Below are 70,631 nucleotides of genomic sequence, written 5' to 3'. Positions count from 1 at the left end.
TGAAGCATGAGAGATCAAGTTTCTTTAAAAAAAACCACCACCGTGCTCTAAAAGATCTAGGTGAAGCACTAGAGCAAAAATTATCACGCTCAAAAAGATATAAGTGAAGCACATAGAGTAAACTATCAAGCTCAAAAGATATAAGTGAAGCACATAGAGTATTCTAACAAATTTCAATTCATACATGGCTCTCTCAAAAGGTGTGTACAGCAAGGATGATTGTGGTAGACTAACAAGCAAAGACACAAATAATACAAGACGCTCCAAGCAAAACACATATCATGTGGTGAATAAAAATATAGCTCCAAGTAAATTACCGATGGAAGTGGACGAAAGAGGGGATGTCTTCCGGGGCATCCCCAAGATTTGAATTTTTGGTGTCCTCGGATTATCTTGGGGGTGCCATGGGCATCCCCAAGCTTAGGCTCTTGCCACTCCTTGTTCCATAATCCATCAAAAGAATTCACCCAAAACTTGAAAACTTCACAACACAAAACTCAATAGAGATCTCGTGAGCTCCGTTAGAGAAAGAAAACAAAAGACTACTTTAAGGTACTGTAGTGAACTTGTTCTTTATTTGTATTGGTGTTAAACCTACTGTATTCCAACTTCTCTATGGTTTATAAACTATTTTACTATCCATAGATTCATCAAAATAAGCAAACAACACACGCAAAACAGAATCTGTCAAAAACAGACAGTCTGTAGTAATCTGTTACTAACGCAAACTTCTGGAACCCAAAAAACTCTACCAAAATTAGAAGACCTGGGAAATTTGTTTATTGATCAGAAGCAATTTGAATCACTATTTTATCACCTTCTGGTGATTTTTGACAATTCGGGCACTGAGCGCAAAGATTCTGGAAATTACAGCAAGATCAAATAACTATCTTCTGAGAAGATCTAATAGGTTTAACTTGGCACAAACACTAATTAAAAGATAAAACCACATCTAAACATAATCTAGATGGATTATTTATTCCTAAACAAAACCAAAAACAAAAAACACAAAATAAAATTGGGTTGCCTCCCAACAAGCGCTATCGTTTAACGCCCCTAGCTAGGCATAAAAGCAAGGATAGATCTAGGGATTGCCATCTTTGGTAGGAAATCCATAAGTGGCTCTCATGATAGATTCATATGGTAATTTTATTTTCTTTCTAGGAAAGTGTTCCATGCCCTTCTTTAAGGGAAATTGGAATTTAATATTCCCTTCCTTCATATCAATAATTGCACCAATCGTTCTAAGGAAAGGTCTACCAAGAATAATAGGACATGAAGGATTGCAATCTATATCAAGAACGATAAAATCTACGGGCACATAATTCCTATTTGCAACAATAAGAACATCATTAATTCTTCCCATAGGCTTTTTAATAGTGGAATCCGCAAGATGCAAGTTTAGAGAGCAATCATCAAAGTCACGGAAATCTAGCAAATCACACAAAGCTTTGGGGATAGTAGAGACACTAGCACCCAAATCACACAAATCATGAAACTCATAATTTTTAATTTTAATCTTAATTGTAGGTTCCCACTCATCATGGAGTTTTCTAGGGATAGAAACTTTCAACTCAAGCTTTTCTTCATAAGATTGCATTAAGGCGTCAACAATGTGTTCGGTAAAGGCCTTATTTTGACTATAAGCATGAGGAGAATTTAACACGGATTGCAACAAGGAAATACAATCAATTAAAGAGAAATTTTCATAGTTAAATTACTTGAGATCCAAAATAGTGGGTTTAGCAATATCTAGATTTTTATTTCTTTCAATCCCTTTTTTATCAATTTCATCATCAAGATCTAAAAACTCAGAATTCTTAGAACGCCTTCTAGGTAAGGGAAGATCATAATCAGATTCATCAAGATTCATATTGCAAAACAAAGATTTAATAGGGGACACATCAATAACTTTCAGATCTTCATCTTGATTCTCATAGTTATTCGGTTTAGCGGCCATCTTATTGACTAAGGTGGCTTGCATATCCGAAATTTCAGCGGTCATTTTTTCAAGATGAGCAATTTGGGCTCTTACACCATCAAATTCTTTGGACATATCATCGAGCTCTTTATTCATATAACTCATAAAACTCTTTTGTTCCTTAAGCTCGTTACTAAAGAAATTATTATGCTCAAATTGCAAGACCATAAACTTCCTGACATTGTTTTCGATACCTTCTAGCCTTTTAAGGTGAAGATCACCAAAATTAGGTAAGGCCATCGTGACGAACAAGCAAGCAAACTAACACACGAGCAAACAAAAGGCAAAGGGAAAGAGAGGGTGAATAAAACGGCAAGGGTGAAGTGGGGGAGAGGAAAACGAGAGGCAAATGGCAAATAATGTAATGCGAGAGATAGAGATTGTGATGGGTACATGGTATGTTGACTTTTGCGTAGGCTTCCCCGGCAACGGCGCCAGAAATGGCTCGTTGACGGGAGAGTAAATCTTGACTTGACTTGGCGTAGGCCTCCCCGGCAACGGCGCCAGAAATCCTTCTTGCTACGTCTCGAGCTAGCGTTGGTTTTCCCCGAAGAGGAGGGGGTGATGCAGCACAGTAGCGTAAGTATTTCCCTCAGTTTTTGAGAACTAAGGTATCAATCCAGTAGGAGGTCACGCGCAAGTCCCTCGTACCTACACAAAACGATAGCAACTCGCAACCAACGCTTAGGGGTTATCAATCCCTTCACGGTCACTTACGAGAGTGAGATCTGATAGAGATAAAGTTTTTGGTATTTTTGGTATAAAGATGCAAAGTGAAAAGTAAAAGCAAAACAAGTAAAATAAAGTAATGGAGATTGATATGATGAGAATAGACCCGGGGGCCATAGGTTTCACCAGTGGCTTCTCTCAAGAACATAGATATTCTACGGTGGGTGAACAAATTACTGTTGAGCAATTGATAGAATTTAGCATAGTTATGAGGTTATCTAGGTATGATCATGTATATAGGCATCACGTCCATGACAAGTAGACCGACTCCTGCCTGCATCTACTACTATTACTCCACTCATCGACCGCTATCCAGCATGCATCTAGAGTATTAAGTTAAAAACAGAGTAACGCCTTAAACAAGATGACATGATGTAGAGGAATAGATTCATGCAATATGATAAATACCCCATCTTGTTATCCTCGATGGCAACAATACAATACGTGCCTTGCAACTCTTTCTGTCACTGAGTAAGGACACCGCAAGATTGAACCCAAAGCTAAGCACTTCTCCCATTGCAAGAACTACCAATCTAGTTGGCCAAACCAAATGGATAATTCGAAGAGACTTGCAAAGATAACTCAATCATACATAAAAGAATTCAGAGAAGATTCAAATATTATTCATAGATAAGTTGGATCATAAACCCACAATTCATCGGTCTCAACAAACACACCGCAAAAACAAGATTACATCGAATAGATCCCCACGAGATAGGGGGAGAACATTGTATTGAGATCCAAAAAGAGAGAAGAAGCCATCTAGCTACTAGCTATGGACCCGAAGGTCTGAAGTAAACTACTCACACTTCATCGGAAGGGCTATGGTGTTGATGTAGAAGCCCTCCGTGATGGATGCCCTCTCCGGCGGAGCTCCGGAACAGGCCCCAAGATGGGATCTCGTGGATACAGGAAGTTGCGGCAGTGCAATTAGGTTTTTGGCTCCGTCCTTGGTCTAATGGGGGTACGTAGGTATATATAGGAGGAAGGAGCACGTCGGTGGAGCTCCGAGGGGCCCACGAGGCAGGGGGGCGCGCCCTCCACCCTCGTGACCTCCCCGGAAACTTCTTGGAGTAGGGTCCAAGTCTCCTGGATCACGTTCGGTGAGAAGATCACGTTCCCGAAGGTTTCATTCCATTTGGACTCCGTTTGATATTCTATTTCCTCGAAATACTGAAATAGGCAAAAAACAGCAATTCTGGGCTGGGCCTCCGGTTAATAGGTTAGTCCCAAAAATAATATAAAAGTGGAAAATAAAGCCCAATATAGTCCAAAACAGTAGATAAAGTAGCATGGAGCAATCAAAAATTATAGATATGTTGGAGACGTATCATACACCCAGCTATAGGGGTGTCGCACACCCCCTATGTTTCATCGATGAGGTGCTGGACCACGAATTTCCAGAGGGATTCAAGCCCGTAAACATAGAGGCATACGACAGAACAACAGACCCTGGGGTCTGGATTGAGGACAACATCCTTCATATCCATATGGCTCGAGGAGATGATCTCCACGCCATCAAATACCTACCCCTCAAGCTCAAAGGGCCAGCTCGTCACTGGCTCAAAGGCCTCCCTGAAAGCTCCATTGGAAGCTGGGAAGAGCTCGAAGACGCTTTTCGGGCAAATTTTCAAGGGACATATGTCCGACCTCCGGATGCGAACGATTTGAGTCATATAATTCAACAGCCCGGAGAGTCAGCCCGAAAGCTTTGGAACAGGTTTCTTACTAAAAAGAACCAGATTGTAGACTGTCCGGACGCCGAAGCCTTAGCAGCTTTCAAGCATAGCGTCCGTGATGAATGGCTCGCCAGACACCTCGGCCAAAATAAGCCGAGAACGATGGCCGCATTAACAAACCTCATGACCTACTTTTGCACGGGGGAGGACAACTAGCTAGCCAGATGCAGCACCAGCGACCCCAGTACATCTGAAGTTAGAGATGGAAATGGGAAATCACGGTGCAACAGTAATAATAAACCCCGGAATAAAGAAGACATCACGAAGGGCACGGCAGTAAATGCCGGATTCAAAAGCTCTCGGCCAGGTCAAAAGCCGCCTAAAGGCACCAGGGACGAACTGTCCAGCCTCAACAAAATTCTAGACCAAGTATGTCAGATCCATAGTACCCCTGGTAAACCTGCTAATCATACCCACAGAGAATGTTGGGTCTTCAAGCAGTCCGGCAAGCTCAACGCCGTACATAAGGGGGAGGATACACCAAGTGAAGACGAGGACGAGCCTCCCAAGCAAGGCGCGGCAGAACAAAAGAAATTTCCACCAGAAGTCAAAATAGTAAACGTGTTACACATAATTAAGGGAAAAAACAACACGGCACTCCCAGGAAAGTATACCCAAGTGCCTATCACTACGAAGTCCTGCCACTGGTCATCTCAACCGATCACTTTTGACCATTGCGATTACTTAGCAAGTATCCGACACGCAGGATGGGCTGCCCTGGTATTAAACCCAGTAATTGGCAGATATCACTTCACAAGGGTCTTGATGGACGGCGGCAGTAGCCTAAACCTAATATATCAGGATACAATCCACAGGATGGGGTTAGACCCAACACAAATTCGCCATAGCAATACTACCTTTAAAGGAGTAACGCCAAGCCCAGGGGCTCGTTGTACGGGCTCCCTTTCACTACAAGTTATATTCGGCTCCCTCGATAACTTCCGTCGCGAGCATTTAACTTTCTACATCGCTCCGTTTCAAAGTGGCTATCAAGCACTGCTCGGACGCGAAGCTTTCGCTCGCTTTAATGCCATACTGCACTACGCCTCCCTCACACTCAAGATGCCCGGTCCATGGGGCATCATTACAGTGTACGGAAATATCAAGCGATCTCTGCGCGCCGAAGAGAGTGAGGCTGCCTTGGCCGCCGCACACTAAAGGCGCCCGAACAAACGAAAGCATCCAATAGGTCGTCAAGACCTCAGATACAACTAATCTAGTCCGGCGCCGCTATTTATACGGAAATAAGTGGTCACACCCCTATTTGTCAATACAAGGGGCTCAACGCACGCAGACAAGTGGCAATTTCTTATCATCTTGCATTACACATGGTTTCTTTAAAAACTATCCTTTTTGCACGACAACCTTTTCACTTAACTTCCTCTCTTTTACAGACGATCATCGTACTACACCCGTCCAAGATACGGCACAATGGAGACATAGGCGCAGACGTGCAGCAGGGACCCGCTCCAAGGATTCTTTTTAGATTAAGACCCTGTGTAAACCTTTTTTACTGTCTCTTGTTGATACATATCCACCGTTGAGAAGGATGCTGACGTCTTGGCATGTGGCCACGCCAGAACAATGCACGTACCTGGACACAAGGGGCTTCTTACAAAGGCCATTATTTAGGCCCGGTTTATACCACAAAGACCGAATACCTTAGGGAGTGTTCGGCGTCGCGAGTTTGGCCCTATATGCATCAGCTCTAAATCATTGTCTTTGGTCAAATGTTAGGTTTCCCCGGCTCCTGTGCCTTACGTTCTGCTTTGCCGGCTAAGGTAGCACCAGGAGAACTACTGCGATTGTGCCCTAGTTCATCTGGACGAGCACCTCAGTAGAGAAAGCCGAAAACTGACTGTCATGATGTAGCGTGAGACTGGTCAACCACTCGATGACCTGTGGGAATGTTAGAATTCCTCCGCCTTAACGAAGGGCCGTTTTCCGGCCAGGCATGTACGCACCCCGGAACCGGGAGAGTGCGGAGCCGCCAGGGGCTATCTAGTAGCCCCACTGTCAAACTCCTATGGCTAAGTGAAAGTGCTAAAGCATTATAGTCCGGTTGCCTCGCTCGCTCCGCTATCACCTCCTTAATAGGACCAAGACATTGGGTTAAGTGTGAACACGTGTTTTTGCGAGCACCTCCGCATTATATGCGTGGGGGCTGAAGCCAACGACTGCAATCTTTCAGGTTATACACATGTATACATAAACGGCCGCCCAGGAGGCATCATATTACTTTCAGGCAAAAGTACAAAAAGAGCCTTATAAAAATTTTATAAAAGCATTTCGCTTACAATGAGATTACATATCACTCAAACATAATATTTTTTGAGCACTGGGTCTCTATCAAGCGGGCACCCTCAAGAACTTCTTCAAAATAGTGCTCAGCAGCCTTTCGACCTATAGCCGAATCCCGCGCTGCAACATTGGTAGCATCCATCTCCGCCCCGTATGCCTTAACACGGGCAAAGGCCATCCGTGTGCCCTCTATGCACGCCAACCTCTTCATCGCATTAATGTGCGGCACCACGTCAAGGAACTGCTGCACCAAGCTGAAATAGCTGTTTGATTTTGACCTTTCCGGCCATAACTGATCCACAACAGACCTCATGGAGAGTCCGGACAACCTATTCAGTTTGGCCCATTCGGTTAATTGGTCAGTCAATGAAAGTGGACGCTCGGGGGAATGGAATTGTCTCCAAAACAGCTGGTCTACTCCATGGTCTGTCTGACCCTGGAAGTACTTGGCTGCATCGGCAGCGCTCGTCGCCAAATCCATATACACATCCTCCGAACTCCACAGCCGACCCAGAGGAGCATACCGTGGATCTCCGAATTTCCTCCGCAACATAAAGGATTTCCCAGCTACAATATCCCCGGCTTCCCGCAGCTCCTCCTTCTTCGCCCTCATAGCAGAGCAGAGATCCTTTTTCGTCGCAACAGCCTTCTCAAGGTCTGATGCCTTCGCTTGGTTTTCCTTTTCAAGAACCCGGCACTGGTCGGCGGCGGCTTTTAATTCCACAGCCATCTTGGCCATCTTTTCTTGGGTCTCGCCATGCGCAGCCTTCTCGGCTTGCAACTCTTCGGTCGCCTTCACAACAGCCACATTACCTAACCTCGCTTGTTCCTTGGCTCGGGCAAGTTCTGCTCGCAAGGCTTCAACAGTGGCAGCTCCATCTGCAGTCACAACATATTTAAGATACTGGCATCATGCTGCTCTTCCTATGTGGCGTTTACCAGATATTGGTACTTACCCTGTGCCTCGTCAAGCCTTTTGTTAACAAGCCCGATGTCGGCGTCTGCCGCATCCAACTGCCGTTCTAAATGGGCAAACTCGCTAGTCCGGCTAGCCACCGGAGCTTCCATCACCTGCACATAAAGGCAGTATGGTTATTTCCTGGGAATATGATCCTCTGTTCCTCGTCGTTTCCGACGACAACCAGAGTCTCAGGGGCTACTATCTACACAGGGCACACCTAACATGTGCAGGGTTATTATACATTCTTTTACGTACCTCAAAGCCTATCAGTAGACTCGTAAAAGCTTCATGCAATCCGCTTTCGGCGGACGATATTCTCTCCATCACCGTATTCATTAGCACACGGTGTTCATCTGAGATGGCCGCTCGCCCCATCAACCCCCTTAGAACATCCGATCGCACACTAGACAGTGCCGGACTCTTTTGTCTGCTCTCTTCGGGAGCCGGACATTGGGAGCTTCGGGGGTCAATGGGATTATCTTCTGGCCTCATCGGGCTCGGAGAGGCCCTCCGCGATGACACTTCAGGGTCGCCCGCTTCTGGAGCGGAGGAGTCTAGAGGAGGCGTCTCGCTCTCCATCATCTCTGGAAGAAGATCCCCCGAAGATGAGCTCATTTGAGAGGGGCTAAGGCCCGAACTGCAAAATATATGCGGTGGTCATTTTCTCAGACGAAAAATGACATATCTGTACTATTAAAGGTATTTCGGGTCACTTACGACTCGTGGGAGAATTGATCCCCCCGCGGACTTTGTGCGGCAACAGCGCCCCCTGAGGTAGGACCCTCCGTGGGAGACTTCTTCTCCCGTTTGGAAGCTTCGGCTTCCGAATCCCCGGGCGCAGTCATTTTCCTCTTCTGGTCGCCTTCCTTCATGGAGACGCTCGCTCCCTCGGTTGGAGTGGGCAGCGTTGGGAGCCCGCGTCCACCCGCATTATCCTCCACAGTATCTTCCTTCAAGGGCTCCGGGCGAGGTGCGGTCTGGAGCATCTTTTCCAATACTGGATTTTCCAAACCCTCAGGGAGGGGGGCTGAACACCAAATCAACTTCGCCTTTGTTAGCCAGTCCTGGTCAAAAAGCGAACTCTCATAGATAACTTCGTAACAAAGTAGAGAAAGTATGTTCGGCCGCAAGATGCCTTACCTGTTCGGCGGTGCGGTTGCTACTCAGGCCCACATCCTCCACTACAAGAAATATGTCAACTTATGACCACCACTATTGGTCACTGAAAGGTCACAAATTTCCATTTATGACCTTTTTGTGACCAAAAACATAAGGTCAAAAGCTGGGCGTCGTAAACTGACTATAGCGACCTTTCTTCTGAAATGGTCGCAAACGTTTATGACCAAAATAAGTCCACTGTGGCGTTTTGGTCACTAGTAACCTCCCCAGGCCACGTAGGCATCCAGCATGGCAAGCTGATGTGGCACAAGATTCAGCCCGGTCCAATTCAGTTTTCTACATGGGCCTAGCCCAAGAATTTGGCCTTTCTATATTTTTTCATGTGAATTTTTTGTCAGCTAAATGGACCAAGCCCAACATTGCAGCCTTTTTATTTTTGGGTTCACTAGTCAGGCGGGTCCCCATTGTCAGGTTCTAGTACTGGGTCCTAGCCGTCAGGGCAATATTCTTCATTTTTTTTATTTCATGCAAATTTATACCTGGTATTTATATTGGCACACACAAAAAACACGAAATACTTCAAATATTATCAACCATCAAAGTACTACATCATATAACACACATACAAATGTGATAAGCATCAAGTTTACAATCATATGAGCCATTCTGCTCCACAAGTGTACAATCACATGAGCCAGTTCTGCTCCACAAGTGTACAATCACATGAGCCAGTTCTGCTCCACAAGTGTACAATCACATGAGCCAGTTCTGCTCCACAAGTGTACAATCACAAGTTCTGCTACATCATACACACATACGAACTATGCTTCACGAAGAAACATGAGCAGTATAATGGGCTTCATTAATGCAAAACTTAACAGTTGACAGCAATGTTAGAACTATGTTTCCTCCGACTTCTTTGTCCTGATCAGCATCTGCACGTTACAGAACAATATTGATCAATTATAAGCCATAACTTCAAATGCCCATACAATTTGTAGTTGCTTAAAAAAACAAAGCAAGCGAGTACTCAGGAGCTTTGGTTAAAACCCATCAAACAGAGATAAAAACTGGCAAATTATACATCCACTTACAACATAGCAAAAGGAAAGAAAATTACACATGATTAAGTAATATATATCATTCATGTTGGAACAAAAAGCAGACTAACTGACACAATGTGGTAACTAAATCATTCAATCCCTGAGACTGATTGGATGTCAGTTTCTTTTACTGCCAGTACCTATTGGTAAATTAAATTACTAATTAGAGGAAATATTTAAGCAGCCCAATTACCTACCAGATGAAAAAATTTAGATGAAAAAATCACCATGCAAATCCAACCTGAAGTTATTATAGCAGGCCAATGTAGAATCTAGTTAAACTATTTCACAAACATCTATTGACCCCACTGTATCTGCATCTAAACTGAATACTGATCCATAGTATAATTCCGACTATAATATAATCAGAGAACTAAAGATTCTACGTACTTAGGACTCAACTAATAAGTGAGAATGATCTGATTGTATGCAAACAATCTTGTTTTATTTGTTTATATTACTAAAACAGACATATCTTCCTTTATGTGAAGAAGTCTGCTTCCTTCTGTAGTTAGTAGTAATCGTTCCATGCAAATCAACTGTGTGTGTATGCTTGATCATGGTCTAGAGATTACACGCATAGAGGAACAGAATCCTAAACAAAATAGTATCAAACAACGGTGGGTGCTCAACCTATTTACCATACACAGGCAACACTTAAATCATAGCATGTGCATATACTTGTGTCACATCAGGTGGTTTAGAATGTACTCAACATAATCTAATAAAAAGGATTGGGAGCAGAGGGAGAGGGAGGTGGAGATGGACGTGCTACCTGTTGTTGCGGTGGTGCCTCTTGCTGGTCGTGCTTGAGCTCCTCCTGAAGCTGCTCACTAACCTGCAAGACAAACAAGACCATGGGTGAGCTGCAACACAGGCACATACATTAAGTGAAGATAAGGAGAAGAACCTGTAAGAAGAGAGGTGCTCTGTCCTCCGTCTGTGCCCGTCCTCCTCCTCCGTGCCGATGTCAAACAACCTCCACTCGTCGCTTGCGAGCACCATGCGCCCTGGTTGGCCATGACGCCCTTGTCCTCTGCTGCACGGATGAAAACCAAAGAATCAGTACAGCTACACTGGCACATAATACAGACATGGTTCAGTTGAGATCTACTAAACTACATCATCACAGGAACGACGAGCAGTTTTAGATCTTAAAAACTAATGTTCCATGCATAGTCTTAGTGCTCCATCAAAGAATCAACTAAATTTGCTCTCCAGCATACAAACAAAGTTTAGGGAAAACCAAACATGAACAAGCACTTATTGTGCAGGACACATAGCTATTTCATAAGCATGATCTAATCTAGAAGGGCAAGATTAGCAGGCAAGGCAAATACTTAGCCAAACATGTGCACCTTGACCTTGTCAATAATAGTACTACTAGAAGTAATTAATCTAAGCATGGATCTAACCGACAACATCACAGAGACCATCTGAGCACTACACCATGAACAAAGCCAGCTAATTTGATTCACTAGTACACATTTAGCACACCGTCAGGCTTTATGGATCAAAATAATTTGATGTAAACACGATAGCTAGCTGGTACCAGTAGCAAGCTCCTGTTCTTGTGCTGATAGTGACGCATAACCAGCAGTCATATTCAGGGCGTGTGTGTGCCCAAACAGGAAAGAAATCGTCACCACTTATGAGTACATGACTAAACGAAACGCCCAAAAGGTGGTGTCCCCATCACATAGCCAAGAAGATGAGACTGAACATGTTAGGTGGCACCATGAACGCCATTGTTGGAGCTCAGAGAGAAATCATTGTCCGAGGCAGACAGGAGCAAGCTCCCGCTACTGTTGAAGCTTATGGTGTTGACAGCACCCTTGTGCTTCCGCAGCCTCCTCTTCTAGATGCCCAGCAAGTGCACAAAGTCCTGCACGGCAAGCCAAACAGAAGCTCAATTTTACCATCAACTTGAATGAAAAGAAAAAGGCCCTGCTGATAATATCCTATGATAGATCGGGTTGTCATACGACCGCTTGATTAATTAGCGCTGTTTGATTTCAGTATGCGAACCTGCCTTCGGCATTTCTACAAGAGGGTACTGAATATTAACTGAACATTCCATGGCACAAATTCTCCGAAACAAGACCCACTGACTTGACATCTCTTTATTTTTTTTCTCAAAATAAAAATAAAAATCTGAAGACTGACTTGGGGTTGGAGAGACTGACCAAGCCTAGATGAGAATCAGATCAACCGCGCAGCAGCTCTTTGCTGGAGCTGGCAACGCGCCAGCGCCTAATGCTGCTGGATTTGAAGGTCGAATGGGTGGCTCGGGCAGAGTGGGAGAATTGGGAGGGGGACGGAAATACCTAACTCTCATCTAGGAGTTATATTAGCTAACTCTTGCAAAAATGGATATCTAACTAATACAACAATACCTAACTAATTATATTAGCTAACTCTTGCAAAAATGGAGTTGGTTCTCTCTAGGATTACTAGTCAGCTCACACTTTAAACATAACATTTGTTCAACTTATATAACAAAAGAACTTAGAAATGTCGATCTACTGCTCCAGAAATGCAATATGTAAACCCAGCTGGAATTGATAACTACAAGCTACAGCAGCTCAAAGTGGCAGTAGCTAAAATGCAAGCATTGTTCAAAGACAAACAACAAGAATCCTAGTAATGGATTGAACTCAATGCTTAGCAACAGGTGGTGCTTGGCCTCCAGGTACCCCATGCCCTCGCCCGTCAGCAGCTGGTTCTGCCTCACCTGTAACAATACACAAGCAGTCAAGCACACAAGAAAACAAACAGAATATTTAGTTTTGTGGATACTGCTACCCATTGCTTAAATGTCGCCTTATTCTTACACAAGTGAACTTATCATAGATCATGAAGCAGGCGGAGCTGGGATTTCGCTTTTTCTCTGGAACTAATAGAACATGCTAACAATATTATAAATGTTGCTTCACGGCGTAAGTGATTCTCTTTAGTGTGCGCAAGCGACAACAAACAAATCAATACTGGATGCAGCAACCAACTGCCAGAAGACCATAGCTTTCAAGGAGAGAGTCGACTTGTACATGCACAAAACGTAGCAGTCATTAGATTACATTACAGCTTTTGGCAGTAAACTAGTGTTGCATAGTATGGCCCATCAGGATTTACAAAAGGACCTGAGAATATATATATATATATATATATATATATATACATATCAGCCATGTCAAATTTGGGGTTTGGACAAAGAAATAAAATCATTGTGCATCAATCTGATCTATAAAACAAGCAAAAGATAATGCAATCTTCAGATACCAACCCATGTCTGTAAAACGAGTAGTCAAAGCGATTCGCCACTGTCAAACCATGGATATGGTATTCTGAAAGAGAATCAACCTCATCTATAAAACGATCAGCGGAAGGAATAGGTCTTTGAAAAGTCATGGATTAACTAAAGATTTCTGCTCCCTGCTGTAACAAAGTCAGTAAGAGTTGCAGGTGGTCCTTACGTTGCGAGGAAGAAGAATGCGATGTTCTCCTTCTTGAGCTTCTCATCGTACTCCTCGTCCTCGGCGGTGTAGTCATCCTGAATCCCGACAAATCAATCGTGTGAGCCGAGGGGAGGGGGAGGAGGAGGTCTAAAAAGAAGCAGCGTCGGCGGCGAGGTTCGTACCAGATCGAGCACCTTGAAGATGGCCTTGTCGTAGCGCGGCTTGGACTCCTCCGCGAGCGCCTGGCGGCAGGAGCATAGAAGGGAGAGCTTATTAGGCACCTTGCACAAGATAGACAGACGAGCGGGAGCAGCGCGGGGGAGGAGGAGCGTGCGCGTACCTTGGCGAATCCCTCGGCGGTGCCGGTCTGTGTAGCGAAGAAGAGGGCGACCCGCTAGCGGCCGTCGTAGGGGTCGGGCTCCTGGTCCTTCTTCGCGGCGGCGGCAGCGCGGCCAGCCACCGCAGGATCACAGTGCGCGGGGTGGGGGAGGGGGAGGGGGCGGGGGAGGGGCTTCTAGGGTTGGCGGGGTGGTAGAGGGAGAGGTGCGCGGTGAGGGCGTCGACGAGCTGCCGCGCGGTGCGCGGCGACGCGAGGGCGGCGGCCATGGTCGGAGCCGCGGGGGGAATGGGGAGGAGCCACCGCGGGGGGAGCGTGCGCGAGCGAGAGAGGATGAGGGGGGAGAGTGAGGCCGGCGGCGAGATTGGATCTGGGGAGGGGATAGGGTTTGGGTGGTTGGAGGGGATGAGGGGGGAGAAGGGGGCGGCGACGATGGATCTGGGGAGGGGATAGGGTTTGGGTGGTTGGGCTGCCCCAGGGGTGGGGGTTCTTTTTCTTTCTTTCTATTTTTTTCATTAGCTAAATGGGATGGATGGATGGATGGATGCCATGTCATCGATCCACGGCACAAACATTTCAACCAATAAGAACAAAGCTTATGTAATTGTGTTTTTCTATTTGTTTCTCTTGTATTTTTTGCACGAGGGTGCATTTTGAAATGGCATAATTTGTTCAAAATATATCATACTTTGCATCAGAGTGAATCTTGGAATGGCAAACAATGTTGCCTAAGGAATTTTTCATTTTATTTACACGGAAAATTCATTTTCTATTTTTTGAGTGCCCGAAATGAGGTTTTTTTGTGAATGACCTACCATATATTTGTTGCAAAATGGTACCAAATCAATTTTCTAAAATACTAGGATATATTTAATGCACAATTGACCAAATGGTTGGGTGTAAAAAGTTTTGATCCACCTCTAGTAAAAAAGACAAATCTCTGCCGATTCAGTTGGAAGCGGGTCAATTTTGAACTGCAGCTGCCTCATAGTTTGCTCTTTATTTTTTTCAAAAATCAATTATAGGTACATAAGTATCTATTTAATCATATAAACACAAAAAAAATTCCAAGATTCAACCACTAGCTAGGAACGGTCATTCCCGCCGTTTTGACCGCATTTTGAAACGGGCATAAAAAATTCAAAAAAATTCAAAAAATTGCAAAACCTTCGCATTGTGGCCAAGTTACTAGCAAAAATAATAAACTTGTAATACGGCAATTATTTTAAAAAAAAAGTGTTCTCAGAAACGAGCTATCATGTGTGGAGATCAATGCCTTTGAAGTCAGATGATCAATTTATGGCCACATTCATGGCATAGTTTGTTCAAATGATCTCATATTGTGCACAAGGGTGCATATTGGAATGGCAAACAACGTTGCCTAAGGGAGTTTTCATTTTCTTTGCACGAAAAATTCGTTTTCCATTTTTCGAGTGCCCGAAATGAGTTTATTTTGTGAAGGACCTACCAAATATTTGTTGCAAAATTGTACCAAATCATTTTTATAAAAAAACTAGGCCATATTTAATGCACAATTGACCAAATGGTTGGGTGTCAAAATATTTGATCCACTTCTGGTGAAAAAGACAAATTCCCGCTGATTCAGTTGGAAGCGGGTCAAATTTGAACTGCAGCTGCCTCATAGTTTGCTATTTATTTTTTCCAAAAATCATTTCTAGGTACATAAGTACCTATTTAATCAGAGAAACACCAAAAAAATTCCAAGATTCAACCACTAGCTAGGAACGGTCATTCCCGCCGTTTTGACCGCATTTTGAAACGGGCATAAAAAATTCAAAAAAAATCAAAAAATTGGTAAACCTTCGCATTGTGTCATTATATGTGACCAAGTTTCCAGGAAAAATAATAAACTTGTAATACTCCAATTATTTTAAAAAAGTGTTCTCAGAAATGAGCTATCATGCCTGAAGATTCATGGCTTTCAAGCCAAATGATCAATCTTATGGCCACATTCATGGCATAGTTTGTTCAAATGATCTCATGTTATGCACAAGGGTGCATATTGGAATTCCAAACAATGTTTCCTAAAGGGAGTTTTTATTTTCTTTGCACGGAAAATTCATTTTCCATTTTCTGAGTGCTCGAAAGGAGGTTTTTTTGTGAAGGACCTCCCAAATAATTGTTGCAAAATTGTACCGAATCATTTTTCTAAAATACTAGGCATATTTAATGCAAAATTGACAAAATGGTTGGGTGTAAAAAGTTTTGATCCACCTCTCGTGAAAAGGACAAATTCCGGCCGATTCAGTTGGAAGCGGGTCAAATTTGAACTGCAGCTGCCTCATAGTTTGCTATTTATTTTTTCCAAAAATCATTTCTAGGTACATAAGTACCTATTTAATCAGAGAGACACCAAAAAAATTCCAAGATTCAACCACTAGCTAGGAACGGTCATTCCCGCCGTTTTGACCGCATTTTGAAACGGGCATAAAAAATTCAAAAAAAATCAAAAAATTGGGAAACCTTCGCATTGTGTCATTATATGTGACCAAGTTTCCAGGAAAAATAATAAACTTGTAATACTCCAATTATTTTTAATAAGTGTTCTCAGAAATGAGCTATCATGCGTGAAGATTCATGGCTTTCAAGCCAAATGATCAATCTTATGGCCACATTCATGGCATAGTTTGTTCAAATGATCTCATGTTGTGCACAAGGGTGCATATTGGAATTCCAAACAATGCTTCCTAAAGGGAGTTTTTATTTTCTTTGCATGGAAAATTCATTTTCCATTTTCTGAGTGCTCGAAAGGAGGTTTTTTTGTGAAGGACCTCCCAAATAATTGTTGCAAAATTGGACCAAATCATTTTTATAAAATACTAGGCCATATTTAATGCAAAATTGACAAAATGGTTGGGTGTAAAAAGTTTTGATCCACCTCTCGTGAAAAGGACAAATTCCGGCCGATTTAGTTGGAAGCGGGTCAAATTTGAACTGCAGCTGCCTCATAGTTTGCTATTTATTTTTTACAAAAATGATTTCTAGGTACATAAGTACCTATTTAATCAGAGAAACACCAAAAAAATTCCAAGATTCAACCACTATCTAGGAACGGTCATTCCCGCCGTTTTGACCGCATTTTGAAACGGGCATAAAAAATTCAAAAAAAAATCAAAAAATTGGGAAACCTTCGCATTGTGTCATTATATGTGACCAAGTTTCCAGGAAAAATAATAAACTTGTAATACTCCAATTATTTTTAAAAAGTGTTCTCAGAAATGAGCTATCATGCGTGAAGATTCATGGCTTTCAAGCCAAATGATCAATCTTATGGCCACATTCATGGCATAGTTTGTTCAAATGATCTCATGTTGTGCACAAAGGTGCATATTGGAATTCCAAACAATGTTTCCTAAAGGGAGTTTTTATTTTCTTTGCACGGAAAATTCATTTTCCATTTTCTGAGTGCTCGAAAGGAGGTTTTTTTGTGAAGGACCTCCCAAATAATTGTTGCAAAATTGGACCAAATCATTTTTCTAAAATACTAGGCCATATTTAATGCAAAATTGACAAAATGGTTGGGTGTAAAAAGTTTTGATCCACCTCTCATGAAAAGGACAAATTCCGGTCGATTCAGCTGGAAGCGGGTCAAATTTGAACTGCAGCTGCCTCATAGTTTGCTATTTATTTTTTCCAAAAATCATTTCTAGGTACATAAGTACCTATTTAATCAGAGAAACACCAAAGAAATTCCAAGGTTCAACCACTAGCTAGGAACAGTCATTCCCGCCGTTTTGACCGCATTTTGAAACGGGCATAAAAAATTCAAAAAAAATCAAAAAATTGGGAAAGCTTCGCATTGTGTCATTATATGTGACCAAGTTTCCAGGAAAAATAATAAACTTGTAATACTCCAATTATTTTAAAAAAGTGTTCTTAGAAATGAGCTATCATGCGTGAAGATTCATGACTTTCAAGCCAAATGATCAATCGTATGGCCACATTCATGGCATAGTTTGTTCGAATGATCTCATGTTGTGCACAAGGGTGCATATTAGAATTCCAAACAATGTTTCCTAAAGGGAGTTTTTATTTTCTTTGCACGGAAAATTCATTTTCCATTTTCTGAGTGCTCGAAAGGAGGTTTTTTTGTGAAGGGCCTCCCAAATAATTGTTGCAAAATTGGACCAAATCATTTTTCTAAAATACTAGGCCATATTTAATGCAAAATTGACAAAATGGTTGGGTGTAAAAAGTTTTGATCCACCTCTCGTGAAAAGGACAAATTCCGGCCGATTCAGCTGGAAGCGGGTCAAATTTGAACTGCAGCTACCTCATAGTTTGCTATTTATTTTTTCCAAAAATCATTTCTAGGTACATAAGTACCTATTTAATTAGAGAAACGCCAAAAAACTTCCAAGGTTCAACCACTAGCTAGGAACGGTCATTCCCGCCGTTTTGACCGCATTTTGAAACAGGCATAAAAAATTCAAAAAAAAATCAAAAAATTGGGAAACCTTCGCATTGTGTCATTATATGCGACCAAGTTTCCAGGAAAAATAATAAACTTGTAATACTCCAATTATTTTAAAAAAGTGTTCTCAGAAATGAGCTATCATGCGTGAAGATTCATGGCTTTCAAGCCAAATGATCAATCTTATGTCCACATTCATGGAATAGTTTGTTCAAATGATCTCATGTTGTGCACAAGGGTGCATATTGGAATTCCAAACAATGTTTCCTAAGGGAGTTTTTATTTTCTTTGCACGGAAAATTCATTTTCCATTTTCTGAGTGCTCGAAAGGAGGTTTTTTTGTGAAGGACCTCCCAAATAATTGTTGCAAAATTGGCCAAATCATTTTTCTAAAATACCAGGCCATATTTAATGCACAATTGACAAAATGGATGGGTGTAAAAAGTTTTGATCCACCTCTCGTGAAAAAGACAAATTTCCGCCGATTCAGCTGAAAGGGGGTCAAATTTTAACTGCAACTGTCTCATAGTTTGCTATTTATTTTTTCCAAAAATCATTTCTAGGTACATAAGTAGCTATTTAATCAGAGAAACGCCAAAAAAATCCAAGATTCAACCACTATCTAGGAACGGTCATTCCCGCCGTTTTGACCGCATTTTGAAAACGGGCATAAAAAATTGAAAAAAATTAAAAAATTGGGAAACCTTCGCATTGTGTCAATATATGTGGACAAGTTCCTAGGAAAAATAATAAACTTGTAATACGGCAATTATTTTTAAAAAGTGTTCTCAGAAACGAGCTATCATGTGTGGAGATCAATGGCTTTCAAGCCAAATGATCAATCTTATGGCCACATCCATGGCATAGTTTGTTCAAATGATCTCATATCGTGCACAAGGGTGCATATTGGAATGGCAAACAATGTTGCCTAAGGAAGTTTTCATTTTCTTTGCATGAAAAATTCGTTTTCCATTTTTCGAGTGCCCGAAATGAGTTTATTTTGTGAAGGACCTACCAAATATTTGTTGCAAAATTGTACCAAATCATTTTTATAAAATACTAGGCCATATTTAATGCACAATTGACAAAATGGTTGGGTGTAAATTTTTTTGATCCACCTCTCGTGAAAAAGACAAATTTCCGCCGATTCAGGTGGAAAGCGGGTCAAATTTGAACTGCAGCTGCCTCATAGTTTGCTATTTATTTTTTCCAAAAATCATTTCTAGTTACATAAGGACCTATTTAATCATAAATACATGGTTTGGTGGTGATACGTCGAGGTTTGGGTGGTGGCCGAGGGCCCCAACTCTAGAGCGCGTAAACTCGCATGCCCGTCGCGTGGTCACCGCGTGACCGTAATGTTGCCATGTGTTCTGGGCGGCTTAGGCATGTCTAGTGGGTTGGGCACTCCCCAGGTTGGTGCTAGGAAGAAAACTACAACATAAGATTCTCACGAGAAGACCGATCGATGCTCAAACATGAATTAGCAGCCAAGTGTTTGATTAGCGGTACGGGAAATGCACATGGTCAATGGGCGTGAGTTTTGGCTGAGGATGATCATCTACTAAGGAGAATGTCTTCACAAATTTTTAGCTCAAAAGGAGGATCGTAGGTGGTACTTGCTTTGCAAAGTACCACGCTGGACAAAAATATGAATGTTGAAGCTGGGCTCAAAATAATGAATGGATTGAGCTGAAATTTTGTGGAGGATGGTTATTTGGGCATAGGAAAGCATTGTAGAAAATTGATACCATTTGGACATGCCAAAGTAGTACTTCCTTCACAATGCTCTTCTATGGACAAAAACTTGGGAAAACTAGTGACAGAGATTGGATGAATGAAATGAGCTCAAAATTGGTGTAGGTAAGTTAATTAGGTATGGTCATGCGCTGGTCAATTTTCAGATCATTTGGGTAAGCCTAGCTAGTACTTACTTCACAAAGCTTCTCTCGAGGTAGAAACTTTGGAAATTTCCTGAGAAAGATTTACTAGGAAAATTGAGCTGAATATTATCATGTGGCAATGATTTGGGTATGGAAGAGTGCCCGAAAAGTTTGAGGGTAATAGGAGGGGTCTATATAACACTTGCTTTGCAACGTCCGATTTGGCCATAAAATATAAATTGAACCTGGGCTCACATAGATTATTTGACTGAGCTGAAATTTGGAGGAGGGTGATAATTTGGACATATGAAGGAACTGTATAAATTTCATGTCATTTAGAGATATAAAAAAGGTACTTCCTTCACAATGCTTCTAGGTGGACAAAAACTTTGGAAATTTGCCGAAGAAGATTTGCTAGGCAAATGGAGCTGAATTTTGTCATGCGGTAATGATTTGGATAGGAAAGAGTGCCAAAAAATTCCAAGGGCAATCAAGAATATATAAATAGCACTTCCTTCATAAAGTGTTGTTGTGAACAGAATAGGAAAATGAATATTGTTGAATTAGTTTTGAACTAGGCAAGGAAGGATTTTTACATATTTGATGAAGATATGCCTCAAAGAATTTATGAGATTTTTTGGGAATTTTGGGAATGATAGAAATATAGGTTGCTTCACAACCTAGGGCAAAAACTGCCACATGGACATGACACATAGGCAAAACTGATGAGATGGCACCTAGTCATCACAACCCACCACAATCTACAAGGCTATGACCATCTATATTGGTCATTAACAACTAGAAATAAGGCAGCGGACTAGCACTGTTTGCTTTGTGACCATTTCGTGTAAGGAAATTACGACCTTTCTGACCAAAATGGTCGCAATGGTTTAGGGTTTGGAGCCCCCTGAACAGCTTTTGACCAATTGGTCTAAAATGGTCATAAATTTATGACCAATTCTTCGAGGGTCACTGACAAAAGGTCATAAGTTGACATATTTCTTGTAGTGCTCGGTGATGTCCGGACGCTCCGTCTGAGGTCCGAAGAATGACTTGTACATCTCCTCGTGCGTCAGGCCGAGAAAATTTTGAATGGCACGCGGTCCCTCAGGATTGAACTCCCACAGGCGAAGAGGCCGGCGTTTGCAAGGCTGGACTTGACGAACCAACATAACCTGTATCACCGCAATCAAACTGAAATCTCCATTGAAGAGATCTCGAATGCGGGCTTGCAGTATAGGCACGTCCTTAGCTGGCCCCCAGCTCAGACCTCTACTGATCCATGACATCAGTTGTGGTGGGGGGCCCGAGCGGAAAACAGGGGGGGCCGCCCACTTGGCACTTCTAGGAGCCGTGATGTAGAACCACTCCTGTTGCCACAATTCAGACACCTCTGGGATGGAACCTTTGGGCCACGGAGCTCCCGTCATCTTGCGTATTAAGGCACCTCCACACGTTGATGCTCCCCCTCGACCAGCTTCGGCTTCACTTCAAAGGTCTTGAGCCATAGGCCAAAGTGAGGGGTAACCGGAGGAAGGCCTCGCACACGATAATAAATGTCGTGATATGAAGAAAGGAGTCCAGAGCTAGATCATGAAAATCTAGCCCATAGTAAAACATCAAACCCCTGACGAAAGGATCCAGGGCAAGACCTAGACCTCGGAGGAAGTGGGGAACGAACACGACATTCTCGTTGGGTTCGGGGGTGGGCACGGCCTGCCCCCGGGGAGGCAGCCGATGCAAAATCTCGGCGGTCAGATATCTGGCTTCCCTCAACTTCTTGATGTCTTCTTCCGTGACGGAGGAAGGCATCCATCGGCCTTAAAGACTAGATCCGGACATGACTGGAGGTTCAGAGCACCTAACCTGAACTTCGGGCGTTTGAGCTTGAGGTGGGGGAAGGATTCGATTGAGCACGGGAGGGAAAAATAAAAGCCTTGTCCCCTTTATAAAGAGGGTGAATATCAAGCGTCCTCTCCCTGTCCGTTTGGACTTGCCTATAATTTAGGAGTCCTAGACGCGGTTGGGTTACCCACGCCCGTATTGATGAGAATCCCGGGAAACTATCTTTGCCTAGGGGACACGATCTCTGCTTTAACAAGACGTGCCAAGGAAACCGCCTCGCGTAATGCGCTGAGATGGGACAGTAAAACGGTTCGAATAAAAGCTTGGTCGTAGTGTGATGACACACTACGGAATACGTCAGCAGATTAGATTTGTGTAAATATTATTCTCTCTATGGCAATATGTGAAAACTTATTTTGCAGAGCCAGACACTATCTTTGTGTTCAAAATCTTCTATGAAGTATTTGGAGGAGGAACCCGTCTTGCAATGCCGAAGACAATATGCGCGCCGGACTCGTCGTCATTGAAGCCTAGTTCAGGGGCTACTGAGGGGGTCCTGGATTAGGGGGTGTCCGGATGGCCGGACTATACCTTCAGCCGGACTCCTGGACTATGAAGATGCAAGATTGAAGACTCCATCCCGCGTCCGGAAGGGACTTTCCTTGGCGTGGAAGACAAGCTTGGCGATACGGATATGAAGATCTCCTACCATTGTAACCGACTCTATGTAACCCTAACCCTATCTGGTGTCTATATAAATCGGAGGGTTTTAGTCCGTAGGACAACATACACATTAACAATCATACCATAGGCTAGCTTCTAGGGTTTAGCCTCCTCGATCTCGTGGTAGATCTACTCTTGTATTACTCATATCATCAATATTAATCAAGCAGGACGTAGGGTTTTACCTCCATCGAGAGGGCCCGAACCTGGGTAAAACTTCGTGTCCCTTGTCTCCTGTTACCATCCGGCCTAGACGCACAGTTCAGGACCCCCTACCCGAGATCCGCCGGTTTTGACACCGACAAGCGGGGAGAGTTTATTGCTGATGCTGGCTGGTTTATACCAAATGTGGCATCTTCAGAGTCAGCAGAGGTTATGGCCATTCGCAATGGGTTTTATCTCGCTTCGAGGATTGGTTACACTGTCTTACAGATTGAATCTGATTGCTCTAATGCGGTTCAAGCTTATAACCTGGAAGATTACTCGGGGCGGGACTCAGCTATTATGTTTGAAGGAAAAGAACTGGGACTGGATCTTGCTCAGTACGAGATCATTGCATGTCTACGTGAAGCAAACGAAGTAGCTGATGCTATAGCCAAATACTCTCTCACTAGTAGACTTTCGGATGTTTGGGAGCGCTCAATCCCGGACTTTATTTCTCATCTTAACTATTATTTGAGAAATAGAGTTATTTATACGTCAAAAAAAAATCATTGCGAGTCTCCCCAACGTGTGGATTCAATGTGATATGGGTCCATCGACAAGGAAGATGAACACTCCGTAGCCGGTGAACAAAAACACTTTTGCCGGTCCGCATTTGAAGCGGAGACGAACAACTTTCTGTTTCCCGTTCGAGATGGAGGGAGCCGGTGAGTTGAGGCGCACGGGAGCACACGAAACCAGAAAAAGGCCAAACAGTGGGCGCCGCCCGCCGCCCGCCGCACCCACCAGAAAAACCGCTCGTTATCGTTCCACCCCGAGACCACCCGACCGGACCCCCTTCGCCGTCTCCCCGCCGCGCTCGTCGCCGCCGGCCAGATACATCCAATCCAAGAGCCGCCCGCGCGCCCCTGCTCCGACCCCAATGGCGTGGGGGGCGCCCGCGCGGGCGCAGTCGTCGCGGGTGCAGGCCCTCTACGACCTCTGCAGGCGCACCTTCCCCTCCCCCTCCTCCGCCGCCGCCCCGGCCGCCCCTCCCCCCGCCAGCGCCGTCCGGGCCATATCCTCCCTCATGGGTAACCCCCGGCCCTCCTCCTCCCCTTCTCCATCTGCCTATCCATGGCCGCCCTGTCCATCCATGCTTGCGTAGCGTAGTCTCTGGCTCTCTGCTTCCTCCTATGCTCCTCAATGTGCGCGGTCGGTTATATGCAGATACTATCAGCCCCGCGGACCTCGGGCTCAGGGACGACAGCCTCGGGGACGGCGGCGGCGGCGGCGGCGGCGGGCACGGGTTCTTCGACTCGACCTTCGTCAAGGGCGCGGCCAGGGCGGCCAGGTGGGCGCAGCCCATCACCTACCTGCACGTCTACGAGTGCGACGCCTTCTCTGTGAGTGCACTTGGTTATCCTGTCACTGCAATCACCACTTGGCGGACAACCATTGCTTTGAAACCGATGGCACAATTTGTGACATAGATCCATTTAGCATCCATATATGCTGACAATTGTTCGGATTTTCGACGAGGGTAGTGTTGATTAATGATTATGACCTCATTCCTGCTGCTTTGTGAACAAAGGCATGCCAAGGACATCGAGCTTGTTCTAGATTTCTAGCATACTTTTGGTTAGATGCTCAATTCCAAATGATTTTCCCTCCATCCCTTTCTAATAGTTAAAGTAAGTACATATCCACTTCAGATTTCCTCTGTAGTTTATAAGCCATCTTTACTTGTTGAGGTTTGCAACCTACAATTTACTTGTGTAATAACTGGCCATGTTTACCATTGTGACTCCACTATCAGCTTTGACAAGCTATCTTATCTTTTGAACGAACTTATAATTTCATATTGTAGTTTATTCCACATTTTTAATCTTTGCTTGCTTGATTACAACTCTTTTAGCAGCAATACTGCAGGGCACTTGCTAGTTATAGCTTGTGGAGGCTATTTAACATTTTTTTTCCTGGTGTTTTCTATGTATTTTTGCAGATTGGAATATTCTGCTTGCCAACTTCAGCCGTTATTCCTCTCCATGATCATCCAGGAATGACTGTGCTGAGCAAAATCCTGTATGGTTCGATGCATGTGAAATCGTATGACTGGGTAGAGCCTACTGTTCTGGCGAGTAATCAACAAGGTTATTTTCGTGCTCTACTTCAAGTTTAAATATCTGTTTTGCTTATTTCATTTATTTTCTGTTATTTTCATGTTCGGTCCTTATTTCTTACAGTATAATGTTTCTTCTGCTTGGTTTCCACCTCCAAGTAGCGAACTGATGAACACTGTTAGCTGTGTCGTAGTACCAATGGTCCAATACTACTGCATTTCGTCACCTGAACCTGTTAGTTCTTTTTGATCGGGTGTTTTGACGGGCTGACATATGTTAGTTATGACTTACCAGTGTTCAAATCATTTTAGAGTGGTTGTTTCCATGTGTTCACCATATTTCAAAGTCTGATCTTCAAAAGGGGTATTGCTAGCCTGAAATAATTTAATTTGTTTATTGCTCATATGCAGTGAGACTGGCCAAGTTACATGCAGATGATGTTCTTACTGCTCCATGTCCAACTACCGTTTTGTATCCCCAAAGTGGCGGGAACCTACACTCCTTCACTTCAGTTGCCTCTTGTGCTGTTCTTGATGTGCTTGCCCCACCATACGCTGAGGATGCTGGTCGAATTTGCACCTATTTTAATGATTATCCGTTTTCTAGCTTCTGTAAGTGAAACTCCTCCTTTTCATTATAGTGCATGTTTGTTCTCATGGCGAGATCATTGCTAATTCCTTAACTAAATTCACTCTTGGTAGTAGCTACACATCATCCATGAGAGATATTTATTTCTGGAGGCATACATTATTTGTTAATGTGCATTTTAGTTTGATGATCCTAGAAATAATAATTGCCTTGTAAATCTTGTTAATGAAAAGGTGGGAACCCTGGTTTAGGGAAATAATACAACTGATACTCTTGCCCATTAAAGTACCAGTGTAGGTGTGAGATCGCTCTTGGTTTTCTAGGAGTAAAGGCATATTTATGATGTATGAGAGTGATGTTACAGGATGGCAGCAACCGATCAGTTGATTTCACTTTGAATCAGATACTGGATGTAGCAAACACCAGTATGGTGGCTCATCTGTACAAACCCTTTAATGGAATTGTGATGTGTATTTGGAGCATTTAAATGACCATCGACATTGAAATATGGCCCTTGCTCCTTCTTTAGGACCCAAGGAGATATCCCGTGCTTCCTCTTCTTATGGTGCTTCCGTGCTATCTACATGTAAAACTATATCCAAAAAATTATAAAAAGTCTGATTTTATTTTTGTAATGTTGATGCAAGATGCATCTACCATGCCTCAAAATTTTATATGAAAACTCAGTTCTTAGATAAAGAAACACAAAAAAAGGAAAATTAGACGGTGAATAGTAACAAAATTGAGTTGTGTACTATGCACAGTCAGATTTGTCTTTTGTGTTTCTCAAGTTGTAAATTGAATTTGATCTTGATATTTTGAGTCATGGAAGATGTGTATTGTGTCAAGGTTTTCAACAAAAATTGTATATTCATAGTTTCTAGATTCTGCCATTTTTTCCGCTTAAGTAGCACAGAAACACCCTAAGAGGAGCACCGAACATGTCCATTTTAGGGTCCTTAGCAAATTCAACAGCCTACTATTTCCAGTATTGGCTCTCGGTATGGGTATGCAGATGGCATGGATGACATATAGATCTACAGGACCATACGTTACCCTTCGGTGTGAGCAAGATTGCCAACTATGGTGGTTAGGTTAGGTCTGCTCATGCCAAGCATGACATACCTGCCACACTGGGGAATGCATGCTGATCCTCCTATTGCCTCAGATTGGTGGCAGGTCAAGATTTAGCCTGTGACCTATAGTAGCAAGCTGAGGTATATCGACTATAATTTGCCAAAACATGTTGTTTTTGCCGTTTATTTAGTGTCATAACTCATACTCCCTCCGTTCCAAATTAGATGAATCAACTTTGTACTAAAAGTAGTACAAAGTTGAGTCATCTAATTTGGAACGGAGGGAGTAGGTTTGATGATTTAGGTACTTCAACCAACATTCTTTTATGTTCTGTTTGTTCATTCCCAATCTGAGAAACTATCCGATTGTAGTATCCTAACATCCTAGAGCTGCTGATGGTTTTTCATCTTGTCTGGATACTCTTAATTTCCAGTCTGCTCTCGCATCTTCTAGCTTCTCATGATTTCGTGTGATGCACAAACTGCAGCAAGTGGACGCGCAAAGACAGTCGATAGCCCAGATAATTATGCCTGGATTGAAGCCATAAACTCACCTGTGTACATTAACATGCGCCCTGGCATGTATACTGGCCCGACTGTACAGGTATCCCCTAACTTTAACCTGCTATATATTCCTCCATCAGCCTTGGTCGTTGCTAAAGAAGATGCTTGGATGCAATTCCTGATGCGTTTGCGCTTTCCAGGACTGCCTATCATAACCGACGGACCAAGGAGCATCAAGTGTGTATCCGGGCAGCGAGGCACCAATACAGTTCTTCCAATGTTGTAGTGTTGTAAATGTACCGTAACCTGTTACTTTTCTATTTAGATTTTGTGCTAGATGGATGGCTACAGTGAATATACAGTTAGAACTTTCTCATGCTCCATTTAGTGGAGGAATCCACATTGTGTGGCCTGAGCTTGTCGTGATACTGTTTTTGCGCCCCCATAGTATATCTGTGTTGGTCTGGTCTAAGTTTGGGACTAGGGTAGTGAATGCTGATATATTCAAAATTCCATGCAAAAATCAGCTGAAAAGGCATTCAGCCACTGTTATCAAAGTACTGATAAATATGCATGAACAATTACATTCATATATTCCACCTTGCATTTACGTTGTTCATCATGCGCGATTCACTGATTCCACGTGCATCAGGTGTTCCCACCTAACCTCCAATTGGGATTTCACAGTAATACGAAGAAGAAAGGGTGCAAAGCAATCATTATATCAATATATCATGTTAAACAGGAACCAGATTGAGCAGACAGAGGTTGCTTCTAGCAGCAGATGCTTGTCACACCACACTAACTTACAACGAAAACAATGTAGAGCAGAAGGCCAAGGTCAGGGAGGGTGCTGTGCCTCCAGCTTCCTGATAATGGAGTTGGTCACGCCCCAGCTGAACCCTCTGTACTGAAGCCACCTCACGATGCGCGCACGCCGCTTCTCCATGGGCAAGCTGCTCCCTCGCAGCCACTGCTTGGAGGCCTGAGCAAAGAGATGATCCATGGAAGCTTCTGAGAACCCATGTGAGGCCTGGTCTTCGTCACCACGGTCGTCCTGGAACACGCTCCTTGTCGCCTGGTCCGCTTCGGCCTCTGGCACCCCTTTCTGGCGAAGCGCCTGATTGGTGTGAAAATAAACATGAGATGCTTGATGAATGACCGCAACATCTCCATGAAAGTAAGCATAAAAATTAATGTCAATGGGGAGTGTTTCGACAACTATGCATGACAATTATAATTACAGAGGATTTCAGTGAAAAAAAAATCAGGAATGGGACACCGAATGTATCATTTGGGAGAAAAGATGCGAGAAAAGACTACCTGCTTTATACGCCTTGGACCCCAAGTTGATGACTGCCACCGGGATCGTGAAAATGATTCCGCATAATAACCATCATTCAACAGACCCCTTCAGGAACAAAGAAGGCATGAAAATTTATTCCGCATAATGATCGTGAAGCTAGTGAATAGTGATTCAACTATGACGACGATCCAATGCACGACTATTATTCACATTTTCATGTCAGGATATCCAACGGGAGTCTTACCTTGACTTGAAATCAGCAATCACAGAGTCGACTGTGTCGGCAGAATAGTTCTTACCACATAGTTTCTTCCTGAGCTCAGAAACACTGTATGCTCTGCCCAAGATGAACAAAAAGGCGTATTTCAGCATCCAGTTTCAACACCGGTATATAAGCGCCAAACGTACAAGTGAATAATAGTGACCGCAATTCAAAGCACACAATTTCCTTTAGACTCTGTGTGGTACTCCCTCTGTAAAGAAATATAAGAGCGTTTAGAACACTAAAGTAATGATCTAAACACTCTTATATTTCTTTACGGAGGGAGTACTCAACAAATTGGCAAATTAAAGAGATTAGGCAGCCTACTATTAACATACGATATCTTGCGGTACTGTGGCTGCCAGACCATGTTTTCCTAAAAGAAAAGGTTTTGCACTTCTAAGCAGCAAAATCCTGCTTTTATTTTTCTACAACTGATCCTCCTCAGGTTTCCAACTATCTCAGTGTGTAAGACGAACAGGCAAACTTCACGATGTTCACACCGAGACCTATCGCGTCGAATCCATGGGCAAACATCGCCTACAGAACATTCACTAGAGATGCAGCCAGTGGCACATTGCTTCTATGATATGAAGGTTTTCAGAGAGATTCCTTTGATATCGCCAGAGGTGGATATATATTTCAGTAATACAGTAGAACACAGTGTATGATCTGTCAGTCCTGACCTGACAGCAAGCAGTTCAATGGCGCTCTTCTTCGCATCCTTCACGACGCTTTCGCTGATTCCAGGCACCACGCCATCGCCTTCTCCCTCGTCCAACGAAAGCTGCAGGAACTGCTCGTCCGGAGCACTGTTCTTCGCTGTCAGGCAAAGAACCCAGAAGCAATGTCACACGTCTGCATTTTAATACACAGCCTGACGAACAAGACTTGGAATCTGCTGCGGCTCTCACCGGCGTACGCGCTCCCCTCGTCGGAGAAATCTCGGCGGCAGCTCACCAGCGGAGGCGCGCGCCGGAGGCCGCCCGCCCACCTCGCCCTGGGAGCAAACAACCATCCGAGGCCGGGTCACGCTAAATCGGAAGGGGAGGGGAGGTTCGAGGGAGAGAGGTTACCGGCCGGAGCAGGGGTTAAGGGCGCGGGAGCGCAGGCACGGCTCCAGCTCCGGCCGGAGCAGGAGGAGGAGGCGGCGGCTCGCGGCCAGCGCCGCCATCCTCCGGCGGCTGGTGCCCTGACGTAGCGGCGCTGTGTTAGCGGAGGATTCAACCTTGGGGCCGTGTTTTTCCTCCTTTCCGTAGGGTCTGCTGGTACTCTGTCAGTACTTAGACCATCTCCAACAGGCGCCGGTCGCTACGCTTGTAAAAAACACACATGCCACGTGCGCATCACCTGGTTTGACGCGGCGCGCAGCGCTGATTCCAGCAGCCGCACTAAAATGCAGCGGGCGCCGCTTCAGCAGCGCGCAAAAATGCAGCGCGCGATACGCATAAACAACATATGCATTCGAAAACAAAAGCAAAAAAATCAAAAACAAACAAAAATAAATAGTTTAATTTCGTTTATTACAACTCAAACAAACACTTTATCGTTCAATACAACAAAGTGCAATTAAACACAACAAATAGTTCAACAATACAATAACGAACGCACAAATCATGATGCTCTTTGTCGTTCATTCCATGCCCACCACTTCTCAATGAGATCCTTCTGAAGATCATTATGCGTTGCAGGATGTCGAATGGCATGATAGGAGGCAACAAAACGGGCCACCCTTTTAGTCCTCCGTCGCACTCGCACGGGATATCCCAAGAGCTCATACCGAGAGTAGTCTACATCTTGGCCACGCTCATTCTCGATGATCATGTTGTGCATGATCACACAAAGCGTGCATTATGTACCAAAACATCTTTTGGTCCCAAAATCTAGCCGGTCCTCTCACTCACAATAGCAAATTGGGTTTGCAAAATTCCAAAAGCTCTCTCCACATCTTTTCTAGCCGCCGCCTGAGCATTGTGGAAATCAAGATTTCTTCTTACCTTCTGGCTTTTTCAACGGCTTGACAAAGGTTTGCCACTTTGGATAGATACCATCCGCTAGATAATAGTCATAGTTGTATGTACGGCCATTTACAAAAACTGCACCGGTGGTAACTCCCCATTTGTAATCTTACTCATCAGTGGTGACCGGTTGACAACATTGATGTCATTCAAAGATCCAGACATTCCAAAGAATGCATGCCAAATCTAAGTCTCTTGATCGGCCACCGCTTCAAGGATTATAGTGGAACCCTTTTTTTGGCCATGGAATTGCCCATGTCATGCCTTTGGACAATTCTTCCAACTCCAATGCATGCAATCTATTGAGCCAAGCATGCCAGGAAAGCCGCGAGCTTTGTTCATCGCAAAAAGCCTTGCGACGTCTTCATCATTGGGAGATCTCAAATACTCCTCGCCAAATACTTGCACAATTCCGACTGCGAAGCGCTTGACACACATGATGGCTTGGCTCTCACCCATAGCCAAGTGATCATCAACTAGATCAGCCGGTATACCGTATGCCAACATACGCAAAGCGTCTATCACCTTCTGAAAGGTGCTATGCCCGAGCTCTCCGGCGGCATTCCTCCTTTGCTGAAAAAAGCGGTCATGGCTCGCTAGTTTCTGTGCAATGCGCCTGAACAACTCGGTGCTTATCCTAAACCGGCGACAAAAATACGACTCGGGGTATGTGGGATTCTCCGCAAAATAATGCCTGATCAATCTGTTGTGGGCATGGATCCTATCCCTCCAAAAAATTTACCGACCCATAACCGAACCACCGTGCTTCGGTTTTTTATTAATATGCATACCTAGGATCATTGCAAGATCCTCCTCTTCTTCCATATCAAATTCTTCTTCGGAAGAATCATACGACGAACTCATCTACAATGTTGAATACTATGCTATAAATAAAAAACTACAATCAACATGCACGAAATTCATGGCTTTTGAGCAATACATACCTTCTAGGCGTTTTGTCGAACACCTTGCGGGCGCCGAGCGGCAGCGAGCGCGCGGGCGCTGTTCGTCGGTGGACCAGCACGCGCGCGGGGCGGCAGGCCTAGAGGGGGGTCGGAGAAAGCACGCGCGGGACGGGGATAGGCCGGGGAAGCGCCGGAACGGTCGCCAGGTGGCGCGGTCGGTGGTGGCGCGGCTAGAGGGAGGGTGGAAGGTGCGAGCGAGCGCGCGAGAGTCCAGCGCGCGGGAGCGGGCGCAGCAAATAAGCGGCGCGGGATTGCGTTTCGGCCCGCGCGGTGGACTACGTATACCGCGCGCGCGGTTTTCGCGCGCCCGCTGGAGCAGCTGTTCCGGTTGCGCGCGCGCTAAAAGGGGAGATTTTGCGGCGCGGCGCTAGTTTGGCGCGCCTGTTGGAGATGCTCTTAGGGTTCATTTGATTTGACAGGATTGAATCTCTACTTTGACTAAATGTATATTCAAAAAAATATCAACATCAACAATATCAAATATATATGCACTATGAAACTACATTTCATAACAAATCTAACAATATTGATTTGGTATTGTGAATGTTGATATTTTTTCTATATGTTTGATCAAAGTAGAGACACTTTGACTTTTGATAAAACTTATATGTAGATTATTTGGAGTATGAATTTGAGGATTTGGTTTGATAGATCCGGTTGTGGACGTTGACTTTGGATGCTTGCCCGGTCACTGTCCGCGGACGTATAGGCCGCATATTAGGTAATTGTGGTTGTAGATCGAAGGGGAACTTTTGGTCTATCGGTGTATATACACCCTATATGAAAAAGATAGTAATTAAATAAAAAAATCTGAAAATATTTTTGAAATAAAGTTGACCTTCCGTTGTACTTGTAAGAAGAATTTCACAAAATGAAAAACCCTCGTTGACTTCTTAAAAAAACAAAATTTTCAGCCAAAATAGTGTGAATAGTGACCTATAATAACAAATAATTTTTGTTTTTCTGTCCTAAAGTCAACGCTTGGTTTTTGCTTGGCAAAATCTGTATACTAGTGCACAAAAATCCAATTTGTTCCAAAAAAATCTAAACTTTTTTTTTACTTTTTTTGTAGTTATTGAAAAATAAATCTCATATATGGTATATATACAGCCATGAACTACCAAATGGTGTCTACCACGTGCTATCAAATTGACTTTTCCTTGTCTTGTCAATGAAGATACTTCCTCCTTTTCGGTTTATAGGATTTAAATCTGAAATATCATCAACCAAGATAGATGATGGATGGAGGAATATATATCTCGTAGTTTCAAAATTACTCAAACTTTAATCTGCATTAATTGCAGTGTATGCATGGATGACCATTAAATGAGTAGAATCGTTGCATGCATTGGTTGGTTTCTTTTAATTCTTGTGTGCATCAATTTACTGCACCTTGAAATGTGAACACATGGTGAAAATAAGACTTATAATATGAAAAAGCTAAGAGAATGAGATGAGCCCAATAAAAACCGGAAAGAAGGGAGTATATCACTTTTCTATCCGTGGTTTTACTAACAAACTACTATTATGTATCCACAAAACTTGTTGAATATTCCTCTTTGGAAATTGTAAACATCATAAGTATCTTCTTTTAGCATAATTGTGTACAGAATATAAACATGTACTGTTTCCTTTCTAGTTTGTTAGGCCTAACTCAAAAATTTCGGTAACCAAGTATGAATTTGAGAGGGATCACAGAAAATTCTAGTAGCAACACTGTCATCCATAAGCTTGTTCAGACGGGTATGACAACTCGTACGGCTATTTGGGTACACCATGCACCGGAGGAGATTCTCCCTTATACGTAACAACCTCTAGTTGATGAATGGAAAGTCCCTTTTCCGCACAAAAAAGGATATTCATCAAGCATGGTCTCTCGTCCTCTTCCTTTTCTTCATTCCTTCACTAGACAATTATCCGTGCATTGCCACATTGTTATAAATATTTAATACGTTAGCTCGTGTTTTTACTTGCCCTAATGTGATTATACAAATAAATATTTATAAATTTCCGCCCGTGATTTATCTACCTAAATAAAAAACAATTGCACCTTCCGGCCGAAAATACTTGTCGAAGAAATGGATAAAAATAGATATATGTAAAACTAAAATACGTCTAGATACATCCATCCATTACTCCGACAAGTATTTCCGAATAAATAGAGTATATGGTAAGAACTTATTGACTTATCAAATAATCCCTTCGTTCCTAAATATTTGTCTTTCTAGATATTTCAACAAGTGACTACATACAGAGCATAATGAGTGAATCTACACTCTAAAATATGTCTATATACATCTGTATGTGGTAGTCTATTTGAAATATATAAAAGACAAATATTTAGAAACGGAGGGAGTAAAACATAATTTATTTTACAAGACGATAAAAGATGGAATAGTTAAGATGATTTTGAAATAAAATGATGAATAAAATAGGAGCACTATTTTTTAAATGACAAAGATAATTACCCATGCGTTGTCACATGCTATAAATATTTTAGTATGTTAGTCCATGATTTACCTACCCATATTATTTTGGAACGCAATACAGTCGGAGATGCTCTCATACGCATGCATATACTCACCCAAAGATACCGAGGTGACACAACATATTAAGATTAACAAAATCACCACAAACTTCTCGTAATCGCAGGGAACGTCTCCTCTAGCCTCCCCACAAAAAAAGAACGTCTCCTTTAGCCAAACAAACGTTGCTGAAATGTTTAAAATAATCCAGAAAAATGCGTGCACCGGTGCCAAGCCTATCACTTAAACCCTGATGAGCTGTAAATAAATGTTTATAAAGCCCTACCAATGACTACCTAAATAAAAAAAAATCATATTTTTACCCTTTTTATTGGTCTATGAAAGACAACATAATTTTATCTATTAACTCAATAAAAGATGGGATAGTTAAGACGGTTTTCATGGGAAATCGGTGAAAAACCCCGAAGATAGAGGAAAATCAAAAATGAAAAGAGGGAGGAAAAACGTATGTAAGGTTGGACGAATCACTCTGAAAAAGAACACCTTTTTTTAAGTACTCTTTTCGTTCCTAAATACAAATCTTTCTAGAGATTCCACTACGGACTACATACAAAATTTTTTTAGTGAATCTACACTCTAAAGTATGTCTACATACATCTGTATGTAGTCCGCATTGTAATCTCTAAACAGGCTTATATTTAGAAACGGAAGGAGTACTATATAAGTAAATAGAGAGAAAAAAAATGTTACTCTTCATCTAGGGAATCACTACCTCCAAATACCCTAGAGTTGGGACCGGCCCCACCTGTCATCGTCACCGGCTGAGGGCTAATGGCGTCTTGTTTGCGAAATTTCCCAAAAAACAAGCTTATTTCCCTCCCCACCCGAAAAGCACCGAAAGGGGGGCGAATCTGTGCGCGTCCAGCGTAAGCATCACGCGAGCCGCGGGCGGCCGTCGATCCCCGATCGGACGGCCCGGGCGTCCCCTCCGCCCTATATAAAGCGCCCCGGGCCTGCCCACACCCAAATCCTCCGACTCCTTCTCGCCCCCTCCTGCCCCGTGGTCCCCAACCGCCGTCCGCCGCCGCAGAGGGGAGAGGCGGCCGCCGCCCGCCGCCACAGCACCGCAGGCCCCGTCGCCCCCGCGCACCCCGCCGGTCGGTACGCGCGACGCCGCCGCACCCCCTCCCTCTGCCCGATCTGTTTTCTAGGGCCTGATCTGTGCAGGATTTCCGTGATTAGGGTTTGATCCCATGGCGTCCAAGAGGATCCTCAAGGAGCTCAAGGACCTGCAGAAGGACCCTCCCACCTCATGCAGCGCAGGTGATTTCCCCTCCGCCCCTTCCGATTCCGTCTAGATCTCGCCCCGAGTTGAATTGCGTCAGGATGAGCGCGCCGTTTGCGTGGTCTGGTTGTTAGTTACTGGTCATGAGGGTTAGGTTGTCGATTGTTTAGCTCTGCTCGCGCAGTGCTTTAGGGTTTGCTGATTGATTGGTGGAGAGTACTCTCTACTTATGAACTGTACATGTTCTATTAATATGATTGACTCATGTCATGTGTGTGATGTATCTTCTGAGCAGGTCATTAAAAACCCTTGGATTTTGTTTTGTTAGGTTAAGGTATGCCAACCTTATTGCAGTTTACAGTGAACGGCTCATTACGTCAGTACCACATGGGTGGAACATGCACCACAGTAGCACTATATGCTATCTTAACTGCCATTAACCAAAAGAAATTAAAATTGCCGAGGACTTGCAGTTTATATGGACAGTTAGGCATGGACTAGGACTACTTTTTAAACATACAGTACCAACCTTATCTGTTATGCATGGACTAGACTATTTAAGAAACATAAACAGTGCCAACCAAATCAATAGGGAGAATTATGCCTATGTTTTAGTAGGAATGGTCACCTTTCTTCATTGGTCTATCAATGCATACTGGAAGAAATATAATTCTGAAGCAACTTTAGCTTTGCTGATGTTGTTTAAACCTTATTTAAGAAGCATAAAGAGTACTAGCATGATGAATAGAGTGAATTGTCAAGAGTGGCCTATGTTTTAGTAGGTTGCAATGATCACCTGTTTTCCTTGGTCTATCAATGCATACTGGTAGAAATGTAATTACTGAAGCAACTTTAGCATTGTTAATGTTTGTGTAAATCTGATTTGAGAAACATGAACAGTACCATCCTAACCAATAGAGGGAATCATCAAGAGTGGCCTATGTTTAAGTGGTCTATCAATGCATACAGTTATAAATATAATTACTGAAGCAACTTTAGCATTCATAATGTGTGTAAACCTGATGTTCTGTGTTTTAGTGGAGATACCTGGCTACAGTGGATGTCCTAGCGTCCTGGGTGACTTGATGTTATTTAATACAACAGTTGGTTCTACTAACCTATTGATAATGAGCAATCAACTTTGAATTATTCTAATCACTACTGGACGTGTATATGATGGATAACCCTCGATAACATAATTTCATGTCTAATTCTGAACTTGTTCACACATAACTAAAGCTGGCAGCCGCTTGATCTCGCAGCAAATATGACTTGTTTATTACTCATACTTGACTGGCTTGATACAAATGTTTGTCTGACTGTATTACTTTACTTTGATTTGGGCAGGTCCTGTAGGTGAGGACATGTTCCACTGGCAGGCAACTATCATGGGACCCTCTGACAGTCCGTTCACCGGTGGTCTATTTTTGGTGAACATTCATTTCCCACCGGATTACCCCTTCAAGCCCCCGAAGGTAATTTCCGGTGTACCGAGCTAACCTTTGTAAAAAAGAGTTCATATTGGAATTGCTGTTACACAAATGTCTTGGGGGTCCTCAAACAACCACTCCCTCTGTTCCTAAATATAAGTATTTTTAGAGATTCCAATAAGGGACTACATGCGAAGCAAAATGAGTGAATCTACACTCTAAAATATGTCTATACATCTGTATGTACTCCATAGTGGAGTATTTAGGAACGGACGGAGTAGTTTACTGCTGCTTGCTATCTTATCTATTTTTTTTCTGACATCCAGACATGAACATATTTCAGGTCTCTTTCCGCACCAAGGTGTTCCACCCAAACATCAACAGCAACGGCAGCATTTGCCTTGACATTCTCAAGGAACAGTGGAGCCCGGCTTTGACCATATCAAAGGTAAAGATCTGCATTCCTAGCTTGGTTGTTCCATTTTTGCTTAAATCTTGTTGCTGATATGAGCTTGGTTCCTTGAGCTACTTCCATCTCACAAAAATCCTTAAGCTATGTTTCTCTAACATTTACCCGTCTCTATTAACAGGTCCTCCTGTCAATCTGTTCGTTGCTGACGGACCCCAACCCTGATGATCCCCTGGTGCCTGAGATCGCTCACATGTACAAGACTGATCGGGCCAAGTATGAGTCCACGGCACGCTCCTGGACACAGAAGTACGCCATGGGCTAGAGCCTGGACGGCCAGCTGGTGACCATGGATGCGCCGAGCCCAGAACCGTTATCACCTAAATAACCAGCCAAAGTATCACCCCACCCCGCGACGAAGTGAATGGACTTTTGAGGCCGTCGTGCCCCTGTTGAACTCGTATGAATGTACTCTTGCCATGTCAAGTCCGTTGGGTCTGGGTAGTCTGTTCTACCTGACGTTTCGTTATCCATTAAGTTAAATCTCTGTCGTATCTATGATATGTGTGGCTATCCATTGCATGCTTTGATTGGGTTTTCTGGCTGGGAAGGAATTGTGGGTTTGAGAGCCCCCAACTATTTTGAAGTTGAAAATGTCGAAGCAAAGAACCTAAAATTCCTAAGAAAATCCAGGTGCCTAAAATCCATGACTGTTGGGTCTGTATTTTTTCTGAATGATTATGTCATAGAAACAGAGCAATGCAAACTTTTCTTTGGAATTCCATACGAAAATGTGATATTCCAAGTTCAAAAAAAAATGAACCATTTAAGAGCTATAAGAAAATCATCTATGAATAGTGACATTGGGCACTATTCAATGTTGATTTTTGTTTTTTTACCTTGTATAAACAAATTTGTGTACTTAGAATTTCACCAAATTTGTGTACTTATAAACAAATTTGGGGGAGTTCAGTTCACACTCCGCCAACAACTTATATTTTGGAACGGAGGGAGTAGAATAAACCCAGTCGCCACCCTCCAGAAGGATCTTGATTGGTGCGGAGGTGTTTCTTCATGGAACATAGTTTTTTTTCCCCATCGGCCTGACTCCAACGACACAGCTTATTCTTTCGAGCCTCGCAAAGGTCCTTTTGGTCTTGTGATGCTACCTATCTAGATCAGGCAGTCCCCTCGCCAATGTGCTTAGCGGCGAATCTCAATCATACACGATTGTGGCAATTCAATGAGGCTTGATTCGTTCTTCAACAGCAGAATTGGGTGAATCTCTATCATACACGATGGTCTCTTATTGTGGCAATTCAAGGAGGCTTGATCCGTGCTTCAACAGCAGAATTGAAGTGATTGCAGATTGAAATCCTAGGTTTGTGCCAAGCCAAATTTAAAGTTTGACTATATATAAAAATTTATCAACATCTACAACACAAATTAGTTTTGACTAGATGCACCATAGTCATACAAACATATATTTGATGCTGTAGACATTAGTAACATATTTCTCAACAAACTTGGCCAAATATAGAGAAATTTGACTTAGATAAAGCTAGAACTTCAAATAATTTGCAACGGAAGGAGTAAAAGCCAAATTTAACTTCAAAAAACAAAGAGAATTGGAAGGGCAACGATAAATTAGAGGGTGATCCAGTTCAAGATAAATAGACGGTATTATTCCATCTGCAAAACAATAATGTACGGGTACATAAATGATAGAGAATCATACTAAATGCGCACAGCGTGATGCATTCACTTGTGCTATACAGCATCCCATAACCAATAACAATCTATCATTTTTACTTACTCGCAATAATCTATCTCTGTTATGTACACCTTGGACTGATGCTGTATAGATCTGTAGCATATTTTAGAGGATAACAACCTCATGGCTCTTTCCCTGGCTTTGCCAGTTATAGCTGCGGCCGTTAGGATCTATCGCCATGCATTCACTAAAGACGAACCACTGTGGCGTGACTTCTGGCGGAACTGCTTCTTGTTTATGCACCATGCGTCCGAGAAAGTGCTCACCTGAATTAGGGCAGTCATTAGTGAAGATAAAAGTGCGATAAACTGATCACCAGAATCGACGCTGTCCTTACAGTGCCGATCATCTTTGCACCGAACCAGGCGGTGTCTGTGCCAAATGGAGGAGGCAGAACCCTTATTCCTTCTGAGATGTATGGAGGAAGAAGTTTGTGGAGCTCTTTCTCGAGCCTCTCTGTTCACAATGAAAATACAGCCTTATCCACCAGTGTTCTAGATTTGTTGTGTTATGCATTAACTTCCAATCAGCTGTTCAGTATTAAAATGCATTAGGCAAGCATACCTGGCAAACCAGGTAAGCACGACGATCCACCAGCTAAAACCACCGTCTTGAACCAGCTGTGGTCACGGAGCACCTCATAATTGTAGCAGTGATCCATACATAGAGATACTGCTTTGTGCAAAGCCATAGCACGACTGCAACACAAACATCGAGCAAGCATAAGCAAAATGTATTAAAAGGAAAAGGACAAGCAAGGTTACGCAACAGAGAAGATAACATACACTCCTCCAATCTGGGGCTGGAAAAGGATTTCTGCCATCTTGAATCTTTCTTCTGATAGAGTGAACCACCCTTCACCATCCACCTCACAGGAAGCTTGTGTGTTCTTACATAGTTCTGCTTCATAATCAGCCGCGACGTAGCAAATTTTCTTTACAGATAGAAGAGGAAAGGGAGGTAGAATCATGTGTTAGCTATCATCTCCATTTCTGTCATGTACATAATCAAAATAGGTTGCCCAACTAATGGCTCCAAGCACAAATAGTTTGTTACTATGTCGTCCTCAACTAATAATATAGGTTTCAAGCACAATTAGTTGGTTTGTAGCCCCCAACTAATCAGTTACAAGCACAACTGGCCACTAGGTGATATTTATGTGGAGAACGCAAGCTACAGCAAATTACATTAGCTATATTGGGATAATAAACAAAAACCCTACCTCCTTGATTGTTCGAACAGTGTACAGTGATTCAAAAGAAATATTCCTTCGCTGCAATAGCTCCTTTAGAAATCCAGTAAGTTTCAGAGCACCTTGCCCCACAGTTTCAATGCCTATCTCACGCATCACCCTACCTTGAAAGACTGTTGCAAGGAAAATACATAAGATAAAACAAATGGGTATTTTTACCACTTGATCTAGATGCACTTCCATGTGTTATAAACATTTTGGGACAAAGCCTGACCATGAATAATTATCAGTCTACAGCCCACACATAGTCTTATCAATACTCAAGCAAGTTCTTTGCATTAAGTTGATATTCAATGTAATAAAATTGTGGTAGGCCTAAAGGCTTGGAATATCGGCCATGTTTACTGATCTTAAGAGAAGATACATCAGATACTGAAGAAAACAGTAAGATGGTCGACTGAGTCGAACCTTACACCAGAACTTACTGGGAACAACGGATGTGACATTGAATCCAATGTTGACAACAATACCAGAGGTTCGTCTAGCAGCATACAAAGCTAGGAGTGCCTGCAAAAACACATGTCAACAATCTCCCAAAATATTTTCTTCAGCAGGTAAAGTTAATGAATAAAGTAAACAGAAAGGTGGCTTCTACAAGACTACAACTACATCGAGGTTCGATTTAAATTTGACGACAAAATATAGAAAATGTATTACAGAAAATTCTTAATTGAGAAGTTCCAGGTGTCCAGCTTGAACCGCGACTCATGATTCTGACACAATATAATATGCGAATCTTATACTTTTCCAAAGATAAATAAAAAAAATAGTGTCTCAAATCTCATTATGACAAAAAATAATAATCAAAGGGACAGTGGTACACAAGGTTGAACCAAAAAGTACATCAAGAGGTGATAAATGTAAGGGCGAACAAAATCACCAAGGGAACATAAAAATGCTTACTTGATCAACAGCACAAACTGCAGGAACATTCATGTCGAACAAAACCGAGTACAATGTCTCCTTGTATTGCTTTCTTGAGGCCCTAGCAGCCTCGGTATCTGCGCCAAGTTGAGTTAGAAACATACGGTCAGACAAAGAAGTTTGAAATTGTTCATCAACCATAGTGAAAAATTGATGGGCAGATGTTGAAAAATTGTTTCAAGTTTCTATTGTTAACTTTGAGTCAGTTGCAAAACTCTGGCTCTGTAGCAAAAAATATCTTCATCTTAATGTAGTCTCTTCTGCTGTCCTGTGGGGGCTGTGGAATTTTAGGAACTCCATTATTTTTAGTAGGTGCTCCTGGATCACTATGAAACAGGTGCTAGGACTGGTCTCTCGTTATTTGAGAGATCAAACAAAACCGTTCCAGGATTTACAGGGAGGGCTCCTGATGGAATTTTAGACCTCGCCGTGGATGCATCTGTCGTCTGATAGCACCTTTTGCACTGGAACCAGACTGATACACTGCAAAAGGTGGGTTGGCTCTGTATCCTTGAAGGAGGCGGTGGGGAATGCTGCACATGGTGGAAAGAGCACCGTGGAATATCAGAAGCAGCACCCCGACGAAGAAGACTCCATCCATGTGCTGTTCTCTAGTTACTATTTGTGACACCCCCTAGCCTGCATGTCTGTTTGGGGTCTTTTGAACTCATATTTTGTTGGTTTCGTTGGTTTGCTTTATGCTGTGCTCTAGCGGCAGGCTGGTAGACACTCCTTTAGTTTTTGCTGTCTGTCGGTGTAAGAACTCGTTCGTGGTTTCTTTTCTTAATTGAAATGAAACCAAGGGATGGCCCCTGATTTCGAAAAAATTGATGGGCAAAAAAATGTAACCATATAACAGGGCCGCCATATAGAAATAGTGATGAAGGTAAACAATGTAAGACAGAATAGAGAATGATAAAGTAGAAAATTGTATCACCTAAAAATACTAACCATCGGAGTGGCAGAGGGGAAGGGCAACAACAATTGGTCGAGCAGAAGGCTTTACATGTATCCTATAAAAAAGTCAAGAATAGATAGAGTTTATGGCAAGAATATCTGGATATGTATATTGATTGCTTGTGTGTCGTGATCAAGCAAGAGATGGTGCAGCCAATTTGATAGAAGACCAAACCTAGTCAACGAAAGTTTTAACAATATAAGTTGTGTGTGTGTGTGTGTGTGTGTGTGTTTCAAGTGAATTCACCCAGTGAGAACTCAAATCATCAACGGAAAATGTTGAGCAAAAAAGGTAAAGGAACTTTTTTATATACAAGATAAAGATATTGCAGTGGAACTTCAAAGATCTTACAGACCTGTTATAGATTGTTGAGAAAAAATGACGAAGTCTTGCATACATAGGGGACTCGATGTTACCAAATTCCTGCATGATGATCCCAGCAAAATTAGGACATAAATGATATCATCAATTCAATCATCTTATTATCACCGTGAAGTTGTCAAACCAACATTGGTCAAAGTGTTCCACAAAGAATTTTTTTTGTCATGATAAATGATTGACACGCAATGGCTTGGTAGATTTCCTATTTTACTGATCACCACAGCTTACCAGAAAAGTTGCACAACGCCCAGAAGGAGCAGCATACTTGCTCCAGCCATACTTGCAATAGCCTGATCCACCTATATAATTTAAGAAAACAAACAACAGGGAATGCACACCATTTTAAAGGAGGCCATAAAATCAAAACAACAGGGGTCAATAAAAACACTGCCGATTTCCCTCCAAAAATGACTATCGCGTCGCACAAAGCAAAGGGCCAGATACAATCAGCCTACCATAACGACCTAATGATTACTGAAGATAACTAATCACGTTATGTTCTGTTACCGTTAACAGTGGAATCCAGAGTCTGACGCATGGCCGCTTGGGGAAAAAATGTGTAGTGACTGACTGAAGGTAAGATCATTAGAGTTGTCCAAATGGGGGAATTTGTTGGGTGTACAATCCCTTAATGAAGCAATCAATGCATATATAGTTATACAATCGCTGGATAACTAGTGATGATTAAGCGCATGAAAGGGAGATGCTGGCTGTTACTTACCATCGACTATGATAGAGCCTGGAACGAGCGCTCGCTGTCCGTAGATGCGCTTGAAGGAGAGCTGCGGCGGGACGCGAACAGTGCCGAAGTAGACGCTGCGTACGCAGTGGCACGGCACAGTGCTGTTAGTTAGGACTTAGGAGGCGAACGAGGCGGGGACGCCAAAACGGAAAGGCCCGGGCCGCGTGAGGAGCCAGCCAGGAGGAGGAGGAGGAGGGGGGAAGGGGGGCAACCTGCGGGGCTCGGCGGAGCCGGCGGCGAGGTGGGTCTCGGCGAAGACGACGAGGTCCCAGGGGTCGGGGCCGAGGCTGAGGAAGAAGGCCCAGAGCGCGTTGTCGGAGGCGAGGAGACGCCAGGTGCGGCACACGGCGGCGGAGCGCGCGGCGTCGGCGGGGCCCAGCAGGCGCAGGATCTGCGCCAGCACGTCGATCGGCACCGCGTCGAGCGCGCCCAGGGAGCCGTACTCCGCCGCCGCCGCCGCCGGGGCGCCGCGGCGGCGCGGGGAGGAGGAGGAGGCGGAGGCGTCCGGGTCGCGCGGCACCGCGCGGGCCAGCACGGTGCCCCACACCTTGCGCAGCAGCGTGGACGCCATGGCCGCTCGGACGGGCGGGGCGGACGGGGAGGAGGAGCTTACATGCGCCGGACGGGGAGGAGGAGCGCGGGGGAGAAGTGGGATGGGATGGGAGGGGATCCAGAGGCACGGAAGCCACCAGAAATTTGGGGGCGTGGACCGGGTTGAGGTGGGTTGGTCCGTCGTGTGACTGCGAGTGGGCCGCGCGGCTCCCCCGCACACTGTTCTCGGCCAACTACCCCACTGTGTGCACTCGCTCGACTGTCTGTCCTTCGCGAGTGGGCCGCCAGCATCCGTCCGATTGGGGCGTCCAGGAGGATCACACGAAAAGCAGCTAATTTTCCCTCTAGTTAGGGTTTCCTCTCGTTCTCCCGGGGCGATTGGTCGCCGCCGTCGAGTTTTCTCTCCCCTACCGCCGGCCCACGCCCCGCTGGGATCGATCCAGGGGCATCTTGCATCCTCCTGGCCAGGATCGGGACGCGGCGGAGACTAGGGTTCCCAAAAAACCCGATCTACTGCTGCTATCGGGTGAGTGTTTCGATATGGCTGACGATGGAGCCTCGGGCTCCTCCGGTCTCAGTGATGTAGAGAAGATGATGATGGAGCTTGGCCTGCGGGAGGAGGATCTGATGATGTTGTCTTTGAGGAAAAAGATGCTCCGCCGGATCTGCCATGGTGGGTCGCATTGATCAAGGTGAACACCAACAAGAACTATAGTCAGACGTGGTTCTACAGGAATATGCGCTCGGCCTGGAACATAGCGCAGGAAGCAAAATTCAAACCCCTCGAGGATAACTTGTACTCTGTCCAGTTTTCGTGCTTGGGAGATTGGGAACGAGTCATGCAGGAAGGGCCTTGAAACTTCAGGGGGGATGCGGTGCTTCTTGCACCATATGATGGGATCTCAAAACCCTCAACGGTCAAACTGGAAACAATTGATATATGGATTCAAATCCATGATGTGCCAGATCTGTATGCTCACCTAGTCCAACCTCTTGCTGCCAACGTGGGTGAAGTTCTGTTTGTGGAAGCCCAATCCCATGACTTCACAGGCAATTTTTTTCGTGTTTAGATACGCATCAATGTCCACAAACCACTGAGGAACGCTGTGTCCATGATAAGAGATGGCAAGAGACAGATCTAAGGTCAAATATGAAAAACTCCTCGACTGGTGTGCCGTTTGTGGGATGTTGGGTCATCTTTACAAGGAGCATGGCAATGGGGTTCATCATCCCTCTGCGCTAGTGTTTAAAGAACTCAGAGCTGACTGGTATATGCGCGACAGAAGGGGACCTGGGGATGGCAGTGGACGCCGTGGTGGCCGCAGGGGAGGCCGATCTGGAGGCAGGTCAAGGGGGCAACCAGCGAATGACTCAGCAAGTACTCATGCACCAAGGGAGGAACCATCGGGCAAGACAGATGTGGACATGTTTGATCCGAGCAGGAAAAGAACGAACCCAGTTTTTGTGAACAATGTTGATCAGTCGAGCGGAAAAACGATGGAGCAGATTACCACCCCCACACGGTGACTGGGATGGAGCTTGTTGTTGCTCAACCGAGCCATACTCCCATCAGCCCTCCGCCGAAGAGAGAGACCAAGAGAAACAAGACTGATGAGGATGGAAAATTAGGCACTCTGGCAGCAAGAAACATTTTGGCGGGCTCCGACAAGGGGCGCCGCCGGGATCAATGAGTGTCCTCAGTTGGAACTGTCGTGGCGCGGGCAACGCTGCGACAGTTCGCGAGCTTCGTGACTTCGCGAAGATTTTTGCCCCTACCCTTGTTTGTATTATAGAGACACAAATTGATAGAGTAAGGGTAGAGATGCTAGCTACAACTCTTGGTTATGATAATGGCTATGCTGTAAGTAGTCAAGGTAGAAGTGGAGGTTTAGGGATTTTCTGAAATAATTCAATAAATGTTGAGATTTTGGGCTATTCTCCATATCACATCAATTGCTCTGTTCGAGAGGATGACACAAATCCTTGGAGGATGACACTAGTATATGGGGAGGCCCAAACCCACATGCGGCACCAAACGTGGGATGTTTTGAAGGGAATTAGTACTTTGAATGATTTACCTTGGGTTTGCATTGGTGATTTTAATGAAGTGCTACGTCCGGAAGAGCATGAAGGTACATGAGAACGGAGTAACGCTCAGATTCAGGGTTTTCGAGAAGCCGTGGACGTCTGCATGTTCATGGACATTGGCTATCAGGGTCATTTTTGGACTTATGAGAAAAAAGTTTCTGGGGGCAGCTATACTAGGGTGCGGCTAGATCGAGCCCTTGCAACGGCTGAATGGAGTGAGAGGTTTCCGGCAGCTAGCTTGAAACACTTAATGACTGCCAACTCTGACCATTGTCCGATCCTCCTGAATATGCATGACACGCTGGTCAGACAGGCACCACGAGATTTCAAGTACGAGGTAATGTGGGAGACGCACGAAAATTGGAGTGATAACCTGATGCAAAGTTGGACATCGGGCGGTGCGACAACTAGAATGGAGGAACTCTATGTTAAGTTGGGTCTAGTTGCGGCTGACTTGGGACGATGGAATAAGAATACTTTCGGATCGGTTCGAAAGGAAGTAAAAGGTCTCAAGGCTGAGCTTGAACGCCTCAGGAACGACCCAGCGAGGGTGGGACCAACTCATATCGAGTTAAAAATTAATGAGAAATTGATAGAGCTCTATCACAGAGAGGAACTAATGTGGCGGCAGAGGTCCAGACTTGACTGGTTGTTGGCGGGTGACAGGAATACTCGCTTCTTCCACCTACGCGCGAGCCAGAGACGCAAGAGAAATATGATCAAAGCACTTGTTGACTCCCTTGGAATAATGATGGATGATCCAGGAGTTTTGAGGACTATGGTTTCAGATTTCTATAAAAACCTTTATGCTTCCGAAAGTGTAACTGGGATGGATCAAGTCCTCTCTACAGTAAATGCTAAAGTAACTCAACAGATGAATGATTTTTTGTTAGCCCCATACACCAATGAAGAGGTGAAGACAACCCTATTTCAGATGTTTCCGACAAAGGCGCCGGGGCCTGATGGCTTCCCTGCTCACTTCTATCAGCGCCATTGGGATATCTGTGGAGAAGAGGTCACCCAGGCTGTGCTCAGAATAGTCAGAGGGGAGGAGAGTGCTGCATGCGTAAATGATACGGTTCTGGTACTTATTCCCAAGGTTTTGAATCCAACTCAACTTGCACAGTTTCGTCCTATTAGCCTCTGTAATGTTATTTATAAAATTGCATCTAAGGTCGTTGCAAATAGGCTCAAGCAAATCCTTCCTGATATTATCTCTCATGAGCAGTCAGCTTTTGTTCCCGGCAGGCTAATTACAGATAACATTATATGTGCCTATGAGTGTCTACACTTCATGAAGCGGGGCAAGGCCAAGTCCAACAGTTTCTGTGCTCTAAAATTGGATATGATGAAAGCCTATGACAGGCTTGAATGGGATTATCTGCAGGCCATGATGGAGAAATTGGGTTTTGCACAACCATGGGTTCACACAGTTATGAGCATGGTTCGGTCCGTGTCTTTTTCAGTCATGTTCAATGGAGAGAAGCTTGAGCAGTTTATACCATCCAGAGGTATCCGACAGGGAGATCCCATTTCCCCTTATCTTTTCTTAATTGCAGCAGAGGGCCTTTCGTGCCTGTTAAAATCCAGTTCTGAGTCGTCGAGTGTTGAGGGTATCAAGGTGGCTCCCACAGCTCCGGTTGTGAATCACCTCCTTTTCGCCGACGATAGCCTGCTGTTGTTTAAGGCAAGTAATGAGGGGCAACGTCGGTTTCAAACCTGTTGGAGAAATATTGCAATGCATCAGGTCAGAGGATCAATCATGAGAAGTCATCTATCTTCTGTAGCAAAGGGTGCCCGCAACAGTGAAGGGATAGTATTAAAAATATTCTGCATGTTCATAATGAGTCGCTAAGTGATGATACTTGGGTATGCCCACGGATGTTGGCCAATCGAAGATGGGAAAATTTAAATATCTACGGGACAGAATATGGGAAAAGATAAGAGGATGGATGCAGAAGCTATTATCAGCTGCAGGAAAGGAGGTGTTAATAAAGTCCGTGGCACAATCTATACCAGTGTACTCAATGGCGTGCTTCCGGCTATCGAGGGGACTGTGTGAAAACATAACCTCGATCATACGACAGTTTTGGTGGGGGAGTAAGCAAGGGAAGCGGAAACCAGCCTGGTTCTCTTGGGATGTGTTGACGCACCCTAAACACTTGGGAGGCTTGGGATTTCGAGATATGGAGATCTTTAATCTGGCTTTGTTGGCCAGACAATCATGGAGGCTGTTGCAAGATCCCTCCTCTCTCAGTGCGCGACTGCTGAAAGCTGTTTACTACCCCCATAGCTCGATCCTCGATGCGGAGTTGGGCAATCATCCATCACAAATTTGGAGAGCTATCATCGTTGGACGGGATATTCTGAAGCAAGGTTCGTAGAATTGGCAATGGGGTTACGACGGACATCTGGGAGACCAACTGAATCCCCAGAACAGGCCCGATGAGGCCCATCACTTCGCTAGTTGCAAACCCTCCCACTCGGGTTGCTGAGTTAATTGATGTCACCACGGCTACTTGGAGAAAGCATCTCATCCGCTCTATTTTTGTATCCTTTGATGCAGATGCAATCCTAGCTATCCCACTGTGCACGCGTAACATCGAGGATTTTTGGGCCTGGAGTGGGGACCGCCGGGGCACGTCCTCAGTCAAATCAGCCTATCACATGGTGTTGAACACCAAATATCAGCGGGAGAATTGGACAGAAGAAAATGCTGGGATCTCAGAAGTGGTGTCGGAAGGAAAAGCGTGGACGTCGTTGTGGCCTACGAAGGTTCCATCAAAGCAGAAAGTTTTTGCATGGCGTTTAGCCCAGCACTCAGTACCTACGGCCGACCTTTTGCACCACCGTCACATCTCACAATCTCCCCTATGTGCTTTGTGTGGAACCCCTGACTCATGGAGGCATGCACTGTTGGACTGTACCATGTCGAGGTGCATTTGGGCATTATCAGATGAACATTTGGTGGAACAGATTAGTTTGAACGCGGATGCAAACGCCAAACACTGGTTGTTGGCCATGCATGATGCACTGTCTCAACCAGAGTTTGTAAGACTGATCATAACACTCTGGGCTGTTTGGAGAGCGAGGAGGAAGGCAATATATGAAGATATTTTCACTAGCCCTATGTCCACTCACCAGTTTATCAATGCTTATTTGAGTGATCTTCACGACACTTCAGCCCCAGGAAGAAATGCTAATACCCAGCCTATCTTGAGGCCGAGACAATGGCAAAGCCCGCCGGCGAGCCTGGCCAAGATAAATGTTGATGCAGCAACTAGAGGTATGCGGAGAAGGGGGGCGGTTGCTGCTCTCTGTCGGGGCCATGATGGAAACTTCTTGGGGGCATCGGTGGTTAGCTTCGAAGGAATTGGAGATGCTGCAACACTGGAGGCGTTGGCTGTCCGGGAGGGGTTAGCACTCGCTCAGGATTTGAATGAACAAAAGGTACATATAGCCTCTGACTGCAAAGTGGTGGTGGACAACATCAAGAATCAGAATATGACAAGTTACGAAGCAATTATACATGAAATCATAGTCTAGTAATACTTTTACTATTTGTAATTTCGTCCATAAATTTAGGAGCTCGAATTTCGAGACTCACAATCTAGCGAAGCATGCTTTTAAGTTAAGGGTGGGTCGCCATGTTTGGTTAGGACACCCCGGTAATCTTTCGTTCGTCCCTGTATACATTGTGACGACATAATAAAAGCTTCGTGTGATTGTCTCAAAAAAGGAGGATCACACGATCCGTCCTCTGCTTCCTCGCATCTCTCCTTCGTCTAGCACGGGATCAAACTCCTCACGCCCCTCCCCGCAGCGAGCTTGCCGCGGCCCTTCACTGCCGGCCACCACCGTTTGCGGCGCTCGCCGTTTCTCGTCGTCATCGATGAACGCACCTCCTTGGTCGGAAAAAAACATGAACGCCGTCATGGAAGTATCTTTCTTTGCCGGTGTGGCAAAACGGAGACAGGGCTGCAGCAAAAAATCATCACCGCGGGCACCACCAGCTGTAGCGCCGTGCAGGTCACAAAACATGGCCATCGTCGTGGCAACAATTTCATTGCCGATCGTAGCAAAACGGAGATACGGATGTAGCAAAAAATTATCAGTGTCGTCACCGCTGGTTTGTATCTCGTTGTGCATGTCACAACATTATTGCACCGTCAGTTGTAGCAAACGACCTCACCGGTTCTAGCATTTCTTACTGCCGGTTGCAGCACCCCTGTTGCCGTCGTGTCTGTCCGCCAGTTGTAGCACCGGTTTCAGCAAAAACATCACATGTTGCGACAAAACAACATTGTCGTCCACAGCCGTCGACCTCATGTTCTAGCAAAAGAATACGTCGGTGGCAACATGCGACCGCAGCGGTTGTAGCTCGCGAAAAAAAATCACGGTCTCCCGCTTTGCGTCATGGCCAAAGAACTCGTAGGCCATTGCCATGGAAACGCAACACACAGCCACACAGGTTCCAACGACGAGCGTGCTAACTGCAACATTCATGGACGACCAAGAAGCTCATAGGCCATGCCCGCCGGTGGGCAGAGGGGGAAGGCGGCCATGGTGGCGAGCATTTGGGAGAAGGAGTTCAAGCGAGAGGAAACAAAAGATAAAAGAAGAAGGGGGAGGAGGTGTGGTGGGGTTGCGCCCTGGCGTTGGTGGGTGTCCGCGCGCATAGGAAGCGAGCGACACAACCGGACCAAAATTCAGTCGGTCAGTCATAGTGAATTGTTTCCAGGTTGCGCGGCCCAACGCGGGCAAGCACGGAGCGCTACACCTTGCGCAACAGCATGGACGGGCGGGACGACGATCGCTTACATGCGAGCTGCAACGCGACGCGGCAGCGCCGGACGGGGAGGACAAGCGCGGGGGAGGAGCGGGTTGGGATGGGATCGAGAGGCACGGAAGCCACGAGAAATTTGGGGTGAACTGGGTAGGAGCGGGGTGAGGTGGGTGACTCTGAGTGATCTTCACGACACTTCAGCCCCAGGAAGAAATGCTAATACCCAGCCTATCTTGAGGCCGAGACAATGGCAAAGCCCGCCGGCGAGCCTGGCCAAGATAAATGTTGATGCAGCAACTAGAGGTATGCGGAGAAGGGGGGCGGTTGCTGCTCTCTGTCGGGACCATGATGGAAACTTCTTGGGGGCATCGGTGGTTAGCTTCGAAGGAATTGGAGATGCTGCAACACTGGAGGCGTTGGCTGTCCGGGAGGGGTTAGCACTCGCTCAGGATTTGAATGAACAAAAGGTACATATAGCCTCTGACTGCAAAGTGGTGGTGGACAACATCAAGAATCAGAATATGACAAGTTACGGAGCAATTATACATGAAATCATAGTCTAGTAATACTTTTACTATTTGTAATTTCGTCCATAAATTTAGGAGCTCGAATTTCGAGACTCACAATCTAGCGAAGCATGCTTTTAAGTTAAGGGTGGGTCGCCATGTTTGGTTAGGACACCCCGGTAATCTTTCGTTCGTCCCTGTATACATTGTGACGGCATAATAAAAGCTTCGTGTGATTGTCTCAAAAAAGGAGGATCACACGATCCGTCCTCTGCTTCCTCGCATCTCTCCTTCGTCTAGCACGAGATCAAACTCCTCACGCCCCTCCCCGCAGCGAGCTTGCCGCGGCCCTTCATTGCCGGCCACCACCGTTTGCGGCGCTCGCCGTTTCTCGTCGTCATCGATGAACGCACCTCCTTGGTCGGAAAAAAACATGAACGCCGTCATGGAAGTATCTTTCTTTGCCGGTGTGGCAAAACGGAGACAGGGCTGCAGCAAAAAATCATCACCGCAGGCACCACCAGCTGTAGCGCCGTGCAGGTCACAAAACATGACCATCGTCGTGGCAACAATTTCATTGCCGATCGTAGCAAAACGGAGATACGGATGTAGCAAAAAATTATCAGCGTCGTCACCGCTGGTTTGTATCTCGTTGTGCATGTCACAACATTATTGCACCGTCAGTTGTAGCAAACGACCTCACCGGTTCTAGCATTTCTTACTGCCGGTTGCAGCACCCCTGTTGCCGTCGTGTCTGTCCGCCAGTTGTAGCACCGGTTTCAGCAAAAACATCACATGTTGCGACAAAACAACATTGTCGTCCACAGCCGTCGACCTCATGTTCTAGCAAAAGAATACGTCGGTGGCAACATGCGACCGCAGCGGTTGTAGCTCGCGAAAAAAATCACGGTCTCCCGCTTTGCGTCATGGCCAAAGAACTCGTAGGCCATTGCCATGGAAACGCAACACGCAGCCACACAGGTTCCAACGACGAGCGTGCTAACTGCAACTTTCATGGACGACCAAGAAGCTTATAGGCCATGCCCGCCGGTGGGCAGAGGGGGAAGGCAGCCATGGTGGCGAGCATTTGGGAGAAGGAGTTCAAGCGAGAGGAAACAAAAGATAAAAGAAGAAGGGGGAGGAGGTGTGGTGGGGTTGCGCCCTGGCGTTGGTGGGTGTCCGCGCGCATAGGAAGCGAGCGACACAACCGGACCAAAATTCAGTCGGTCAGTCATAGTGAATTGTTTCCAGGTTGCGCGGCCCAACGCGGGCAAGCACGGAGCGCTACACCTTGCGCAACAGCATGGACGGGCGGGATGACGATCGCTTACATGCGAGCTGCAACGCGACGCGGCAGCGCCGGACGGGGTGGACAAGCACGGGGGAGGAGCGGGTTGGGATGGGATCGAGAGGCACAGAAGCCACGAGAAATTTGGGGTGAACTGGGTAGGAGCGGGGTGAGGTGGGTGACTCTGAGTGATCTTCACGACACTTCAGCCCCAGGAAGAAATGCTAATACCCAGCCTATCTTGAGGCCGAGACAATGGCAAAGCCCGCCGGCGAGCCTGGCCAAGATAAATGTTGATGCAGCAACTAGAGGTATGCGGAGAAGGGGGGCGGTTGCTGCTCTCTGTCGGGACCATGATGGAAACTTCTTGGGGGCATCGGTGGTTAGCTTCGAAGGAATTGGAGATGCTGCAACACTGGAGGCGTTGGCTGTCCGGGAGGGGTTAGCACTCGCTCAGGATTTGAATGAACAAAAGGTACATATAGCCTCTGACTGCAAAGTGGTGGTGGACAACATCAAGAATCAGAATATGACAAGTTACGGAGCAATTATACATGAAATCATAGTCTAGTAATACTTTTACTATTTGTAATTTCGTCCATAAATTTAGGAGCTCGAATTTCGAGACTCACAATCTAGCGAAGCATGCTTTTAAGTTAGGGGTGGGTCGCCATGTTTGGTTAGGACACCCCGGTAATCTTTCATTCGTCCCTGTATACATTGTGACGGCATAATAAAAGCTTCGTGTGATTGTCTCAAAAAAGGAGGATCACACGATCCGTCCTCTGCTTCCTCGCATCTCTCCTTCGTCTAGCACGGGATCAAACTCCTCACGCCCCTCCCCGCAGCGAGCTTGCCGCGGCCCTTCACTGCCGGCCACCACCGTTTGCGGCGCTCGCCGTTTCTCGTCGCCATCGATGAACGCACCTCCTTGGTCGGAAAAAAACATGAACGCCGTCATGGAAGTATCTTTCTTTGCCGGTGTGGCAAAACGGAGACAGGGCTGCAGCAAAAAATCATCACCGCGGGCACCACCAGCTGTAGCGCCGTGCAGGTCACAAAACATGGCCATCGTCGTGGCAACAATTTCATTGCCGATCGTAGCAAAACGGAGACACGGATGTAGCAAAAAATTATCAGCGTCGTCACCGCTGGTTTGTATCTCGTTGTGCATGTCACAACATTATTGCACCGTCAGTTGTAGCAAACGACCTCACCGGTTCTAGCATTTCTTACTGCCGGTTGCAGCACCCCTGTTGCCGTCGTGTCTGTCCGCCAGTTGTAGCACCGGTTTCAGCAAAAACATCACATGTTGCGACAAAACAACATTGTCGTCCACAGCCGTCGACCTCATGTTCTAGCAAAAGAATACGTCGGTGGCAACATGCGACCGCAGCGGTTGTAGCTCGCGAAAAAAAATCACGGTCTCCCGCTTTGCGTCATGGCCAAAGAACTCGTAGGCCATTGCCATGGAAACGCAACACGCAGCCACACAGGTTCCAACGACGAGCGTGCTAACTGCAACATTCATGGACGACCAAGAAGCTCATAGGCCATGCCCGCCGGTGGGCAGAGGGGGAAGGCGGCCATGGTGGCGAGCATTTGGGAGAAGGAGTTCAAGCGAGAGGAAACAAAAGATAAAAGAAGAAGGGGGAGGAGGTGTGGTGGGGTTGCGCCCTGGCGTTGGTGGGTGTCCGCGCGCATAGGAAGCGAGCGACACAACCGGACCAAAATTCAGTCGGTCAGTCATAGTGAATTGTTTCCAGGTTGCGCGGCCCAACGCGGGCAAGCACGGAGCGCTACACCTTGCGCAACAGCATGGACGGGCGGGACGACGATCGCTTACATGCGAGCTGCAACGCGACGCGGCAGCGCCGGACGGGGAGGACAAGCGCGGGGGAGGAGCGGGTTGGGATGGGATCGAGAGGCACGGAAGCCACGAGAAATTTGGGGTGAACTGGGTAGGAGCGGGGTGAGGTGGGTGACTCTGAGTGATCTTCACGACACTTCAGCCCCAGGAAGAAATGCTAATACCCAGCCTATCTTGAGGCCGAGACAATGGCAAAGCCCGCCGGCGAGCCTGGCCAAGATAAATGTTGATGCAACAACTAGAGGTATGTGGAGAAGGGGGGCGGTTGCTGCTCTCTGTCGGGACCATGATGGAAACTTCTTGGGGGCATCGGTGGTTAGCTTCGAAGGAATTGGAGATGCTGCAACACTGGAGGCGTTGGCTGTCCGGGAGGGGTTAGCACTCGCTCAGGATTTGAATGAACAAAAGGTACATATAGCCTCTGACTGCAAAGTGGTGGTGGACAACATCAAGAATCAGAATATGACAAGTTACAGAGCAATTATACATGAAATCATAGTCTAGTAATACTTTTACTATTTGTAATTTCGTCCATAAATTTAGGAGCTCGAATTTCGAGACTCACAATCTAGCGAAGCATGCTTTTAAGTTAGGGGTGGGTCGCCATGTTTGGTTAGGACACCCCGGTAATCTTTCGTTCGTCCCTGTATACATTGTGACAGCATAATAAAAGCTTCGTGTGATTGTCTCAAAAAAGGAGGATCACACGATCCGTCCTCTGCTTCCTCGCATCTCTCCTTCGTCTAGCACGGGATCAAACTCCTCACGCCCCTCCCCGCAGCGAGCTTGCCGCGGCCCTTCACTGCCGGCCACCACCGTTTGCGGCGCTCGCCGTTTCTCGTCGTCATCGATGAACGCACCTCCTTGGTCGGAAAAAAACATGAACGCCGTCATGGAAGTATCTTTCTTTGCCGGTGTGGCAGAACGGAGACAGGGCTGCAGCAAAAAAATCATCACCGCGGGCACCACCAGCTGTAGCGCCGTGCAGGTCACAAAACATGGCCATCGTCGTGGCAACAATTTCATTGCCGATCGTAGCAAAACGGAGACACGGATGTAGCAAAAAATTATCAGCGTCGTCACCGCTGGTTTGTATCTCGTTGTGCATGTCACAACATTATTGCACCGTCAGTTGTAGCAAACGACCTCACCGGTTCTAGCATTTCTTACTGCCGGTTGCAGCACCCCTGTTGCCGTCGTGTCTGTCCGCCAGTTGTAGCACCGGTTTCAGCAAAAACATCACATGTTGCGACAAAACAACATTGTCGTCCACAGCCGTCGACCTCATGTTCTAGCAAAAGAATACGTCGGTGGCAACATGCGACCGCAGCGGTTGTAGCTCGTGAAAAAAAATCACGGTCTCCCGCTTTGCGTCATGGCCAAAGAACTCGTAGGCCATTGCCATGGAAACGCAACACGCAGCCACACAGGTTCCAACGACGAGCGTGCTAACTGCAACATTCATGGACGACCAAGAAGCTCATAGGCCATGCCCGCCGGTGGGCAGAGGGGGAAGGCGGCCATGGTGGCGAGCATTTGGGAGAAGGAGTTCAAGCGAGAGGAAACAAAAGATAAAAGAAGAAGGGGGAGGAGGTGTGGTGGGGTTGCGCCCTGGCGTTGGTGGGTGTCCGCGCGCATAGGAAGCGAGCGACACAACCGGACCAAAATTCAGTCGGTCAGTCATAGTGAATTGTTTCCAGGTTGCGCGGCCCAACGCGGGCAAGCACGGAGCGCTACACCTTGCGCAACAGCATGGACGGGCGGGACGACGATCGCTTACATGCGAGCTGCAACGCGACGCGGCAGCGCCGGACGGGGAGGACAAGCGCGGGGGAGGAGCGGGTTGGGATGGGATCGAGAGGCACGGAAGCCACGAGAAATTTGGGGTGAACTGGGTAGGAGCGGGGTGAGGTGGGTGACTCTGAGTGGGCCGCGCGGCTCGGCCACACTGTTCTCGGCCGACTATTACTGTGCAGTTTGCACTAGCTAGCTCGAGTGTCCTTATCCTTGCACAGAGCAGCTGATTGGTGGGCTTTCTGGGCCGCGACGCGCGCGTTTCGCTGTTTCTCTGCCTGGGCCGGCCAATGAAGGAAACAAATCAGCAGCGAGCATAAAAAAGAAACCGCCCTCAGACGGGATCGAACAGAGTATCTCACAAAAGTGATCGTGCGTTCCGACCTGTTGAGCTACCAAAGGTATTTGAACATGAAGCAGTGTAAATTATTAACATTATATTAAATTGCGAACACAGCTTGACAAAATCCTTTTCTTTTCCAAAATTTGAGTAATTTTTTGAACGTACGTTTTTTTTCAAAAACCGCAAACAAATTATATGAAAACGAACTAATTTTAAATTTCCCGAACATTTTTCAAAAACATGAACATTTTTGGAATTTATGAACAATTTTTTAAAGCACGAACGATTTTTGAATCCTGAGAACAAATTTGGAAGCGCAAACTATTTTTTAAAGCACACACATTTTTTGAATCTTGAGAACAAATTTTGAAACAGAGATTTTTTTTGAAAAATCCCAAACAAATTTGGAAGCACGACCAATTTTTTAAAGCACAAATGATTTTTGAATCTTGAGAACAAATTTGGAAACATGAACATTTTTTGAATCTTGAGAACAAATTTTGAAATGGAGAACAATTTTGAAAAATCCCAAACAAATTTGGAAGCACGAACAATTTTTTAAAGCATGAACATTTTTTGAATCTTGAGAACAAATTTTGAAAAATCCCGAACAAATTTGGAAGCGCGAACATTTTTTGAATATGTGAACAAAAAATTGAAATCCGGTGAATTTTCTGAATTTCGAAAGTTTTGAACTTTTTTGTATAACGAGAACAATTTTTGAATTTTAAGAACATTTTTAAAAAACTGAACTTTTTTGGAAAGACAAACAAAATTTAAAATTTTCGATTTTTTTAAAATAAAATAAAAGAAAAATAAATAAAAAAGAAAATCCTAATTTTTTTGTAAAACTGCAAACATGTTCTGAAAAATAATAAAAGGAAACAAAATGAAAAAGAAATAGAAAACGAAAAAAAGAAAAGAAAAATAAACAGAAAAGTGGAAAACCAATTAAAAAAACCGGTTCATGGAACCTTCTAGAAGGTTCACAAAAACGGAGTGGGAGTTCGTAAGTGGGCCGGCCCAAAGGCATCGCTCGGCGCTCGCCCCTGTGCGAAGCGCCGGCAGTTTGCCGCAATGAGCGGCTAATAGGATATTCCCGCGTGTCAATATGTAGAGGTGTGGGTCGAGGACGAGACTTGCCTGCTCCCCGCGCGTGCACCCATCCGTGCTCCCGCGTACGTGGCTTGATTTGATTGGAACAAAATAAGGTCCGGCCCCACCCCTTAAAATCAGGGGAGAGATAATTAGATCAGAAAGAAAAAAAAGAAAAAAAGACAGCCGTAGGATAACGTGGAAGCACGGATGGGAGCAGGCAAGCCGGATCCGTGGGTCGATGCTTCGTAGGGAAGGGAGAGGGGCTGGGCCGCTGGGGTGGGTTGTGTCCTGGCCAACATTTGCGGGGAGGGTGTTCCTCGGTTGGTTTGCGCCGCCGTCTTCACTGCTCCTACTATGGTCGAACCATTCAATGGTGTTGCTCCTGCCGTTCTTCGCCTTGTTTGGCCGCCGCCGTTGTTGGGGGTCCTTCCAGCGTCCTCGCCCTCGGCCGCATTGGGGTTGCGCCGCCACTGTGGGAGGTCCTTCCGCTGCCGCCTGTGGTCGTTACAGTGGGCCACGAGAGGGGAAGTTCAGCACCATGGTTCACCCGAACCTAGACTCGGCAACGTTCGATCTCGTACTGTTTTCATGTGGATCTGAGCTCAGTCAGCATTCAAACTTCCTTGATCTTGTACTGTTTTCCTTGATTCATCTCTCAATCAGGTTGCCTATAGCCCTGTGTAGGCTTTTTTTAACCCGGTGGGCTGGCACACTTATCAATGTATTGTAGCATATGAGTCCAATCCCTAGTGCTTAAAATACATTATTCTGTTCATGCATGTATGCATGCAGATTTGGATGTTCTGTATCCTCATAAACAATTTCAGAAAATAATGTTGATATTTGCATGTTTTACAAAAAACCATGCAGCAGGGGTCAAAAGTCCATTCAAATTTGTAGAAACACAGCCAAACTTCATATTTTTGCACAGATCACATTCATATGTTTTATTTTTGTGACACACTGATGCATGACTCAAAACCCTTCAGTCCCCGAAAATGTTTTATTATGCCCATCTAAACTACAATATTTTTGCATTAGAATTATCTTTTTTTACTTTATCTGACACCTGACACATAGTTTCTTCATCTTTAATAGAGGCCAAAGAAATATACAAATAGTCAGCCAATATTTTGGTGTGCAACCTGTAGCATTTAAAAGAAAAACTGTAGCTATGTAATTGGTCAGGGCACCATGCCAGGAAAAGCACCACGGTGGAGGCGAATATAAAATTGTAGACTGATCTGGGTGCACTGTAGATAGCCATTGCATCGACGAGGGGATTTTTTATAGCCTATACTATGGGCATGCAGTAGGTTTTATTAGTAAATGTTAGTGTGATAAGTAGTTCTTGATCACTCCCGCCAATTTTCCTGATGCAAGCTGTGCACACATCCCCGTATATCCTGCCTGTAGATGTACGGTGTGGAGCATGGGTTCAACTGGACCATGGCTCCACACAATATTTTTGAGTGGGCCACCTTCTTCCCCGTGCAATTGCCTTCTCCTTCAACCTCGCCACCAGAGCTCCTCCACGCGAGCCCGTCCCGCCCTGCCATCTCCTCCGTGCGCCGCTCCCTGCTCGACCCAGCTCGCCCCTGTTCGCGTAGGAGTCCAGCAGCAGCCCGAATCGAGAGGGGAGATTCTCTCAAGTGAGCTTCTCTCTCAGTCTGGACGCATTACACCCTGTAACTCATTTCCCTTGACGTTTGCGTTACCACCGATGGAAACAAACACCTTCATAGTTGTTTGTGTTAGGGGGTCATTTTAGTTTTACATATATTTACTATATTTTTGGTCTCCATTGTGTGCATAACGGTGCATCAACGAGATAAACAAAGCTAGATATATAGATTGACATGTCTTTCTTTTCATGGCTGCTAAGTACTCCCCCTGGTCCTTTTTAGTTCGCATATAAGATTTGACTGAAGTCAAGTCTCGTAAAGTTTGACCGACTTTATAGAAAAAAGTACTAACATTCACAATCTGAAATCAATATCAATAAATGTGTCATGACTTAAAGTTTCATATTGTATAATTTTAGCATGGCAGATGTTGATATTTTTTCATATAAATACGGTCAAATTTTGTGAAGTTTGACTTCAGAGAATTCTAATATGCAGAATAAAAAGGACCGGAGGGAGTACTGCAAGATGGTAATCAGGGTGGAGAGGCAACTAGTATGCGACCAGATGGGGATCGCCCGGTGTGGCGTATGTTCTGAAAAATTGATGTGCCGCAGATATGTTCGTGGAAGCTATTGAAGGAGGGGTCACCTACTCGCCAAGTCAAAAAAGCAAGGCACCTCGATATTAATGAACAGTGTCAGCGGTGTGGGCGTGTGACGGAGGATAGTTTTCATGCTGTTATCGCATGTCCTCCGGCTGCTGCGGTGTGGGATGCCATGGGATCAGTTTGGAATGTACCCTCCAAAGAAACAATTGTAAACACAGGTAATGAGTGGCTATTTGATCTATTGGTTACAGTTTCTGAGGATGTGAAAGCTAAGGTGTTGATGGTAATTTGGAGGAATTGGCACTTGCGGAATGATGCTGTGCATGACAAAGCACCTGCTCCGGTGGAGGCTACTAAGGCATTCTTGCAGAGTTATATGCTTACTCTACAGCAGATTAAATATGATAAAGGATATGATATGCTCAAAGGAAAAACAAGTGTCGATGCTGATGGTCGTTCTCTTGTTTTGCCAAGTGGAGATGGCCGTGTTCAGGAGCTTAAGCCATGGCCGCCACCTCCGGAGGGGTGGGTTGCCATCTCCATTGATGGATTTTTTAATTCAACTGATAACACAGCTGGTGCAGCCATGGTGGCAAGGGATTGGAAGGGTATTCATATTGCATCTGCATGCTGGTTTATTCCACAATGTACAGACGCCTTAGAAGTTGAATGTGTTGCTGCTCGGGAGGGCCTAATGCTGGCACTACAGCTTACACAATTACCGCTAATTATTCAATCTGATTGTGCGTCTTTGGTGAAGAAGCTGAATTGCGAGGAGATGGATATATCATATCTGGGTCATCTGGTTAATGAGATAAAGGATCTCATGAGGGAGAGAGGGAGTTTTTGTGTCTTCATATTAATCGAATGCAGAATAGGACTGCAGATCGATTAGCCTATTTTTCAAGAATGGAACGCCGCACCAACTTGTGGTTGCAGGAGTCCCCAAATATTCTGGTTAGCTTGCTGGCAAGAGATTGTACAACTATTCCTTAATAATAAAGCTCATTTGATGTCGCAAAGAAAAGTACTGCAAGATGGTTAAACATATATGTATCTTTTGGACATTTGTTAGTGCTGAGCGTGTTCTAGCATGCATAACTAGAAGCCAGCTTGTCAGGGATGTTGTTTCTTCTTGTGCTTTGGTATTTGGTTTGTAATTTGCGGTGTGTCACCAATTTAATGTTGATCGAGAGGAAATTGAAGAGGATGTATATTGATGCATGCTAAATGTTAAAATTAGGCATGTTCTGTTTTGTGTTGTATACCTCATCTCTTGAGAGAATACATTCTATAGTATAAGAGAATGCATTTTATGCACTAATTGATTATAAGGTGGTGTTTGGTTCTCTAGTTCTAGGACTTTTTTTAGTCCCTAGGACTTTTTGAAAAAGAATTTCAAGGAGGTGCTTCTAAGGACTTTTAGCAAAAAGTCCCATCATGTTTGGTTTGCTAGGGATTTTTTTTAGTCCCAACACAAAAAAGTCCCTGAAACCAAACACCCCATAAATCCGAGTAAATTACACGATAGTACCACATTTGGGGCGGTGTTGGCGAATTGGTACTAGTTTTCGAAATTTTTACGTGTCAGTACCAAGTTGTCCCTGTTGGCGGGCCCATCCACGGCTGGGATCCTCATTGTTTTTTTTTGTTTTGCTTTTTTACTTTTGCTTTTATATCTTCTGTTTTTGTTTTATTATATGTTGGAATAATTAGGGATTATAAAAAGGTTCTAAAATTTTAGAAAAAATCTGAATTGTCAAAAAATAGTTCTTGAATTAAAAAATGTTGATGATTTCAAAGAATGAACATTTTTAAATTTTAGCAAATATTTTCTTATATTTTTAATAATGATGAACATTTGTTTGTATTTTATGAACAAATTTTGAATTGGATGAACACCTTTTGGAGTTGATGAACAAAATTTGTATTCAAGATTTTTTAAAAAAAATGGAGGAACGGATTTTGAATTTGATGATTATATTTTGAGAACGATGAAAAAAAATTGGTATTGCCCCCACTATCTACTATCTATCTATCTATCTATCTATCTATCTATCTATCTACTACCCCTATAAAAAGAAGAGAGAGCGGAGAACCAAACAATCAAACTCATCCGTCAACAAAATCTAATGACCCTTAATCCTCCGGTGTTTAACAGTGCAAACCACGCATCAAGCCACTAACCCATCAATCGCTAACCCTGCGCAGCGGTTAAAAAAAAAACTCTGGCAACAACGCACGCCCGCACGAGGCACGACCTACTGCCCCTCCTCCCAATGAACGCCACAGCACGGGCGGTTCCTCCCGTGAGCGCTTCGCCGCCCCGCCAATCCTCCCGCGGCCATTACCCGCCGCTGTTCGCCGCCCGCCACGCCCTTCGCCGCCGGAGCCGCCCGGGGCCGCCTCGCCCTCCGCACTTCCCTCTCCCGAACTGCCCACCACTTCTCACCGGCGCCCTCTCTCCCGGCCTCCTCGCCGCCTTCCCGACGCCCTCGCTAGCGCGTTCTCGGCGGGGCTCCTCGCCCTCTCGCTGGACCTGGCACACTCCCCGGCGCCGTCGCCCCCAACCCCCACCCTGGGTCGCCGTCGCCGCGGTGCCCTCACCGGCGCGCTTGTCGCCGGTTTCGCTAATCTGCAGGCGGACGCCAATCTGCAGCAGCAACAGCAGCTTCTGTGGGCGGGCAGACGTTAATCTGCATTCAAGAGAAGATGCATGTACACTCGTGGCTCATTTATTTGTTTTACTGTTTGTTCTGCAAAGTATTCTCTAATGCCAGCCATAGTAGGCGCTGCGGCGATCACCGTCTGCTACCGATGTACGTGTGAGGAACAGAACGGAGCCATGGTGGAGAACGTCAGCACTGTTGTGGCTTTTGTGCTACCTATATGAGACTACGTCTCCCTTCGCTGACTAAATACATAGGTAATTCTTCACGAATCCCACTACATGTTTGTCATAGTTACGAGATTCAGTCGATTGATGCTCGCAGCCATTATTCATGGTCACTTGGACCAAATCGGACATGCTATCAGGTCCTTATTTCTGAAAGTTGGCTCTGTTTTAGTTATGGTTTTTATTGTATCTAAATAGACAATTTGATTTATGGCTTATGATGAAGGCGAGAGGATATTCTTTCCATTATGGTAACTGAAAGTTACATATGGAAGAGTAGAATTTTCAGTTTTTTATTTTATTTTTACTGTGGATCGTTAAAGGAGAACTTTGGGTTTCTTATTTAGGTTGGACATTATCAGGAATCTTGTTCTGTCGCCTCTGCTTACTTTACTTTAAGGCAATATGTCCTTTTCTGAATTTATTCCAATATTGCAGAGCCTCTTCTATTTTTTTCCTTTTGGCATGTACCAGGATTTACATTGAGTACTAAAGTATTCTATAGAGTACATGTATGATTATAATTATTTTCCCTACACATATTCTACGGATGTGAAATAGGATAATCTGAACTGAATTTCTATCAACAGCAAGCGCCTCGGCGAACTGAGTTTCTCTGCTGTGAGCAATCATTAATCTCCTACTATGTTCTTATTCCTCCATTATCAATCATACGCCACGGTTTACAAATCTGATTGGTTCATGTATGGTGTAGCTGTGTTGTTGTGTATGACCAAATGAAGAGTCTTGATCTTGTGAAATCCCTATGGGCTTGCCTGTAAAACGTAATCATTTCTAATTACCTGTTTCTGAAGTGCAAAACACAGGACATCGAAAGTTCAGGACTCCTAGTGGGACAGATTTAAAAGTTATTTTGAGCTTCTGATATACAGGACCAAGAGTAGCTTGGAGCCTTCACATTGTACTTTTACCTATACCCTCCCCCCCCTCTCGCTAATCTGCAGGCGGACGCCAATCTGCAGCAGCAACAACAGCTTCTGCGGGTGGGCAGACGTTAATTTGCATTCAAGAGAAGATGCATGTACACTCGTGGCTCATTTATTTGTTTTACTGTTTGTTCTGCAAAGTATTCTCTAATGCCAGCCATAGTAGGCGCTGCGGCGATCACCGTCCATGCTGCTAGCGATGTACGTGTGAGGAACAGAACGGAGCCATGGTGGAGAACGTCAGCACTGTTGTGGCTTTTGTGCTACCCATATGAGACTACGTCTCCCTTCGCTGACTAAATACATAGGTAATTCTTCACGAATCCCACTACATGTTTGTCATAGTTACGAGATTCAGTGGATTGATGCTCGCAGCCATGATTCATGGTCGGTTGGACCAAATCGGACATGCTATCAGGTCCTTATTTCTGAAAGTTAGCTCTGTTTAGTTATGGTTTTTATTGTATCTAAATAGACAATTTGATTTATGGCTTATGATGAAGGTGAGAGGATATTCTTTCCATTATGGTAACTGAAAGTTACATATGGAAGAGTAGAATTTTCAGTTTTTTATTTTATTTTTACTGTGGATCGTTAAAGGAGAACTTTAGGTTTCTTATTTAGGTTGGACATTATCAGGAATCTTGTTCTGTCGCCTCTGCTTACTTTACTCTAAGGCAATATGTCCTTTTCTGAATTTATTCCAATATTGCAGAGCCTCTTCTATTTTTTTCCTTTTGGCATGGACCAGGATTTACATTGAGTACTAAAGTATTCTGTAGAGTACATGTATGATTATAATTATTTTCCCTACATATATTCTACGGATGTGAAATAGGATAATCTGAACTGAATTTCTATCAACAGCAAGCGCCTCGACGAACTGAATTTCTCTGCTGTGAGCAATCATTAATCTCCCACTATGTTCTTATTCCTCCATTATCAATCATACGCCACGGTTTACAAATCTGATTGGTTCATGTATGGTGTAGCTGTGTTGTTGTGTATGACCAAAAAAAGAGTCTTGATCTTGTGAAATCCCTATGGGCTTGCCTGTAAAATGTAATCATTTCTAATTAATTACCTATTTCTGAAGTGCAAAACACAGGACATCGAAAGTTCAGGACTCCTAGCGGGACAGATTGAAAAGTTATTTTGAGCTTCTGAGTGACTTTTGGCTCCTGAGTAATACAAAGTCAGGGGGTGGGGGTGTCCCCACTGTCCAAAGCCTAAAAAAATGAACAAAATTCATATGTGAGGAACATCTTTTTAGTTAGATGAACAAAGTTTGAATTTTGATGAATATTTTTTAAATCCAATGAACAAACAATTGAATTCGATGAGCATCTTTTGAATTGTTGAACACTTTTTATACACTGATGAACTTTTTTGAATTCGATGAACAAAAAAATGTTCATGAATTTTAGAAGAAAATTCACAAATAAAGTGAAAAAGTAAAGAAAAAAGAGAAGAAAAAAAAGAAAGAAAAAAAGAAAGAAAAAAAAAGGGAAAAGGGGCCGGCCCATACGAACACCCAATGTGCGAGTGTGTGTGTGTGTGTCTGGGGGGGGGGGGGCGGTGACCCACACACCATATAGGATCCCCCGTTACGACGGTAGGACATGAGATCCTTTTTACCGCTACGTTTGGGCCGACGGTGGCTGCAACCCATGTCCTCACCTGGAGGTTCTTTCTTTGTAAGAGCCTACAAGACAGCCCACCACCCTGTCAATGCTGGTTAAGCCTTTTTCTTCTTCGAACACAACACTTCATTTTAAGTTTCGCTCCTCTTTTATTGATTCATGACAATTATCGCATCTCTTATAAGTAGAGGAATCAAGTCCTTTGGAGCCTATCCAAATACTAGGAGGGGGGCAAATATAGCCCATTTTATTTGCCAATTCATGCGCTACTCCGGACAAATCCATGTGCTGCCAGATTTGCAAAATCTAATGTTGATTGGACAACTTCTAGAAATGCTACCCGTGGTGCAGTTTGTGTTACTCACAAGGATCATCTTGGTAATTATTTGGAATCATCGGCCATAGTCTTCTCAATCATTCCAAACTTTACTGTACTTTAGAAACACCGGCTTTTAGAGAGGCTTTTTCTCTTGCCAAAGATCTTCCGCTCCAACGCATGGAGCATATAAGAGCATTACTAGTAGAACCCCTAAACCCTCAAACCCTTGTAGCAGTTTTAAGGGTTGAGAAGTGCCACTTTTTGACACTTTTAAGGGTTAAAAAACAAGGGCAAAGACTAGAACCCTCAAACCCAACCCTTAAACTGCTTTAAGGGTTGGATTTGAGGGTTCTAGTCTTTGCGTCAACCCCAACCTTTAAAACTGTCATTGAACCAGCTGTCTTCTTTGAACTATACTGCCAAAAGTGAGTTCTACTATTGAAACTTCTAAAAACTGAAACTAAGCTGGATTTTGCTAGTACTGCACATGTTCAGAAAGAAGCAATTAAGCACAACACACATGGATCCATCCATCGTAATTGCTAAATCCATCCAGCGCAACACGCAAGGAGATTAGCAAGTAAAATTTGCTGCCGCCGTAGATACTTTGCCGCATCTGTGATTGCTGCCAGTAGGCTTTCAGATTCAGAGGATAATCAAGAACATGCAGCCTTCTGATACGCACGTGCTGCACGGCCACTGGAGCCTGGAGGCACGCGCAGGCCGGCGTTGCTCCGCACGGCGCAGCTGCAGCGCGGGTGAAGAAGAGGCGCGTGGTCATCTCCCACATGTGAAGCACGGGCAAGGTCGAAGCGGGATCAGTTGCCGGCCACGCAGGACGATGGGGCTCACGCGGGGACGGCCATGGCGGCTTTGGATCGGGCCCCGGAGGCCCTCGAGGCCAAATCCGACCGGGAGCTTGTGCTCTGCCTCGTCCGGATCAGCGGAGCTGACGGATTTGATGGGAGGCGGGAGGGCGGCCGGGCCGCGGCGGCGCAGGGGAGGCAGGAGGGGACGTCGGGGCGGGGAGGAGGAGGCGCGGCCGGGGCGGGGAGGCGGCAGGACGGTGCGCGACGGGGCGGGGAGGCGGAGGGGCGGCCGAGGATGGAGCGCCGGGGCGCGGCGCGGCGGGAGGGCGGCCGGGCAGGGCGGCCGAAGGCCGGCGGCGGCCGGATCGGGGGAGGGGGAGCTGAAAACTCCCCCCCGCGCGAAACTGGCGAGGGAACCGGGTCGGGGAGGGGTTGGGCTGCCAACCCCTGTTTCTACAGGCTGGGAAGGAGAATAGGGGTTGAGCCTTTAAAAAAATTTGAAGGTTTAAGGGTTAATGGGTTCTATTTTTTGCGATTTTTTCGTGTCAACCCGTAAAAAAGCGGTTATTTTTAAGGATTTGAGGGTTTAGGGGTACTACTAGTAATAATAATAATGCTCTAAAGGACGCTATGCTACCCGCCCTTCTGAAGCCATCGCGCGCGCACGCCGTCGTCGACCGAACGATTCTTTTACCACAGTGCTTTTTCATCTGCTGGCGGTCGGTACACCGTTAATCTCTTCTCTACCTGAGCTTTTCGTTTGATGTTCTATGACGGGTGGGGCTGGTTTGGTCGTGGGGCCAAGAAACGAGGTGGTTTTTCGATGCATTTGGGTGCGCGTGTTTCTACCGAGACAGGGATTAACCTAGACGCGATTCCCCGCTGTGAAAAATCCACCCATCTCCTCCCGATTCCCAGCCGCCGCCGCCACCGCATCCTCTCTCCTCCCCTGACGTCGCCTTTTCCCCCTCCTCTCCTCGCAACGGCCTCCTCCTTCCTGCAGCGCCTCTTCCTCTCTTCCTTGCTGATGGCGCCACCCGCCGGTCGATGCCTCCTGTCTTGCCCTTTCCATGGGGAGGTGGAGATGGGAAGATGGCGTTGGAGGAGGGAGCACGGGTGGGCGCCGCAGCTGAAGCACGGGTGGCCTGGTTGTGGCCTGGTTGTGGTGGAGCATGGCGGGAGTCCGGGCGGCGTCGTGGTCGTGGTCAAGAGGAGAAGCACGGGTGGCCGCCGTAGCTGAGCTTCTATGTAATATAGTTCCGATGAATCCTCTGCCGCATCTGGCCTCTGCAGGTACCCACACCTCTTCACACCCCCCCCCCCCCCTCCTGATTTGCCTTCTCCCCTCTCCTTTTCACTTATTTTTTCAATTTAACAACAGAATATCTCATCCCTGTTTGTGTAGATTCGTTTTTGTATCTACCTATAAAGCGTTCGATGAAAATCCAAGCTGCTGCAGTGGCAGATTACGCCATCCGCTTGCATGCTGAGCCATGTTGATTGCTTCTCTTTTGGTCCCTTGTCATTTGCTTGCTCTATGATTCGTTGTTGTAAAAGAATTGCATTCTTTTTTTTTTGTAGGTTGGGCTCTCCTGTTCTTTTTTGTTGGCTTGACGTACGCACTGGCAACCTCTTATGTGAGGGATTCAGCATGCCTCTATTTGAGAGAAAAGATATGGAGAAGCGGATTTTCAGGTATGCTCTATGGTTTGGAGCAATGCCACTTTGATTTGGTTCACATTTTCTTTATAGGTTGATGTTGTCTGTTGAGTATATGAGGTTGCCGCTGCTCCATGTTAAGTACCAGCCAGAACTGCCATTATATATTTATTAAGCTGATGAAGACATATGTTGCAGCTGAAGTTTCTTATTTAATTACAAGTGATGAAGACATATGTTGCAGCTGAAATGATTGCCCTTGCATCGTGCTAATTAAATCACATCTGCATTCTGATGATCCCAGAATCTGATTATTAGGCATAGAAGTGAGAAAACTTCCACGATGAAGTGACTGCTTCACATGCACATGGCTTGCCTGATATAATCACGACCTTCGCGTGTGATCTGGAGTGGCCTGAGATAGTTCAGGGTCTTGAACATGGGCAAAAAGCAGTCGACAGGACTGATATTACCGTACGGGTGCATCAGATGAAGCTTCTTGATTACCTGCAGAAAATCAGCACCGGGCAGGTGTTCGGGACTGTCGTTGCTGGTACTGTGCCCGGTGCCATTTCTTCCTCTAACCCACTTTTCCTTAGCCATACATCTTGCTTATCCTGTCTTTCATTTATCTTTCTGTTCTCCAGTTGTCCACACTGTGGAGTTCCAAAAGAGGGGTCTGCCCCATGCACGTATCCTTGTTTGGCAGTAGAACAGTGCCCAGGTGATGACACCAGCTTCCATAGATTCATCTGTTTCAACGACTGTTAGCATTTCTATTGGATTTAGCTTCCTCTTTCAATTTTTTGTTGCTTTCCTCTTGCATGGTTCCCAATGGTTAACTTGGCGCTGCCACAGGGATCTAAACTGACCTGATGTTGACGATGGTACTGCTGCCACTGCACTTGCTAAGACCATGGAAACTGCACTTGCTCAGCCACCCAGACTTAAAATGTACGCCCTCTCTCTGCAATGAAGCAAAAGATGCTTTTACCTGCCTATCCAAACTGGAAATGCACGCATGGATCATTAAAAAATTAGCTAGGAAACGCCGTGCAGTGGATCTTCTGATGCTATAGCAATTATAGTTTTGATTCCTCTGTTTCCTTAGTTTGCCTTGTTAGGTTTTTTCCCTATTCATATACAATATGAATATATATCTCTCATATACTCCTTTTGCTGAAAACATTCTGATGCTGCTGCTACTACAAAGACCGGTTCATCAAAAAAAAAGTAGTTGATCCATGCTTGGGGATAAGCATGCGTGTGTGGTACGTCTATTCCAACGACCTATACTTCTTTCACAGATTTGTTCATGCCTTTCTTTTGGTTATTTTCCACTTACCATGGTTTACATTGTGTTGTCTTTTATATGATATATAGATACCCAGAAATGATGTCAGGTGATTCTAGAATATTGTTTAGTATCCTGACGATACCTATAGTCCTTTCACCGATTTATCCTTGCCTTATGCCTTCTATATCAACTGATGTATTTATTCATGTCTACACCTTTTATCAGTAACTAATGGACTACATACATAACTGGCTTTATTATGGTACCAATTTAACTCTTATTAACTTGCGATGGCATGTGGATCTCTTGTCTTATGAACTTTTCTGTCTTTTTCATCAGGTTGATTTGTATATAGAAGCTTGATGCCTTGACCCTCGCTACTTCCACCCTCACTGCTAAGGGCGCCGTCCACAAGAACAAGTGAAGACTGCTGTGTTGCTGCCGTGTTTACAAATGAGGTCTTTGGCGCTCATAGAGTCATGCCAAACCTTTGTTGATGCATTTCCCTGTTTAAGATCCGAACTAAGCTACTTTCATGTCTTATAAATGCCATCGTTTGCCTTTTGAACGATGCTATGTTGCTTTTCCAACACTGCGCTTATGCCCCTGCCTATATAACCTCTGGTGATGTACATCCATCTATTAATATCCATGATGCCACTCTTATCTATAGTTATCTATTTCCGCTGGTTTTCATTATTTAAAGCATCAATTGCTCAACAAGAAAACCAAATGTGCTGATTACAACGCATAACAATGAGGAAAAGTTGTGCCCTGCCTTTCGCCGTCCATCTTCCGCTCAAGAGCTAACATGATGTGATCTAAAGATGCATTTCTATATGAAATACATATTCCAACCATACTTCCCTTGCTCTCGCCCCTTGCGCCATTGGCGCAACGGGTCATCTAGTGCATATAGCAATGGATTGCTCATTGGTGGTTAAAGATATCAAAAAAAATTAGGGAAGCCCCCATGCTATGATCATCGAGGAAATTCTAGACTGCAAGAATGATGTTGAAGAATGCTTCATACATAGCGCATTAAGGCAGAGTTAGTCCAAATCCAAATCCAAATCCGAGCCTTGCAAGAGCACGACCGACGAAAATGAAAATTACAAGCGGGTTTGAGGGGTTCGTTGTCGTCTTTGACCTGTGTAAGTTGATGGTGCGTCATGAGTCTAGTTCAATGGCACACCTCCTCCGTGTCGCGGGTGTGATGAATAAGTCATCGAATGTTACGAGCGTCTCCAAGAGACACCAATGACG

At 44.9% G+C, this 70,631-nt stretch overlaps 4 protein-coding genes and 1 long non-coding RNA gene across 7 annotated transcripts; 3 read left to right on the top strand and 2 right to left on the bottom strand.

Moving 5' to 3' along the window:
* Positions 1-23,477: 23,477 nt before the first annotated feature.
* Positions 23,478-27,469, top strand: LOC123190927 (plant cysteine oxidase 3). Its single transcript, XM_044603657.1, has 6 exons — positions 23,478-23,846; positions 23,983-24,158; positions 24,758-24,905; positions 25,286-25,486; positions 27,028-27,143; positions 27,244-27,469. The coding sequence occupies exons 1-6, from the start codon at positions 23,696-23,698 to the stop codon at positions 27,256-27,258; spliced, it is 807 nt and encodes a 268-aa protein (XP_044459592.1). The 5' UTR covers positions 23,478-23,695; the 3' UTR covers positions 27,259-27,469.
* A 268-nt stretch (positions 27,470-27,737) lies between these two features.
* Positions 27,738-29,895, bottom strand: LOC123190929 (regulatory protein RecX). Its single transcript, XM_044603658.1, has 6 exons — positions 29,688-29,895; positions 29,526-29,611; positions 29,298-29,433; positions 28,594-28,686; positions 28,367-28,454; positions 27,738-28,163 (listed from the first exon to the last, which is right to left on the bottom strand). Exons 1-6 carry the CDS (start codon positions 29,783-29,785, stop codon positions 27,885-27,887), a joined length of 780 nt encoding a protein of 259 aa, XP_044459593.1. The 5' UTR covers positions 29,786-29,895; the 3' UTR covers positions 27,738-27,884.
* A 5,134-nt stretch (positions 29,896-35,029) lies between these two features.
* LOC123190930 (ubiquitin-conjugating enzyme E2 28) lies at positions 35,030-37,760 on the top strand. Of its 2 annotated transcripts, none has more exons than XM_044603660.1 (5): positions 35,030-35,241; positions 35,323-35,403; positions 36,713-36,840; positions 37,139-37,243; positions 37,386-37,760. In XM_044603660.1, exons 2-5 carry the CDS (start codon positions 35,334-35,336, stop codon positions 37,527-37,529), a joined length of 447 nt encoding a protein of 148 aa, XP_044459595.1. In that variant the 5' UTR covers positions 35,030-35,241; positions 35,323-35,333; the 3' UTR covers positions 37,530-37,760. The 2 variants fall into 2 exon arrangements, with proteins under 2 accessions (XP_044459595.1, XP_044459594.1); XM_044603659.1 differs by having other exon boundaries at positions 35,072-35,237.
* Positions 37,761-38,832: 1,072 nt separating this feature from the next.
* On the bottom strand, positions 38,833-43,902 carry LOC123190926 (actin-related protein 8). The gene is made up of 12 exons (XM_044603656.1): positions 43,448-43,902; positions 43,215-43,309; positions 42,722-42,792; positions 42,468-42,535; positions 42,106-42,167; positions 41,134-41,231; positions 40,656-40,737; positions 40,201-40,343; positions 39,764-39,912; positions 39,543-39,676; positions 39,316-39,434; positions 38,833-39,244 (listed from the first exon to the last, which is right to left on the bottom strand). Exons 1-12 carry the CDS (start codon positions 43,804-43,806, stop codon positions 39,149-39,151), a joined length of 1,476 nt encoding a protein of 491 aa, XP_044459591.1. The 5' UTR covers positions 43,807-43,902; the 3' UTR covers positions 38,833-39,148.
* A 23,355-nt stretch (positions 43,903-67,257) lies between these two features.
* Positions 67,258-69,952, top strand: LOC123186482 (uncharacterized). Of its 2 annotated transcripts, XR_006493642.1 has the most exons (6): positions 67,258-67,702; positions 67,991-68,104; positions 68,373-68,621; positions 68,716-68,792; positions 68,927-69,339; positions 69,705-69,952. It is a non-coding gene; the product is annotated as an uncharacterized lncRNA (long non-coding RNA). The 2 variants fall into 2 exon arrangements; XR_006493643.1 differs by having other exon boundaries at positions 67,991-68,621.
* The last annotated feature ends 679 nt before the right edge of the window (positions 69,953-70,631 follow it).

The sequence above is a fragment of the Triticum aestivum genome, chromosome 2A (genome assembly GCF_018294505.1).
Source record: "Triticum aestivum cultivar Chinese Spring chromosome 2A, IWGSC CS RefSeq v2.1, whole genome shotgun sequence".
NCBI classification, from domain to species: Eukaryota; Viridiplantae; Streptophyta; class Magnoliopsida; order Poales; family Poaceae; genus Triticum; species Triticum aestivum.
The sequence above is the reverse complement of the archived record's forward strand: the minus strand, read 5'-3'. Positions and strand labels throughout refer to the sequence as shown.

Excerpts from the sequence above, each read along its gene's own strand:
- LOC123190927 (XM_044603657.1), top strand. The coding sequence starts at position 23,696 with ATGGCGTGGGGGGCGCCCGCGCGGGCGCAGTCGTCGCGGGTGCAGGCC. Across the intron at positions 23,847-23,982 it reads GGCCATATCCTCCCTCATGG|ATACTATCAGCCCCGCGGAC; the intron begins GTAACCCCCGGC and ends GGTTATATGCAG. Across the intron at positions 24,906-25,285 it reads TCTGGCGAGTAATCAACAAG|TGAGACTGGCCAAGTTACAT; the intron begins GTTATTTTCGTG and ends GCTCATATGCAG.
- LOC123190929 (XM_044603658.1), bottom strand. The coding sequence starts at position 29,785 with ATGGCGGCGCTGGCCGCGAGCCGCCGCCTCCTCCTCCTGCTCCGGCCG. Across the intron at positions 28,687-29,297 it reads ATTGAACTGCTTGCTGTCAG|AGCATACAGTGTTTCTGAGC; the intron begins GTCAGGACTGAC and ends CATCTTGGGCAG. Across the intron at positions 28,455-28,593 it reads ATTGCTGATTTCAAGTCAAG|GGGTCTGTTGAATGATGGTT; the intron begins GTAAGACTCCCG and ends TTGTTCCTGAAG.
- LOC123190930 (XM_044603660.1), top strand. The coding sequence starts at position 35,334 with ATGGCGTCCAAGAGGATCCTCAAGGAGCTCAAGGACCTGCAGAAGGAC. Across the intron at positions 35,404-36,712 it reads TCCCACCTCATGCAGCGCAG|GTCCTGTAGGTGAGGACATG; the intron begins GTGATTTCCCCT and ends TGATTTGGGCAG. Across the intron at positions 36,841-37,138 it reads ACCCCTTCAAGCCCCCGAAG|GTCTCTTTCCGCACCAAGGT; the intron begins GTAATTTCCGGT and ends AACATATTTCAG.
- LOC123190926 (XM_044603656.1), bottom strand. The coding sequence starts at position 43,806 with ATGGCGTCCACGCTGCTGCGCAAGGTGTGGGGCACCGTGCTGGCCCGC. Across the intron at positions 41,232-42,105 it reads TCCCCTCTGCCACTCCGATG|ATACCGAGGCTGCTAGGGCC; the intron begins GTTAGTATTTTT and ends AACTTGGCGCAG. Across the intron at positions 39,677-39,763 it reads CAGCCCCAGATTGGAGGAGT|TCGTGCTATGGCTTTGCACA; the intron begins GTATGTTATCTT and ends TTTGTGTTGCAG.